At 46.9% G+C, this 71,470-nt stretch overlaps 2 protein-coding genes and 1 non-coding gene across 4 annotated transcripts; 2 read left to right on the top strand and 1 right to left on the bottom strand.

Moving 5' to 3' along the window:
* Window positions 1–12,143: 12,143 nt before the first annotated feature.
* GYPC (glycophorin C (Gerbich blood group)) lies at window positions 12,144–61,118 on the top strand. 2 transcript variants are annotated; one of them, XM_040228917.1, is made up of 4 exons: window positions 12,144–12,582; window positions 44,594–44,638; window positions 58,119–58,169; window positions 60,423–61,118. In XM_040228917.1, exons 1-4 carry the CDS (start codon window positions 12,546–12,548, stop codon window positions 60,617–60,619), a joined length of 330 nt encoding a protein of 109 aa, XP_040084851.1. In that variant the 5' UTR covers window positions 12,144–12,545; the 3' UTR covers window positions 60,620–61,118. The 2 variants fall into 2 exon arrangements, with proteins under 2 accessions (XP_040084851.1, XP_040084852.1); XM_040228918.1 differs by lacking the exon at window positions 44,594–44,638 and having other exon boundaries at window positions 12,145–12,582.
* Window positions 61,119–61,866: 748 nt separating this feature from the next.
* Window positions 61,867–61,938, bottom strand: TRNAW-CCA. The gene has a single exon. It is a non-coding gene; the product is annotated as a tRNA-Trp (tRNA).
* Window positions 61,939–67,186: 5,248 nt separating this feature from the next.
* LOC120854689 (60S ribosomal protein L7-like) lies at window positions 67,187–68,014 on the top strand. The gene has a single exon (XM_040228916.1). It carries the CDS (start codon window positions 67,207–67,209, stop codon window positions 67,951–67,953), a length of 747 nt encoding a protein of 248 aa, XP_040084850.1. The 5' UTR covers window positions 67,187–67,206; the 3' UTR covers window positions 67,954–68,014.
* Window positions 68,015–71,470: the final 3,456 nt, after the last annotated feature.

Here is a 71,470-nt window from a genome sequence, read left to right as displayed (position 1 = left end):
ATTCTGTGTTTAAGAGCTAAATGTTTTGAGTCTGTGTGTATCCATAGATATCTTTATTCTTCTCTCACAGTCCAATTGCTCTTTCAGTCAGTAGCAAGATGAAAGGTTCAAGGGCATCTTGACCCCCTGAACTTTGAAAGCACTGCCTAACAGTCTTCTAGCATCCTGTACTAGTGATGTGAGTTCTGATGCCAGTCTGATTTTATTCTTCTATAGAATGTGCCCCTGCTGCCCACCCTCCACTCGCTGGTCTCTGAAAGCTGTTAAAAATTCCTCTTCAGCATTGTTGCTCTGAAGCTATATAACAGAGATATATGCATTTTTAAAATTCATCCCTTCCAGTCTGAAGACCCACATTCTTGATTGAGCTCCAAACTATTTCCTCCTCCCTTCTTTGTGTCGTAGTAATTTATATGTATTTCTCCCCACTTCCATCTTCTCTGTTCTCTCTTCTAGAAATTAATTCTAGTTGGACCTCTTAGGTCATCTCTCATCTTTTTTTCTTTTGTTTTGCCCCAAGTATAGATTTAACTTTATCTTTAATTTTAGTTTTAACTTTCAACTTTTTCATTGAATTTTTCACTTCAGCCAGCATATTATTAATTTCCAATAATTCTTTCTGGTTATTTGCTTTTCCTTTTTCATAGCACATTATTCTTATTTTATAGTTTTAATATTTTCCCAAGTCTTTGAGCATATTACAATTCTGCTTTTTTTTCTTCACTTTAAGTTAGTTTCTTATTTATTTCTGTTTCTTTAACTGACATTAGTTTCTTTCTTTTCTGTTTTTTTTCTTTTCGACTTGGCTCTTTTCTCCCATGTTCTGGTTCTTGTACGTGACTTGGTTGTCATACACTGTTGTCTATCAACATTTCAAAATGAAAGACCAGGCTGACTATTCTAAAGTGTTGTTAAGAACTTCCTCTTTTATTGTCTGAATCCTTCTGTTTCCTAATCAGCCTTTCTTTGGGAGGAAAAATCTGACTGGAAGATCCATGTTTCTAAATTACACCATCTCTGCTTTAGAGTATGTGGAAGAGGAATTTTCTGACAGGCTCTGTGCCCCCAAATCCCAGAAAGAGGAGAGTTTTGCTGAAAAAAGCGCCTTCCCACACTAGCAGCCTTGGTTCACTTACAAGTTTTCTTAATTTTCCTAAGTACTCCTACTGCTACTGCTAAGTCACTTCAGTCGTGTCCGACTCTGTGAGACCCCATAGACGGTAGCCCACCAGGCTCCCCCGTCCCTGGGATTCTCCAGGCAAGAACGCTGGAGTGGGTGGCCATTTCCCTCTCCAATGCATGAAAGTGAAAAGTGAAAGTGAAGTCACTCAGTCGTGTCCGACTCTTCGCTACCCCATGGACTGCAGCCTACCAGGCTCCTCCGCCCATGGGATTTTCCAGGTAAGAGTACTGGAGTGGGGTGCCATTGCCTTCTCTGTTTCCTAAGTACATCCACTTGTTTTTCTCTGGGGCGGGGCCGGGGTGGGGCCGGGGTGGGTGGGGGGGCTGGCATTTTATTCCCAAAAGATGGGAGAGGGGAGTTTCCTCCACCCCAAATCTTCAACACATCTCCTTGCCATCATCCCCACTTCTAACTCCCACCCTCCAACTGCTGACACTGAGCCTAAACCTCTGTGTCTCTGAAAGACTTAATGGTACCCTCCGCACCCCACTCACTCCCCATGGCTAACCCATCGGCCTCCCCCAGAGCTGGAGCCTTTGTTTCCCTATTTCCTCTACTCAGCATGCTTCACACCCTATCCATTTTCCCACAGTTATTGAAATCTCTTACATGCTGAAGGCTCTCCTTAAAGCATCTTCTCTTTGGAAGTTAAATTTTTTTATTTTTATTGAAGTACACTTGGTTTATAATGTTGTATTCATTTCTGGTGTACAGGAAAGAGATTCAGTTATATGTGTGTGTGTGCGTGTGTGTTCAGTTGTGAGTGACTCTTTGTAACCTCATGGACTGTAACCCATCATGCTCCTCTGATCAGGGGATTTCCCAGGCAAAAATACTGGAGTGGGCTGCCATTTCCTTCTCCAGGGGATATTCCTGATCCAAGGATTAAACCTGTGTCTCCTGCTATGGCAGGTGGATGCTTTACCAATTAGCCACCAGGGAAGCCATATAATATACATTCTTTTCATATTCTTTTCCATTAAGATTATATGTATATATATATTTGTATACATATTATTTTCCATTATGTATATATACATGTATACGCATGTGTGTATATATACATGTATATACGTATGCATGCATGCTAAATCTCTTCAGTCATGTCCGACTCTTTGTGTCCCTATGGATTGTAGCCTGCCAGGCTTGCCAAGCGCCTCTGTCCATGGGATTCTCCAGGCAAGAATACTTGAGAGGGTTGCCATGCCCTCCTCTAGGGGATCTTCCCAACCCAGTTAAACCTGCGTCACTTGCAGCTCCTGCATTGCAGGCAGATTCTTTACCACTGAGCCACCAGGGGAAGCCCTTTGTATATACATACATTACTTTCCTATTCTTTTCCATTAAGATTTACTACAGGATACTGAATATAGTTCCATATGCTATATAATAGGACCTTGTTATTTATTCATTCTATTTATAATTGTTGTTACTGTTCTTCAGTTATGGGCTTCCCTGGTGGCTCAGAGGTTAAAGCATCTGTCTGCCTCTAATACAGGAGACCTGGGTCGCTAAGTCATGTCTGACTTTTTGCAACATGGAAACTAATTTCTTTTATTATTCCTTTCATATAATTGTAATGGGCTATCGAAAGTGAGAGAGTATGAAATACACTAATTTTATTGTGTAGAGCCGCCCACCTGCAGAAACTTATAATAACTAGACACTCACATCCACATGGCCTTGCCATTACCATTATCATCTGGAGGTGGACCAGTTATATCTGGTGGAGATCATGACACACATTTATGTCTGTGTGTGTTTATTCACATGATATTTTAAACTTTTTCTACAGTGTTGTGAAGCCTGTACCTTTATCATCTTAATGAATGTGTGAGCTTCCAAGGGGGTCCTGCAACAGCTCGCTAGAAGCACACCAGATGGAGGCATCATTAACCCCACTTAGCACATGAGAAAACCTTGGAGGCAAAGACACTTGGCAAAGTGGCAAGTGGTGACCCACAAATGAGAAATCATACCACCACATTCCCAATCCTGGTCCTTCCTTACTAGGGACATTGCTCTGGCATGAAATAAGTGGAGCGCACAGCAAATAGAATCACCACTCCATCTTCCCAGTCACAGACTCCATGCCGAGAATTCCTCCCTCGTCTTGGGCCCAAGACAATAAAAGAGGAGGAAGCTGACTCTTCCTTTGTTGGGCCAAGAGCTCAGCTGGGAGAAGCTGGAGAAGCCATTTTTTAGGTCAGTTATATCCAAACTTAAATCCAGAGGAAAGGGCTGTGACCCAGAAAGGGCTCCCTGGAACTTTGTAATTCACTAAATGCTGGAAAATTCTATTTCCCTATGTTCTGAGGGGACCCAGTGGAAATTTGTCCAGCAACTTTTTGCCTCTTTCCTCAGGTATGAATAATCTTATCAAGCTGAGCAGGAAACCAGTGAATCACCAAGGAACACAGGCTGAGCAGGAAGGGTCCTAAGAGAGTGAACTGACAGCCCTTCCCCCACAGCAGAGCCTTCACTGAGGAGTTGCATGAACCTCAGCAGTTCCTTCACCTCTCTGGTGCCCGGTTTCCCCTCTTGTGAAATGAAAAAGATAGAAAGGAAAAACAAACAAAAATAAAGCACCTCCTGCCTTGTAAGGACACTATGACATTAGCAATAATCACATATGAGAGTCCTCAGCATACCATCAGGTCTGGCACATCCTGTGTCTTCAGGAAATTGTCTCTATCTACATAATCCTATGCCTTCCGGGGATGTGTTTCCCTGAAAATCCACACATTCCCCTCTGTGTGGGAACCACCCAGGCTGACCTCCAGGCTATGCCGTTTACCCAGGCTCTTCTAAGATTCCAGCCAGCTCCACCCCCACATTTTTCTGTGCTCTTCCTGTTTGTTTGGTTTCTTTGTTTGGTTGGTTTCGGGTTTGTTTATTTATTTTGCTTCTGTTTGGTTTTTGTTTGTTTGTTTGTTTTCCCAGCATGAAGCTTCCTGGCTCATTTCAATCCTAGCTCCTAATAAATTGACATTAGAGCTGTCCCCCGCTGCATGAGATTTTTGCCTATGGTAGCTTCAAACTATCTCAGACGACCTGGTGTTTCTGCTGGGTTTCTATGCAGTCCATTTCCCCTAGGTTCAGATTATAATCTGTCAGAGACAGACCATTACAAATGCTTCAAGATCTGCCCTTGGATGAGGTTCCCTGTAAGTCAGGGGCATGGACTGTGGCTCGAGGTCTCACAGTCTCACTGACTTTGAACTTGGGGTACCCTCCTCTCTACCTGGTAAACTGAGAGCCAGCCTTCAGCAGTCTAGATCAAAGTGGGCTAGCAGGTCAGCGTCAGCAACCAACATCAGGTTCTCTCCCTCTCAGACTTCATACCTCCTCACCAACGCTCCTCCTTGGAAAGACCTGTGTGCTAGTGGAGAAGGGGTGGGTTTACTGGGGAAGTGTGTGTGGTGGCGGGGTGTACCGCCCTAGGTCTGTCTGTGCTTCTCTGGGCACTGCCTTTTCCATGCTGCTCTCCACTCTCCTCAATACTCAAACTGTGGCAGCATTACTGAACCAAACCCCTTCTCTCCACTACTCTTAAAATATACAGAGCCACAGCCTGCTTTCCTGAAAAGTTGCCAACTTGCCAATCACCTAAGTCAAACTATTTCTATGCCGATGAGGAAGAACCAGAAAAAGACCCAAGAAGACAATATTTGCAATATACATGAAAAAGTATTGCTGCCGCCTTTTGTGTGTTAAGAGTTCAGATAATAAGAAAAATATTAGCTCCCTCTCTGAATTTGGAAATAGTATGAAAAATATACTCACCTAAAAGAACACATAATATGTAAATGTGCCTATGACAGCATATTCAACCTCACAAGTCATCAAGAAAATGCAAACGCAGATAACTACATGTTTCTCATCTACAGAATCTACAGAATGATTTAAAATCTAGTGCTTAATTCTGAGATGAGCACTGGCACTCTTGACTGGGGAGAATACAAATTGTTATAGGCACAGCTCATGAATATATCAAAAGCCTTAAATACACTTTGACTCTTTGATTCAGTAATTCCAGTTGTAGAATACTAGCTAAGAGGGAAAAATACATGAAATGAAGATATTTATGTTCACAGGGTTTATGAAAGTAGTGTTTAATAAAGAAAAGGAAACAACTTAGTAATTAAAATGAATTAAAATTCTTTCATATTTCTACATGGAAAAATGGTTATGACATAATGTTTGGGAGGGAAAACTCAACACTCAAAATTACACGTGTGCTGTGTGCTGAGTCACTTTAGCAGTGTCGACTCTTTATCACCCTATGGACTGTAAGCCTTCCAGGTTTCTCTGCCCATGGGATTCTCCAGGTAAGAAAGAATACTGGAGTGAGTTGCGATGCTCTCCTCCAGGGGATCTTCCCAATCCCGGATCAAACCTGCACCTCTTACGTCTCCTGCATTGGCAGTCAGGTTCTTTACCACGAGTGCCACCTGGGAAATTTTAGTCAGGGAAATCTCAGTAGTACAAAACAAAGGTCCACAGATGCCAAAAAAAAAAAAAAAAAAAAAATGCTAGAAATAAAAATACCTTCACGTCCAGAAATTAGGGCTTCTCTGATGTCTCAACAGGTAAAAAATTTGTCTGCAATGCAGGAGACACGGAGACATCTGCTCAGTTCCTGGGTTGGAAAGATCCCCTGGAGGAGGAAAATGGCAACCCACTCCAATATTCTTGCCTGAAAAATCCAGGGGACAGAGGAGCCTGGCAGGCTACAGTCTGTGGAGTCACAAAGAGTCAGACATGAGGAACTGATATATGACAGATATCAGAGCTTAAGAGCAGTTGTTAGAATTGGGTTTGATTTTTTTTTCCCCTCTCCATTTAGCCTTTTTACACAAAGTGCATCTATTCCTTTGATGAAGGACAGACCTTTTATTAGAATTTTTAAACTTTTTATTAGAAATTCATTTAAATTAAAAAATTAAAGCACTCAAGTAAAATCTGTCCACCTCTGCCTCTAAGAACTCATAGCCCTCTCCTAAGAAGGGGACCAGCAGCAAGTGTATGTTAATCTGGGGTGGGCATAAAGCAGGCAGGGGTACACCTCCTATGGGCAACTCCTACCTTGTATGGTGTTGGAAGGAAAAGAAAATCCCCAACATGGCCTCCATCGCACCCTCTTATCCCTTGGAGGGTTGTAGGGGGTTTATACCAACCCTGTCTTACACGCATTAGAGTCTGCCAGGGCTGAGACTCAATCCTGGTTCTACTGCCATGATCAAATTCTTGTCACTGTTCCCAACCTCAGTTTTCTTACCTTTAAAATGTGTCCTTCAGGAGGGAAAGGGGCTAGGGATGAATTGGGAGATTGGGATTGACATATATGTACTATTGATACTCTGGATAAAATAGATAACTAACGAGAACCTACTGTACAGCACAGGGAACTCTACCCAGTGCTCTGTGGTGCCCTAAAAAGGAAGGAAATCCAAAAAAGAGAGGATATGTATGTGTATAGCTGATTCACTTTGCTGTACAGCAGAAACTAACACAGCAATGTAAAGCAAGTATACACCAATAAAAAATTAATTTAAAAATAAGATAAAATGGGCCCTTGACAATATCCTGTTTGAAGGTACTCATGGGAACTAAGTGAGATGAGAACTGCTTTATTGTTTCAAGACAGAGCTGAGCTTTTTACCTCATTAATAAATATCTAACACATTAAGACACACTAGTAACGGATTTCTGTGATTTAATGTCAGACTCTTGCCACATTATCTAATGTCTCATATAATGATTTTATCTTTTTAAAATAGTCCTCATTTCTTTAATATTAGATACTTTCATGGTTAAATCTTCTAAAATATCAAACATGTCCCTACTAGCTGAACTACTCACTATTAAAGACTGTGCTGTGTGTTTAGTCACTCTTTGAGACCCCAGGGACTATTAAATACTATTTACCTTCTTTTCAGATTTTCCTGGGGTCCTTACCATAAACCAAGTGTTCCAGTGAAGGAGAAAGGAACAGATAACAGATAACTCCTATGTGGTGAGTAAGACATCATATTGTCTGTTTCATGATTAACTGGCTAATGTATCACTCATAACAACCAAGCTTTGCAGATCTCCTCAGTTTCATAGATGAGAAATATGAGGCTCAGAAAAGTCAAGTAAAATGCTGAGTGTTACCCAGCTAGAAGGCAGTAAAGCCATAAAACCAGATGGAGTCCCAAAGCCTCAGCTCCTTGGTAGCCCAGGGTGCAGTCACATTCTCTCCTTAAGGAAGGAGCCGAGATGTTTTTTTGTTTGTTTGTTTTAATTTAAATTTATTTATTTTAATTGGAGACTAATTACTTTACAATATTGTATTGGTTTTGCCATACATCAACATGAATCCACCACGGGTATACACGTGTTCCCCATCCTGAATCCCCCTCCCACCATCACCTTAATACCAAAACCTGACAAAGATGCCACAAAAAAGGAAAACTACAGGCCAATATCACTGATGAACATAGATGCAAAAATCCTTAACAAAATTCTAGCAATCAGAACTTAACAACACATTAAAAAGATCATACACTATGACCAAGTGGGCTTTATCCCAGGGATGCAAGGATTCTTCAATATCCACAAATCAATCGATGTAATACACCACATTAACAAATTGAAAAAATAAAAGCCGTATGATTATCGCAATAGATGCAGAGAAAGCCTTTGACAAAATTCAACATCCATTTATGATTAAAACTCTCCAGAAAGCAGGAATAGAAGGAACATACCTCAACATAAAAAGCTATATAGGACAAACCCACAGCAAACATAATCCTCAATGGTGAAAAATTGAAAGCATTTCCCCTAAAGTCAGGAACAAGACAAGGGTGCCCACTCTCACCACTACTATTCAACATAGTTTTGGAAGTTTTGGCCACAGCAATCAGAGCAGAAAAAGAAATAAAAGGAATCCAAATAGGAAAAGAAGTAAACTCTCACTGTTTGCAGATGACATGATACTCTACATAGAAAACCCTAAAGAGCCAAGATGTTTTAGAACGCTACTTTGCTCTTGTATCTCACCTGAATAGTTTGTTCAGCTTTCTACTCTTGTTGTTTTGGGCTTCCTGTCCATAAGGAATTCGTGGCATTTTTTTGGTGCTTTTAACCTGTCCTACCTGGCAGCCCACTCCAATACTCTTGCCTGGAAAATCCCACAGACTGAGAAGCTAGGTAGGCTACAGTCCATGGGGTCTCAGAGTCGGACACAACAGAGCAACTTCACTTTCACTAAGAAATTAATTAAGCAAATTTTAGGCTTATGTACAAAGACTAGTTAACTGTAAGTGAGGTTCTGGCACGTCCTCCCATTCAGTTCAGTTCAGTTCAGACGCTCAGTCGTGTCCGACTCTTTGCCAACCCTATGAATCGCATCACGCCAGGCCTCCCTGTCCATCACAGAGAGTTAACTCAGACTCACGTCCATCGAGTCCGTGATGCCATCCAGCCATCTCATCCTCGGTCGTCCCCTTCTCCTCCTGCCCCCAATCCCTCCCAGCATTAGAGTCTTTTCCAATGAGTCAACTCTTCGCATGAGGTGGCCAAAGTTTCAGCTTTAGCATCAGTCCTTCCAAAGAACACCCAGGGCTGATCTCCTTTAGAATGGACTGGTTGGATCTCCTTGCACTCCAAGGGACTCTCAAGAGTCTTCTCCAACACCACAGTTCAAAGGCATCAATTCTTCAGTGCTCAGCTTTCTTCACAGTCCAACTCTCACATCCATACATGACCACTGGAAAAAACATAGCTTTGACTAGACAGATCTTTGTTGGCAAAGTAATGTCTCTGCTTTTCAATATGCTATCTAGGTTGGTCATAACTTTTCTTCCAAGGAGTAAGCGTCTTTTAATTTCATGGCTGTAGGCACCATCTACAATGATTTTGGAGCCCCAAACAAATAGTCTGACACTGTTTCCACTGCTTCCCCATCTATTTCCCATGAAGCAATAGGACCAGATGCCATGATCTTCCTTTTCTGAATGTTGAGCTTTAAGCCAACTTTTTCACTCTCCTCTTTCACTTTCATCAAGAGGCTTTTTAGTTCCTCTTCACTTTCTGCCATAAGAGTAGTGTCATCTGCATATCTGAGGTTATTGATATTTCTCCCGGCAATCTTGATTCCAGCTTGTGCTTTTTCCAGCCAAGTGTTTCTCATGATGTACTCTGCATATAAGTTAAATAAGCAGGGTGACAATATACAGCCTTGACGTACTCCTTTTCTATTTGGAACCAGTCTGTTGTTCCATATCCAGTTCTAACTGTTGCTTCCTGACCTGCATATAGGTTTCTCAAGAGGCAGGTCAGGTGGTCTGGTATTCCCATCTCTTTCAGAATATTCCACAGTTTATTGTGATCCACACAATCAAAGGCTTTGGCATAGTCAGTAAAGCAGAAATAGATGTTTTTCTGGAACTCTCTTGCTTTTTCCATGATCCAGCGGATGTTGGCAATTTGATCTCTGGTTCCTCTGCCTTTTCTAGAACCAGCTTGAACATCTGGAAGTTCACGGTTCACATATTGCTGAAGCCTGGCTTGGAGAATTTTGAGCATTACTTTACTAGCATGTGAGATGAGTGCAATGGTGTGGTAGTTTGGCCATTCTTTGGCATTGCCTTTCTTTGGGATTGGAATGAAAACGGACTTTTCCAGTCCTGTGGCCACTGCTGAGTTTTCCAAACTTGCTGGCATATTGAGTGCAGCACTTTCACAGCATCATCTTTCAGGATTTGAAACAGCTCCACTGGAATTCCATCACCTCCACTAGCTTTGTTCGTAGTGATGCTTTCTAAGGCCCACTTGACTTCACATTCCAGGATGTCTGTCTCTAGATGAGTGATCACACCATCGTGATTATCTGGGTCATGAAGCTCTTTTTTGTACAGTTCTTTTGTGTATTCTTGCTACCTCTTCTTAATATCTTCTGCTTCTGTTAGGTCCATACAATTTCTGTCCTTTATCGAGCCCATCTTTGCATGAAATGTTCCCTTGGTATGTCTAATTTTCTTGAAGAGATCTCTAGTCTTTCCCATTCTGTTGTTTTTTTTTCCTTTATTTCTTTGCATTGATCCCTGAGGAAGGCTTTCTTATCTCTTCTTGCTATTCTTTGGAACTCTGCATTCAGATGCTTATATCTTTCCTTTTCTCCTTTGCTTTTCACTTCTCTTCTTTTCACAGCTATTTGTAAGGCCTCCCCAGACAGCCATTTTGCTTTTTTGCATTTCTTTTCCATGGGGATGGTCTTGATCCCTGTCTGCTGTACAATGTCATGAACCTCAGTCCATAGTTCATCAGGGACTCTATCTATCAGATCTAGTCCCTTAAATCTATTTCTCACTTCCACTATATAATCATAAGGGATTTGATTTAGGTCATACCTGAATAGTCTAGTGGTTTTCCCTACTTTCTTCAATTTAAGTCTGAATTTGGATTTAAGGAGTCCATGATCTGAGCCACAGTCAGCTCCTGGTCTTGTTTTTGCTGACTGTCTAGACCTTCTCCATCTTTGGCTGCAAAGAATATAATCAATCTGATTTCGGTGTTGACCATCTGGTGATGTCCTCCCATTAGCGAGGTGCAAAGACGTCGGGACTCAGTCTTTGCTTACCTGGCTGGTGTGGTCTTTGGCTTCAGTTCCCCAGCTGCCATTCAGATAGTTGCAGTTGTTTTATTTATGAATTCTGAACACAGGCAATGCTATTATCCAACATGAAACTACATGTATTACAAAATAAAATGTTAAACTGTTACAGTAATCACTGCCAGCTTCTATTAAGTGCCTTTTTTGTCCCACTGTCATTATGTAGACACTACCTCTTTAAAACTCTGGTATGTAATTGTTCTTGTATCCATTTTACAGATAGGGAAACTGAGACTAAAAATTTCCACACCTGGCCAAAGACATTCTGTGAAGAGTTAACTTCTCATCAACATAAGACATGTTGAGTGTGGAATTTTGATTAAAGCTCTATAACCAATGAGCAACCCACTCCAGTACTCTTGCCTGAAAAATCCCATGGACAGAGGAACCTGGTGGGCTGCAGTCCATGGGGTCGTGAAGAGGCTGACGTGACTGAGCGACTTTACTTTCACTTTTCACTTTCATGCATTGGAAAAGGAAATGGCAACCCACTCCAGTGTTCTTGCCTGGAGAATCCCAGGGACGGGGGAGCCTGGTGGGCTGCCGTCTTTGGGGTCACACAGAGTCACGACTAAATCGACTTAGTAGCAGCTATAAACATTATCTAACAAAAAAGAATTAGAAATACTTTCCACTGTGTCAAACAGGCAGCTCTAGTAAAGACACCTGGAGTGGTTTAGGCTGGGAGAAAGAGGCAGATCATCTGCATTGCACACCTCCAGGGGGCAGTCTTGAGTTGTGTTCAATCTGGATGGTAATCCCAACTGCACACACTTTGCACAGACTGAGGTGCCCTGAGATTGCAGCAGAGATGAGGACTGTCAGGTAAACAGCAGTGAAAACCCCACAGAAAAAACAGAAGGCCAGGGTATTTCCTTGGACAGGTTTTTAAAATAAAGGTGACGTGTTCTGGAGCTCCCTGCCTTTCTCTCTGCGGGGTGAAGAGAATATCATGCTATATATCACACAACATTCTTTTTGGTTGAGATGGGTAGAGTTCATTTAACCAGAGTGTCAAAATCCCTGTCGTTTTTAGTTGCCTAATAAAGTGAATTCTCCGAACACTCCACTCTGTCTGAAAGCCTCAGACAAAGGTGATTCAAACAAGTCACATGGTCTTTACCCAGCATCCTTTTTTTCTAAGAATCTTTCCCAAACATAATCCCATGGATTGGGGCAGTTGCCCTAAGGCACGAGGAGGCCAGGAACTCTCCGCAGGCCACAAAGGCTCCGCGGCTCATAGGATCCGCCAAGACTCCAGCGCAAGTCTGGCTCTATTTATTTGGTCACCGTCCGGGACCGTGGCAGCGGGGAAGGCCATCCGGGAAGCCCGTCTTGTCACGTCTGGGGGCTTTACAACCCACACACAGGGTCATTCTCAAACACAACCTCTATGTTAGCTGCAGATAGAAACAGAAACTAGTTAGAAAAATGTGATTCTCGCGCAGGAAAGTCGGAACACAGAAGAGTTCAGAAGTGGGCGGGTGTATGTGTTTAAAAAAAAAAAATGGGTGGGAACCCCATCAGCCAAGTCTGCAGAAAAAACTAAATGAAGTCTGCCTATCTCGGGCCGGAGCCCCTCCCCTCGGTCCGCGCCGAGGAGTGTGACACAGGTGCCGCTTCCTCTAGCTGCTGAGGGTCAGGAGCGGCCGATCGCGACCAGTGCCACGGTCCCCGGGCCGTGCCCCGCACCAGTCAGCGATGAGCACTCTGCTGCCGCTGACCACGACCCAGCAAGGTGAGTACCCGCCGGGGGAGGGGGAGGGGGAGGACGGGTACCGAGGGGGCGGGAGGGGGGCGAGCCCGAACTCTGGCCCAGGAACCCAGGGACTCTGGCTGGCGCCCGGCTTCCTGGTGGGCGAGGGACCCACACGGCCGCGTCACCGAACATCGCGGGAACCCGGGCGTCGCAGCGCCCTGGGCATCGCGGGGTCGGTGTCCCCCGAGCCTGGTGCGCGGGCTCTGCGCGCCCCGGGCCTAGAGAGGCCACCTCCGTCCCCGCGGCCACCCGCTGGCTTTCCGTTTCTTTGTGTGGTGGTGGGGAAGTGCCTGTGACCAGAACTTTTCCCCTAAGAGAATGAAGAGGGAGAGACAGATCGGTAAGCAGCGCAGAGAGAAAGCACAAGTTGTTTTCGGGACTGCGCTGGCAGGAAGGTGGAGGCGCGTTCTGAGAAACTCGGAGTTAACTCTGCTAACTCCCGACTCCTCTCTTCTCCCAGGAGGGCGGGAACCAGCCGAACGCAGATGTTGCAGGGATCGGCTCGGCTCGCCTTGACCGTTTGGGCGGTTGCAATTCTTCAGAGCCTGTTTTCTTTCTTTTTAAAACCGGCACATGCTTTCTTAAGGACAGGAAATCCCTCAGGGATTCTTTGTGATTTTCAAAAGCAATGTTCAGAAATGTTACTGGGCCTCCCCCAACCCCACCCCCTCCCCCGGCATTGGGCTTTTGCAATAAACATTAAATTTTCATTTAAAAAACAAGCAAACAGACCGGGAAAAAAAAAAAAAAAAAGTGTTGATCACTCCTCCCTACCCTGGCTAGGTCTGATTCTTAGAAACTGTCCGAGAGGAGACTGAGTCTAATGTAATACATTTAGTGGTTAACAGGGTCATGATTATGGGTACTGGAGACACACTCCATTTGTTTGCCTTTGTTAAAAATGGTTGTGTGGTCTTAGGCAGCAAACTTGAGCCCGGGTGAGTGCCGCTGGGTCTGTCTTTGTGCACCATGTACCTCTCTGTGGGCATGGCCATGTGTGTGCCCATGAGGTGCTCGGAGTTCCTCCCTGCCTGCCTTTGGACCATGTGTGCAACTTATTACAGGAACCTGAGGCAAGCCAACCTCCCTTCGCTGCAGTTTCACCATCCTTGTGGGAAAAATAGGATAGTGTGCCTGTTTGGATTGTGAGAGTTGACACACACCAGTGGCTCAGCATAGAGATGAACGCATGTCAAGTGCTTAATAAATGTCCAGCATCTTTATCATACTGAGGATCCATAAGCTCCTGTGAGTTAGTGTATACCTTTGTGTATGTGTCTGTGAGTGTGAGTCAGACACTAGTGAGTGTGTGTCTGTGTAAATCAGATACTATTTAGTGTGTATGTGTGTCTCGGGGCCAGTGTTGAGGGGACAGGGCACTGTGATTTTTCCAATTCAGGTACCAAGGAAGTGCAGGCCTACAATGCTTCCAGTCTGGAGAAGATGCATGCTCATGGAGCCTTGCCCTCCCCCTAGCCCATCCACTCACCCTGTCCCTCTACAGCGGTTCTCCAGGATTCAGGTTTCAGACCTTGACCCTTGACCAATGACTGCAAACACTTCTCTTCCAGAACTGATGGAGATGCGGCCCTTACTTGCATACCATTCCAGATTACCCTTAGGATTTACTTTCTGGCAGGATCTCCTTTCTGGCAGGATCTCTGCCGTGGGAGAACCATGGGGCTCTATTTCTCACCACCGCTGCTAACTCAGGCAGGATGTGTATATCCTTCCTGTCTCAGTTTACATCACTACCCCACCCCCAGAACCAGATATTACAACCGAGAGGACCTGCTGCTCCCTCCCAGCCAGGCCTCCCCTACCCAACTAGGTGCATAAACATAAAGGCCACAATTATTGCGGAGGAGTTAGGTGCAGAAATCAATCGCTTTGCCCTTGATGGAGAGGTATCAGGCTCAGTGAGGAGATGGCCAGCTCTGGCAGCTTTATATAGAATGCGCTACCTCTGGCAAAAGCAGGGAGGATTGTGTTCAGTGCCAAATGACATTCCATCAAAGCTGTTGCTCAACCCCTCCAGATATCCGTGGCTTTTGGGAGTCACATGGCCTTGGCACAGCCAGCAACTGGACCTTCCAAGGGTGCCCAGAGTTGGCCAGTTATTTCTGGGGACTTGCAGTGCCTCCAGGGAAATAGAAATGTGGGGTAAGAGGTGTCCTGTGTTTGCAGTGGGAGCTCACCAGCCCATCTACCATGGTGAGAGAGGGGCCCTTCACCAGCAAGGAGAAGCTGGCAAGTCAAGTCAATTTGCCTCTTTAGAGTGGCAAGTATATAGTCCATCAAATGCCCTTCTGAGACCCCAACCTAAACACCTTCCAAAGGGTGAGCAAACACAACAGGCACTCTTAAGCTCAAGCTACAAACAAAACAAGAAAATTTAAACAGGTGTTTGAAGAGTTCATAATAGAAAAGGATACTTTCTTCCCATCTCCAGGGCAGGAACTTTATAGATTTATGAGAAACTTTCTAGAAGTATTGTATGTCTATACAATTACTTTTTCATTTACAACATGAAACATGTATTCTACTTCCATCTTTTTTTTTTTTTCATAAGACCATATTTTACAGAGTATACTTTATCACCATATATATAGATCCATCCTTCTTGGAGCTGCATAGTATGAATAGAAAGTGAGAAAGAAAGTGAAGTCGCTCAGTCGTGCCCGACTCTTTGCGATCCCATGGACTGTAGTCTACCAGGCTTCTCTGTCCATGGGATTTTCCAGGCAAGAGTACTGGAGTGGGTTGCCATTTCCTTCTCCAGGGGATCTTCCTGCCCCAGGGATCAAACCCAGGTTTCCTGCATTGCAGGCAGACACTTTACCCTCTGAGCCACCAGCGAAGGCCAGTATGAATATGAATGGGTTATTTAACCAATTCCTCCCAAAAATGGACATTTGGGTTGTGTACAGTCTTGGATTTCTTTTTTTAACCAGACACAGTGCTACCATGACAACCCTTATAAGTAGGGTTTCATATGCATATGTTTATGTACATTTAGGATACTTTCCCTCAGAATTTAATTTGGACAAAAAGTGTATACATATGAAATGTTTTTAGATACTGAAAAATGCCCTTCAAAAGGTCACATGAATTTCTAACACTTTCCGACAGCCAATGAAAATGGTGTTTCCCCGCGTCCTCACTCACACTGTGTGGTTTTTATCTTGGCCAATCTGTTGTGTAACCCATGTTGTCACTTTTGTATGTGCCTCTGTAATTACACGTGCTTTTGCACTTCTGTAAGATACTGTGTTTCTTTTGCTGAGAAGTACCTTGTATGGCCTTTGCCCACTTCCTAGCAGGTTCCCTACCCCCAATGAGGAAATATGCCCCAGAAGTTAAATGAAGTGTCCTGTCTCTCATAGTGAGTGAGAGGGTGGACCTGAGCCCCACGAGTGCTGTGCTGGGGAGTCAGACTTGATTGGATACCATCTCCAACACTTACTGACTTTGAGGAGATATAGGAGACCTCGGAGCTGCAGTTTTCTCATCTGTCACTGGGAATCACAACAGCTGCTTCTTGGGAATCGTGTGATGAATGAAAGAATAAGGGTCTGGCGCTGTGCTCATGATGTGGTATTGGCAGATGTTGTTGTTAACAGAATTTAGCAAACCTGACCTGCAGGTGCTGATCATCTCCAGGGTCTCCCTAGCAGAAAGCAGCTGAGTTTGCTTTTGATAATGTAACAGAAGCAATGTCAGTACCTACATGCCTAGGCCCATGGTCCAGCCTTGTCTGGGTCATTCCTCCACTGCCTGGACTCACAGGCATATTCTTCGCTGTTTTGCAGATGAAACCCTGGAGGCTGGGGGATGATGATCCTCAGGGCTTCCTGGTCCCCAGGGAACAGCCAGGCTGTGGACACAGGCGATGAGACCCCAGAGCCAACAGAGGCTAACCTGAGTGGGGTATTAGGGTGCACATGGGCCTGCTGCCCATGTGTGCCAGGCAGGGCCTTCTGCCTCCCACAGGCCATGAGAACCGTGCCCAGGAAACCAGGGCTGTGCCTTTGCACAGATGCTTAGAACCTGCCAACCACACCATAGCTTTTCATCCAGGCCTGTGGTCCAACCTCAGTCCACCACTGCTTGCCATCACCCCTTCTGTGTGGTCAGGCCTGACCCACACCGGGCCAGCTGCTGCCCTCCACAGCCAGCATGGGCCATTCCCTAGGGTCCTTCCTCCTGCCTGGACCACCCTGTCCCTCCAGATACACCCTCACACCTGCCTGCTTCAGGCCACCAGGCTCTCTGGGTACTGCCCCCCACCATACACACACCTATACCTGCTGGTCAGTTAAGGTCTCCCTGGGCCCTCTTGACACTGGAAAACCACTCACTGGGGCCCTGAAGACACTTTGCAGCCTGAGGAATTTCTGGGTCTGTCACATTTTCAGGAATTCTGACTTCTAAGAAGCTCTGTGACCCCAACTGCCCCCTACCACTTGGGGCCTAGCTCAGGAAAGTGCTCAGCCAGCAACTCAGACATGAACAGGTGACTACACAGACCACCCAAAGGCCAACCCTCCTGGGCCCATGTCCATTTGAAGGGCCAAAAACACCTTTTAAAATAATCTGCTCATTAGGTCCTAATCTAGAACTTGGGCATCAGTAAATAATACATTGCAGTGGACAGAAAGTCAAACCCAAACCAATTCTAAGAACATGCTAATGGGCCCCGGGCATCACCACCAAACTCTTCTACTGTGCATTCACTGATTGGTGTTTCATTTTGACCTCCTCTGCTCCCCCACCTGTCCTCCCCATCTTTGCTCAGGGTTTCCTTCAGAGCATTACGTAATCTGAACTTCTGTGGGAACACCACTTCCTGCCCCTAGTCATTATACACTTTAATTTGGGTACATCCTTCCAGAACAAATGTTAGTGTGCAAAATCTTAGCCAAGGGCAGATACTGTCAAGGGTCAGTTCTTTCTCTCAAGTCAGTGGGAGCATGAGCTCAAGACACTGGGCTCCTTCACAGGCTGAACCTCGCACAACTCCCCTCATCCTCCCTCTGGCCACCGGAGAGCCTGTGTGCTGGTTCCCTGTGGTCAAAGACAGCCACTGGCCTGACTCTCCCTGTGATCTGTATCAGAGCATCACTGGCTGCCCACCTTCCTGCTCTGAAGTCCTGCCCTTCCTCTTGGCCCAACATCTTCTCCAGCTCTCATTCATGACTCTTTAGGATTGATAAATTGCTCAAGATTCAGTGTGGAGAAGGGAGTGGCAACCTACGCCAGTATTCTTGCCTGGAGAATCCCACAGACGGAGGAGCCTGACAGGCTACCGTCCAGGGGGTCACAAGAGTCAGACATGACTTAGCAGCTAAACCAGTGTGGATAACTCTGAGTTAAAAACCCCAAGGGTAGGGGCCCAATCATTGAGAGCCCCACCCCACCCCTGCACACACAATCTGGTGACATCCACTATCTGGAGTTTGACCAGGTGACCGCAGTAAATATCGGAGAAAAGTCATCTTGAGTTTCCAGCAGGAAGGAGGGGATAAGTGCACCTGTTCTTAACAAGATCTGGCCTCAGGGAAACTTAACCAAGAGCCTGATCTGATGTGATACTGTCAGAGCCTAACTGACCTAGAGGAAGAGAAATTCCCACCTCCAGCCCATGCTAGCCTTCTGTGCCCACCTACAAGGAGAGAAAAACACTGAGGGACTCTTGTGAAGTTCCCAGTCCAGAGAGATGGGCTCACTAACAAATAGACCTCATTAGACCACAGGCTGCTCCCCTTCCCCTACCCTTCACCACCCCATCACAAGAGGTCATTTTACCCAATATATCACATCTGGCTGCCAAGAAAAATTACAAGACATACAAGAGGACAAAACACACAATTTGAAGATATAAAGCCAGCACCAGAACCAGACACGAGAGATGTGGAAATTATCACACTGGGAATTTAAAATGACTGTGATGAATAACTCTTTATGACACTTTTATTATAGTCTGTCTTGTATCTGCCACACCTCCCTTCTCTTATTGCCAAAGCATTGTGGCTGGTATACTCTCTGCTGTTCAGTGGATGCACCTGTGACCCTTGCTGGGTCTCTGAGGAAAGGAGCCTTGAATTTGGGGCCTTTGGGAGGAACATGCTCTGGACAAGGATGCCCCATCATCTCACTGCACACCTAATGTGGGTATTTTATCTCCACTGTAATGGACTGACTGGCACATCACTTGCAGGGAGCACAGCTGGGACCCCCACCCACCTTCTCCTTCATACAATGCACACTTATATGAGAGTTCAAGTATGCAGCTACCAGCTGACCCTGGACCCTGGCACACACACCCCTGAACCCTGGAATGGAGACTCTTCTTGTTTTATTTGTAGCTGTGGACACATATTTCAGCCATGTCTTACAGTGAAGGGGATTGTGGTTTGCCAGATCAAAACTAGATAAATTGTCCTGCTTATCTGCCTTTTGTGCTGGGTTCCTATCTGTGACCTCTGTGTTCATTGGACAGCAAAGTCTCAGGCTGTGAAAGGTCCTTTCTCTTGAGATGTTCACCATACACACAGCCTTTAGCAAGTAGGGAGTTCAAGCTCAGGTCCCTCTGCTGTACCTTGTGAAGCTGTTTAATGCAAATACACTTGGCCTCAATTGTCTAGTGACAAGGAGGTTAGAAGACTAGCTTTAGAGTTCAGGCATTGGGTTTGAATGTGGGTCGGCTCTGACTTGACTGTGGCCTTGAACACAGTGCTGGCCCCCTTGTTCTCAGCTCATGGGTAAAACTCCTCATATAAAGCCTGGTCTGCATTTATCACTGTCCCTGCCTGAATGCTTTATGGTGTCCTCAGTGAGTTCTGGCTCACTCTCCACTGTACGGCTCCTCTCCCTGTTTGTTCATTGGCCACTGAAAATAATACCAAAGACAGGAGGCAAAGTCTGCCCGGGTTCTAGGGCTCCAGATGAAGCCCTCAGACCTAGCACAGAAGTCACTTTTGCAATAGCTCTGGGATACAGTGCCCTTGTGTGCTAGGACAGCTTCCTCCAAGGGGTCTGTTCTTTCAGTATTTATCACAGAATTGGCGAGGTGGGGCAGACAACATGTGTTCTCTCCCACCAGCTGTGTGACTTTGAACCAACCTTTTACCCTCTGCAGCTTAGTCTTCTTAGCTAGCATCCGAGGAAAACAACCCTTGCTCCCTCAGCTTCACTGCCTGCTTAACAATAAGAGTCTTGGCTGTCTTGAGGAAGAGTAGGCTCCTTAAAATCACACATGAATGAATGAATGGAGGGATGGATGGAAGAGGTGGGTGGGTGGATGGAGGAAGAGAGGGATGGATAGATAGATGGATGGATGGATGGGTGGAGGGATGGGGAGATGTGAAGGTCCAACCAGTGTAAATAAGTCTGATCTACACAGGGAATGCTGTCGGTCCCATATTCACCAACATCTTCCCTGTCCTGTGTCAGCCCTGCCCCCTCAGTGGCCCACAATGGCCTCTAGCTCAGCCCGATGCCTTGCCCCTCCCAGCACTCCTTGGGCACCCCAACCTGTGTGCACATGGGGCTCCTTCTCTCCCACCTGGCCTGCAGCTGCTCCACCTCTCAGTGTCTTTCCCTTGATGTTGCCATGGGGCGGGTGCAGAGCTGGTGTTCCCTCTCTCCTGGGTGGGCCCCCTTCTCACCACTTCCTGCCTCCAACCCATGCTTGAACTCCTGCTAGGAAGCTGGGCCTTCTCTCCTTTGGTTGTGCCCTGGGATTGACTTGTCATTTGAATAACTTTCCTTCAGCTTCTGCCAAAGTTCTCAATTTAGTGAATTCAGTTCTGCTTTAGCTGAAAATCCCAAGTTGTCTTTTTTTTTTAATTTTTACATTCTCTTTTTTCCTTCTTTTTCCACAAATTCTATAAACTGTCCTGACCCAACTGTCTCCCTGACTCAGAGCATAAAAAATTGGCTGCATTCTGCTTAAGTTATCTCATTTCACCCTCTAGCAGCCCTAAGGTGATTATTTTATCTCCATTTTGCATGTGATGATATAGAAACTCAAGAGGCAACGTGAGTTGCCGAGAGCCACCAACCCCCCGCTCATGCACAGCAGGTGTTTCTACCAGGGACTCAGCCAGGGCCACCTCACACATTAGGCACAGCACTTAGAGCTTTTAGAGAACCACAGAAAAAGGTGTTTTCTTTTACAATCAAAAGAGGAAAATGAACTTTTAAGACTAAACCTTGTATTTGTCTTTATATCAATGTCCCCTCTAAAATATGATTGTTAATATGGGGAGTGGGGAGAAAGGATCCAGGAAGACAGAGCACCTAGGCCCACAAAGGCCACCTGGTTCAGCCCATCCAGGCCCCAGGGCCTGGTGCCCACCGGTCCCTGCCCGGTGCCCACCGGTCCCTGCCCAGTGCCCACAGCCCTGATCCTCCTCTGCAGGGCTTCCACGTCAAATCCTCCCACTCTCCCACTGCTTCAGCAGTCCTGCCCACCCCAACAAAGGCAGAGCTCCTGGGCTGCTGCAGTGGCTCCCCCATGCCTGCTCTTTGCCTCTACCCTGGGAGATTGCCAGAATCAAAAGGAAATGCTTGAGGATACCCAGAATACTCCCTTAAAAAAAAAACCTTTGGCAGCGCAAAAAAATTTATTTCCTCAATCACGGATCGAACCCATGCCCCCTGCAGTGAAAACTCGGAGTCTTAACCACTAGACTGTTAGGGAAGTCCTATCTCTGTATCTCCACCTCTGTATTTCTCTTATCCTCTTGCCTTTTTCAGCCGTGAAATTAGGCTGTTGTTCTTCACGTCAAAGTTTAAAGGTTTTGTACTGTTTCACTGTGAAAGAAGCAATTTGTGTTCATTGTACAATTATACATAAAAAATCAAGAAGGATGTGGGAAGAGTCTCTCTAAGCAGAGGTGATTTTCAGATACCTATAGGATAGCCAGGTGACAGGAAGAAGGCAGTTCATAAAGAGACCAGGCAGAGATACAGATGGAGCACCTCAGTGTAAGGAGGCCACCCAATGAGGGGCCCAGGGGTGCAGCCATGAAAAGCTTGCTGGGCTCATACTGATCACTGTGGATGGTGGATCTCAGCACAGGTGCAGAGGCGGGGTGGGGAGTGCAGTTGGCCACACCCAGGGAGGATAAACAGGGTACCCTGTTCAACCGGAAGATGTTACCCAGATGTGGTTTTCCAGTCGCTCGGTCATGTCTGACTCTTTGTGACCCCATGGACTGCAGCACGTCAGGCTTCCCTGTCCTTCACCATCTCCCCAGATGTAGATTTTATTAATTCCAGCTTAGAAACATGGAAACTGAAGTTCAAACAGGCTATTCCCCCAGGGCCTCACCGGGCATCACTGGCGCTGTCTGGCCGCCAGCCTGGGATGTGGCAGATGGCATGCTGGGAGGGGTTGCCCATGACCCTGGCAGTCCAGTGGTCTGCTCATCTCCATGTGTCCTGAGTTTACTCTCCTGCCTTAGAAGGAAAGGCCTTTCTTTATCCATCCCACGTGGGGCCAGTTGTTCTGGCTTTGCCCTCCTCAGTGAGCCCCCCCACCTGGCGGCTGAGCAGCTGCTGATGAAATGCTCCTTGTGGCCTGCGAGGGCTGGGCTGTGACGGTTGTACCAGCTGAGGCCAACCCACACACAGGTCCTACTCTTCCTCAGGGAGGCAGTGGGCAGCTGCCTCTCAGGGTCGCTGCAAGAGCACCCAGAGAGAATAATGCCCCCACCAGTTCCTGGCCAATTCCTGGAATGCCTCCACCACAGACCCACCCCTGCATTGGCAGAGTTGTCTTTTGTTGAAATATCACCGGCCGTGGGACCATTCCTGCACTCTGTGTTCTTCTTTGCTAGGCACTCTCAAATCTATTTCCTTTCTTCATTCAGGAGTCACTAATTTTTGTTTATCCATTCTGTATGTAGAAGCCTACATAGGCTTACCTCAACTTCCCACTCCATCTCCCCTCCATCCCACTAGTCCTTGCAACCAGCAGTCTGTTCTCCTATTGTATAGGACAGAGATCTATATTCAATATCTTATGATAAACTAGAATGAAAAAGAATATTTTAAAAGGGATGCATATATATGTATAACTGAATTACTTTGCTATACCAGCTGTAATTAACACAATATTGTAATCAACTATACTTCAATTTAAAAAAATAAAGAAAAAAAGGAGGCACTATTTGCCTTCTCTAGTAGGTGAATAAAGTGAGATGTTTAGAAACCCTCCTCAGAAATGTTAGGAGGGTTACACAGCCAGATGTAGTATGTGGAGCAAGGTGGGGGTGCATGTCTCTGATTCCCTTGGGAATGCACTGTTTTTGCCACAGAAATTCACTCATCAGGTTCTTAAGTGGGGACAGGATGATGTAATGACTTTGAGGAGCTGATGCTGGGACCATAGGGTCACCAAAAGGAATGAAGACCATCCATCCCTGAATCTCCAAAAGCAATGGCTTCCCACCTGGGGTCCCCACCCCCAAAACATACACACATTAAAAAATAATGTCACAGCTACAAATCTCCATTGCAATTATTTTCAGGGGAAATGACATTTCTACAAAATAAATTGTGAGATGAAGTCTGGAAATATGAAAGAGATAAAAAGCCCATCTGTGTAGTGGAGCTGGGCAGCCTGGCAACTCCACTCCAGGACCCCCTTGTGACTGTCACTCTCAAGTCAGGGCTGGACACCGAGGACTTCAGTAACCCAGTTTTCAGTCTCCTGGCTGGTGCATCCCAGAATGGCCACCTGAGGTCTCATTACTATTTGTTGTCAGTGATGATGTTTTGGGGCTTTTGGAGGGTCCTTCCATATTAGACATTTTCATCCCATAAAATACTCTTACTACGGTTAAATTGAGGAGGGCATGACAACTCACTCCAGTAAACTTGCCTGGAGAATCCCATGGACAGAAGAGCCTGGCAGGCTGCAGTCTGGGGTCACAAAGAATCGGACACGACTGAAGCGACTCGGCATGCGTGAACATATGTGGTTAAATTATTTGCCTACAGTCAGACTGCAGCATACACCCAGCTGTACATCACTTTACCAATTAATCCACAAGAAAGGTTCTTATCAAACTTCGAGGCTCCGTGAAGAAAATATTACAAGTTAGAAACTATTGGGTTGGCCAAAATTTTCGTTCAGGTTTTTAAACCCAAATGAACTCTTTGGCCAATCTAATAGATAGATGATTCCATTAGGGAAGCAATTTATCCATAAATGTTTACTAACGACCATGTACACCCCTGGTTCATCAACAGAAACTCGAAGACTTCTATGCAGGAGGAGATTAAAAAAAAGTCTAGACAAGATCCTTGTCCTCAGAGCATCGTTGGACTTCTTGGTGCAGCAGAACACACATCATGACAGGAATAAAAAGCATCCAAACCCCTTACTGAGAAATTTCTTAGCAATTGAATTCAGGTTCCAGATTGAATTGCCTGTGTCTTCTTCTGATTCTTTGTAGCTAAATAGATATCTAGCAATTTAAAGACTAACTTAACTTCTCAAATATGAATTGCTATCTAAAATTAAACATTGATAGCTAATATTAAATTATGGTGTATTTCTCCTTAACTTGGCATAGGTTTATCTTGTTAAGATTTTTTCCTTGAAGAACTTGTCAACACACAGCCTAAAAGTTGAGAATTATGTTTTATTTGGTGGATAAATCTGAGGACGTAAACCCAAGATGCAGCCTCTCAGATAGCTCTGAAAGACTGCTCCAAAGAGGCAGAAGGAAAGCCAGGATATATACAAGTTTTTCAACAGAGACCAAGTAGTTGGAACATCAAGTAATCAAAAGATTACTGTTTATCAAAGAAAACTAGACATCTTAAGTTAATGAATTCAGCACTTTTCTGTATCTGGGAAGAGGCAAGAATCTACGTTCACTGAATTAATTTCTTTGATATGCACCTTAGCTATGTGGGGCCAGTAGCCTGTGCTTTCTCATCCTGGGTCTCAGAGGGGTGGCTGCACAGCAGAGTGCTAGATGGCAGATGTCCTGCTTCCATCCTAAGTTCCCTCGGGTCTTACTATCTGAGTGACTATGATGAGATGGCTTGATGGCTGCAATATTCTTTGCTTACTGATGCGGCAGGCAATATTTTAGTTCACAGACCAACGTTCATTGTTGAGAATGTTCTAACTCAGGGAATGACTGAAGTTAAGACAAGTTGAAAGAATGTTAAAATACAGAAAATAGTGCAAGTGTATGGGGTAACTGCTGTGAGCATGGATGATCTGATGTGTCACACGTGCTGAACAAATGTTGGCTCAAAGTATTCTTTCCTTGTCACCGTCCTTCTCTGTGAGATGGGTCTGTGGATGGTGCCTCCCTCCTCTGAATGTATGACAGGCTGTGAGCAGCAGGGCTGTGATTTGAACCCAGGTGCTCCAACCCCAAGGCCATCTTTTCAGCCCTGCTCAGTATCACCATTTGTATGTGTAGACAGTGGAGAGTTTCAAAAGAGAACAAAATTCTCTTCCACAGGAGTGAAAGAAGGTTGGTTCCAATGGGCTTTTTAACTATGCTTATTTATATCAGGCTTTGGTCGCTACTCCTAGGTCATTTCCTATTTAAGAATCTTGGAGCTTCTGAAAAGATCTTCTGGAACATGCTATTTTTAAAGAACTAACTAGAGTGAAATGACATTTGTCACTCACTGAAAAGGCACATAATGCTAGGGAAAGTCAGAATACATCTTTGAAGACATTGCAGTCAAAGACAGATGAAATCCATGGTTTTCCTCCAAAGTTCAGTCACCCTGTGAAACTTTGTTTCCGGGCTGTTTATTTCCTGAGGCTTTGGTCTCTGGCCAGCTGTTCACTGTCCTCTGTTCCTTTGGTAAAACCCACAGGGTCACACTGCCCAGAGGCACAATTATCTGGATTCTTGCCCTTATTGCCCTGGGGCTCTAGAAACAGAGGCCTGACTGTCTATACAGATAAAAGGTTGACCGCTCACTGCCCTGCTTTCTGCCTGGGGTCTCCAAGGTTCTCCTTTGAGCTCCCTTTAGTGGGGCCCTTCTCTAAGAAAAAATGAACAAAGGATGGTCATTCTCCTCGGCCTTGGTTCCTGACGTCTCCTGAGCCAACCAGCTCCACTCAGGAACCCTTGTACAAATGCTTCCCAGACCTCCTCAGGCCTCCCTGGAGCAAGCCCTTGGTATAGCCAGGCTATGACCACTTGAATAAGCAATTTGTTCTGGTCTCGACCTGGCATCTCAGGACTCAAGATTCCCTGGAAGGACCCTCTGTGATGAGGCGTCTCTAAATCAGTGCAATTGGCCAGGGGAGCTGCACAGACCCCAGTCAGAGAGGGCAGGCCATAGCCTTCACTGCAGAGATGGCCTTGAACCTGTGCAAGGTTTAAATCAGAGGTGGGACCTGCCACTCTCATACTATCTCATCAGCCACTGTTTTAACCCCACCAATAACCAGTGTAGGTGAACTTGAGTTGGTGACTCACCCTCTCTGGCCTCCATGGCCCTGGTGCCTGCATCCTGTCATACTCATGGAGTGTTCAGGACACTGTGAGCCATGGGTGCAGCCAGACTCTGGAATCTGTGCAAAGTGGCCACAGCAGTAGATGGTGTCCTGTGTTCTTATAGCTAATGATCTTTCAACTTGCACTTCTCACTGCCCTGCCTTCTGCCTGGGGCCTCTCTATGGTTCTCCTTGCTCCCTTGAGCAGGGCCCTCCTCAAGAAAAAATAAGCAGAGGGTGGCCACTTGAAAGTATAGGCTGCAAACATATCAGACCTGGATTCAAGATGCAGCTTAGCCACTCAAAGCTCCATCCTCATGGGCACCTTAAATGAGATGTTGGAAAGGCCCAGGCCTAGCACTGAGCCACCACAATGCAAGTATTAGCATGAGGGGGGAGAGAGAGGCTCAGTGACACAGAGACTTAAGCCAAGGGTCTGCAGACTAAGGCCCATAGGATGCCTATTTTTACAAATAAAGTTTTATTGGAATGGGCTTCCTTGGTTAGCTCAGCTGGTAAAGAATCTGCCTGCAATGCAGGAGACCCTGTTTCGATTCCTGGATTGGGAAGACCCCCTGGAGAAGGGATAGGCTACCCACTCCAGTATTCTGCCCTGAAGAATTCCATGGGCTGTATAGTTCATGGGGTCGCAAAAAGTTGGACACAACTGAGTGACTTTCACTTTCACTTTATTGGAACACAGCTGCACCCATTCATTTGTATAAACAAACTTCCTTCAAGGGACAACAACAGAGTTGTAGCAGAGACCACATGGCGTACATTTAGTGTGGCCCTTCGTCAAAAAAAGTTTCCCAACTGCTGTCTTAAACCAACAGGAGCATCTCCAGTGGCTTGAATTCTAGGCTTGGAGCCCACCTGGCCCCACTGCACTTCTCTCTGGAGGAAGCCATAGCCTCATGGATGGATGAGAAGCCACAGAAGAAAGACCTGCAGCCGAGGCTAGGGACCAGGTAGCAGCCAGGGAGGCCCATCAGGCCAGGCCTGGCTCACCTGGGTGAAGATGGAATGACTCATTCCCGTGACCCGATCCACCCAAGCTGCCAAGGGAAGGGTCCCTCTTGTGGCTTTTACCTTCTTTTGCCCTCTTGTCACCCGTCCACCCCCACCCCCATAAACATAGGCAGCCGGGGCTCTCCTACCGCCTTGCAGAAAATCCTCACCCCAACTGGGCAGGTATAGGAAAAAGGGCCACACATCAGACAGGCTGTGCCTGGACCAGCCAGCTCTCCCGTCTCGTTCAGAAAACAGGGCTTCTTACCAGGGCCCAAGCAGGCATTGGGCTAAGAGCATTGTCCTGAACCTGGTTTTGTTTTTCTTTTTTTAACTTTTTATTTTATATTGGCATATGGTTAATTAGCAATGGTATGTTAGTTTCAGGTGTACAGCATAGTGATTCAGTTATACATGTATCTGTTCTTTTCAAATTCTTTTCCCATTTGGGTTGTTATATAATATTGAGCAGAGTTCCTGTGCTATATAGTAGGTCCTTGTTGGTTGTCCATTTTAAATGAAACAACGTGTACATGTCAATTCCACACTTCTTGTCTATCCCTCCTGCTAACCCTTCCCCTCTGATAACCATAAGTTGTTTCTCAAAGTCTGTGAGTCTGTTTGTGTTTTGTAAATAAGTTCATTTGTATCATTTTTTTAATTCCACATTTAAGCAATATCATATGCTAGTTCTCTTTCTCTTACTTCAGTATGACCCTCTCTAGATCCATCCATGTTGCTACAAATGGCATCATTTCATTCTTTTAATGGCTGAGTAATATTCCATTGTATATAAGTACCACATTTTCTTTACCCAACTTAGTGACGTCTTTCCCCATCTCAGGAGATTATTATCCCTCTTTTCAGATTGGATATGTTGACTCAGAGGAAAAAGAATATCCACATTTCACCAGTTATAAGATAGTGGACCCTGAGTTCAACAATAGATTCCCTCAGTCTACACTCCTACTCTGCCTCTGCCACCGGCATCAGCAAGCTTTTTAGCCCAGGCCATGAGTGTGTTTTGAGCACCCACTGTGGGTCAGGCCCTGGGGATTTGACAATGCACAAACCAACGGTCATCCAGAAAGAGAGCTTACATTTCAGTGGTGCTGGACAGATGGACATGAGACCCGCAGGTAGAGTGCTCAATAAGTCAGACGATGCTAAGTGTGGGGAGGAAGATCAAGCCAGGAAAGGAGAGAGGCCCAAGGGACAAGAAGTGGTGCCATTCTAAAGAGAGTGGTCAGAGAATCTTCACTGGGGAAGGTGATATTTGAGAAAGACCTAAAGGAAGCCAGGGAGCCAAACATGGGATTGAATATCTGAGAGGAGGCACAAGAGGCAGAGCACAGCACACACAGAGGTCCTGCAATAGGACCAGGCTTGGCCCGATCGAGGAACTGATAGGAGGCAGTGCAGGGGGGAGAGGCGTGGGAAGTGGCGACTAGGAGATGAAGTCAGACAGGTAAGGCAGCAGAGGGCCAATGGGACTGTCTCCCAGCACTCGTTGTAGCAGCTGGAATTCTACCACCTTCCTGAATTTCCCTGCCAGAAGGTTTCTCATCCCGAGTGAGGAGCCCCTCAGCATCTCTGTGAAGGCTCTAGCAAGGTTCTGAGTCAGCCGTGACATGTACTGGGAGCTGAGACGGAGAGAAGAGGATGGCAGAGAACTCCTAAGTGATGCCCGAGATGCAGTGGTGATGGAGGCCTTCACCAGGCACCCCACTTGCGTTTATGTGTGTGTGCTCAGTTATGTCTTATTCTCTTGAGACCCCACGGACTATACCCCACCAGGCTTCTCTATCCATGGGACTTCCCAGGCAAGAGTACTGGAGTGGGTTGCCATTTGTTCTCAGATGCCCTGAAGTTGCACACACACACAGACACACACAGACACAGACACACACACACAGACACACAGACACACACACACACACACACAGACATACACACACACACACACACACAAACACACAGGCTGGCTTTCAGAGCCTCTCTGAAATTACTAGTTGCATCCTCTGGGTGGAGTTTTTTGGCAGGGCCATGCTGAGCTCTACATGAAATGAATATGGATATGAGGCTCCTGGCACCTGCCCTCACAGGCACTTAGGACTCTCAGGGACCAGCTAGGAGTGTTACGATGTGGGACAGAGCCGCATGCAGGGCCAGGGAGGGGGACATTGCCTTCTCCCTTACAGCTCTGGGTCCACGTAGGCCCTGGGGAAACAGTCCAGCAGAAGGCACAGAGCAGTCCCCAGGGCTGAAGGGTCTGGCCCAGCAGGGGTGGAGAAGAGAATCAGGAAAGGATGTGGACAAGGGTGCTCTCAGACTCCTGGGGCCCAAGCTGCCACCTGTCTGGGAAAGGTGGTCCCTACAACACCCTCAGCCTCACCTGGAAGCTTCACACAGAAGATGCAACCATCAATTCCAAAAAGGCTTTTGAAAGCTGACCTCTGCCTGTGTGCACACATGTGCTTGAGTCCCTGGTGGAGTGAAAGAGCAGCCTAGAAACACAAAATACAAAACACCCTATTATCAGGATATCACTGGTGATGAGACCAGTGTGGGCTCCTACAGTTCAACTTAGAAGCCAGGATTCTACCACCTGAGTCTCTCTACACACCCATGTAAGAGGCACAAATTAATGCAACTGGTCGCAGAGGAAAGTCCTACTGGCAGCCAGGTTCCTAAGATGGGAACAGAGGTTGAGGTTTCATCTGCTTTTGGTTTATACACTGTTGTGTTTAATCTGCTGAGCTGCCCTGGAAACCATCTGGTTAAGTGATGGGGGCCAATTAAATATGGCCCAGGAGCTCATCCTGGCTGCCTCCTGCCCTCAGATATCATCTTCCCTGCACGCAAATGGAGGTACTCTTCAAGTGACTGGCTTCTCATCTCCATGGGACAGGCATGCTGGGCTTCGGGTCACCTGAGCACCCTTTGTACTTGGAACCTTTTCCATATACCAATGCATGGACATGTTTCTCATCTTGCCTGGTCCTCCCTGCAGCCTGGGACAGGCCAGAGGATGTGGAGGGAGAGTCAGCCTCCCCTCAGATCTCTCTAAGCCAAGGAGCCAGGCAGGCTGTCCGTGTGCCCACCGGGGAAGGGAGTGCTCTTAGACACCACTTAAATGAAGGGTCTGGGATCCTCACACAACTCGGTATCCTGAGTGTTCCTGGAAAAGGGACAAATGACTGTACCAAGGCCACACCAATAGCAAATGGAAGAGCCAACCCCACAGTCCAGCTGTCACTCAATTCCATAATGTCTGCACCCCGCAGGCTCACTTACTGGCGGGCAGTATCCTCCTCCATAATGCCGAGTGTTTTTGTGCTATGAACCTAGGGGACGTTTTTTACTCAGCCATTAACAGTATAAAATAATACCATTTGCAGCAACATGGATGGACCGAGAGATTATCACACTAACTGAAGTGAAACAAAAACAATTGCCATATGATATTGCTTATATGTGGAATCTAAAAAAAAAGATATAAATGAATTTATTTACAAAACAAAAATAGACGCACAGACAGAAAACAAATGAATGGTTACCAAATGGGAAAGGAAGGAGGGATAAATTAGAAGTTTGGGATTCATATAGTATTAATATATACACACTGCTTGCGTGTATGCTAAGTCACTTCAGTCATGTCTGATTCTTTGCGACCCCATTGACTGTTGCCCCCAGGCTCCTCTGTCCATGGAATTCTCCAGGCACAAATATTGGAGTGGGTTGCCATGCCCTCCTCCAGGGGATCTTCCCAAACCACGGATCAAACCAACGTGTCTTATGTTGCCTGCTTTGGCAGGCAAGTTCTTTACTGCTAGTGTCACTTGGGAAGCTCATATATGCGCATGCACACACACACATTTATATATGTAACTGAATCCCTGTTCTATATACCTGAAACTAATGCAACATTGTAAATCAACTAGTCTTCAATACAAAATTAAAATCTGGGGATAAATGCTTCACGCTTGCTGCAGATGGTGACCGCAGCCATGAAATTAAAAGACGCTTACTCCTTGGAAGAAAAGTTATGACCAACCTAGATAGCATATTCAAAAGCAGAGACATTACTTTGCCGACTAAGGTCCGTCTAGTCAAGGCTATGGTTTTTCCTGTGGTCATGTATGGATGTGAGAGTTGGACTGTGAAGAAGGCTGAGTGCCAAAGAATTGATGCTTTTGAACTGTGGTGTTGGAGAAGACTCTTGAGAGTCCCTTGGACTGCAAGGAGATCCAACCAGTCCATTCTGAAGGAGATCAACCCTGGGATTTCTTTGGAAGGAATAATGCTAAAGCTGAAACTCCAGTACTTTGGCCACCTCATGCGAAGAGTTGACTCATTGGAAAAGACTGTGATTCTGGGAGGGATTGGGGGCAGGAGGAAAAGGGGATGACCGAGGATGAGATGGCTGGATGGCATCACAGACGCGATGGACGTGAGTCTGAGTGAACTCCGGGAGTTGGTGATGAACAGGGAGGCCTGGCGTGCTGCGATTCATGGGGTCGCAAAGAGTTGGACATGACTGAATGACTGAACTGAACTGAACTGAACCTGGTTCACACTCCCAACACTTGGAGAAGGAAATGGCAACCCACTCCCGTATTCTTGCCTGGAGAATCCCATGGACAGAGGAGCCTAGCAGGTTACAGTCCATGGGGTCACAAGGGTCGGACATGACTTAGTGACTAAGCCACCAAACCACCACCACCGACACATACCCACACACACACACCCACACACACCCCCCCCCCACACACACACCCCACACACAGGAGACATGGCTGGCAGCGCTATCAGGGAGCCGTTCTCTTTGCTTTCAGCTCAGGTCCCGCTGGCTTCTGAGTGGGGTTACCCGTGCCCGTGAATCTGCCTTGCACCAGCATCAGGCAGATAGCCTGACTGTGTCTTCATGCAAAGTCGTTCTATTTCTCCCAGGTTTTTTCTCTTCCCTTCCTTTATTCACGCTGATGGAAATGGCTCCTTCACCCAGGCCTGCCTCTGATAAGCTCCAGACGGTTTCAAGAAAGCAGAGAGGAGCCTCTTATCAGACAGCAGCAGTGGATCTGGTGCCAGCACTGGGTGGGCCTGGTGCTGATAAAATGGGCCTGGGCCCAGCTCACCAGCTGCTTTCTCAACCTGCCCTCAGGGCCTGACCCATTAGAAGTGAGGGTTGCCAGACCCAGGAAGCTTCTTTACTTTCTTAGGCACTAGAGCTGACTTCTGGTGACCACAGGCAACAGGCCCTGATAGGAAGCCACTGGGCACAGAGGTTGGCAATGAGGCTGATGGGACAAAGGACCCCAGGAGGCCTTAGGGCTCTCACAGGACAGTGGGAGCTGGCTCCTCCCAGGGGCATATCGGGATCAAGTGTGTGGTTTGTCCCTTCCCTGCGAGGCCCTACTCTTCTTAGTCCTGGATAAGACACCCCAAGACTGGGGAAGGGGAGGTGTTAAGGCATTTGGTCTAATGTGATGTGATCACGTTTGAAGTAGGTTTGCCAGATCCAAAAGCTCAGCCTGCCTGTCCCCTTCCTGGGAGCTCTGGTTTGAAGGAGATCAAAGAGCTCATCTCCCCACCCCACCCCACCCCCACACACCCCATTTGAAGACAGAAATTCTACCTTCAAACATTAACTTCTTTTCCTTTAAGCTTGGGTCACTGTTAAATTTCCTGTCCTTGAGGTAGGACAGACTGGGCTAGCTGACTGTTTTGTGAAAAGTGATTTGGCCATATGGAATCAAGAATAGTACTGATGAACCTATTTGCAGGGAAGGAATGGAGAAACAGACATAGAGAATGGACTTGACACAGCAGGGAAAAGAGAGTGGGACCAATTGGGAGAGTAGCATTGACATACACTATCGTGTGTAAAACAGACAGCTCTTGTGAAGCTGCTGTATAACACAGGGAGCCCAGCCTGGAGCTCTGTGATGACCTAGAGGGGTGGTATGAGAGTGGGGAGGGAGGCTCAAGTGGGAGCGCGTACATATATATAATTATGACTGGTTTGCATTGTTATATGACAGAAGTCAACACAACATTGTAAAGCAAATATCCTCCAACTAAAAAAAATTTTTTTTTTAAAGAAAAATACCTTTCCTGTAATAAGCAATAAAAATTGATTATAATATATGTTAAAAAAAAAAAGAAAAGAAAAGTGACTTGGCCTTTCTGACCTTATTTGTCCCATTTGTAAAATAGGTTGGTCATGCCTATGTTCAGTGCCCTGCTGGGAGCACCCAGGATTTCACAGGTGGAGGGCATCTTGCCTCCACTGGTCACCAGGGTTCCACCACCAGGCTTTGGCCTACACTGGGAGACAGGGCCAGGGCCTAGCAGCAAGGTCAACAGTAGAGCCTCAGTCTGGGTTTGAATCCTGGCTCTGTCCTTGAACGCTGTCTCTGAGCTCCAGTCTTTTTATATTTAAAGCAGGGATGGAAATGCCAGTCTGGCAAGGTTGTCTGCAGGAGTTCAGTTCATGAGAGCTACTCGTGATTTGTGGCTGTCCCATGAGAATGGTTTTGAATGAGAAGCATCTTGAGTGTGAGATGATGTGAGTGAATCCCCAGCACAGAGCAAACCCATAAAAAGCAGTAGCAGGAGCCCAGTTGATCTGCTGGCTGCCCTCTGCTCCTGGTGCTTAGGTACATGAATACGTATGAGGTTGAAGATCCCTCCAAGACAAGCAGAGATAGCAGGCTTCCATGCAGGGCAGGTCCTACAGGGCCACTTGGCATCCTGGGCCAGTGACTGGATGTGCAGCCACCAAAGAGACCTGCAGGGAGGGTGCAGAGGGGTACAGCCTGTCTTTAGATGATCCGCAGGAATGCTGTCAAAGTAAACCTCATGGGGACTTCACTGGTGGTCCAGTGGTTAAGAACCCACCTTGTAACACAGGGGACATGGGTTCAGTCCCTAGTCGATGAGCTAAAATTCCACATACCTCAGAGCAACTAAGCCTGTGTGCCTCAGCTATTGAGCCCACACACTCTGGAGCCTGGGGGTCACAGCTTGAGAGTCCATATGCTACAACTAAGACCTGATACAGCCAAATAAATAATACATTTTTTTAAAAGGGTTAACAGCACAGCCAGGAGGAGCAGCAGCTCCTGACTCTTAGCCCCTAAAACAGGACCACACAGGTGGTCTGCCCTGAGATGGACACCAAGCTGGAGAACTGAGATTAGAGGAACCAGAGGAACCTGATGTATCGAGAAACCAGCTTTCTCTGACTGAGGCTGACAACTACTCAAGGCCAGAGAAAAGGCAGGCTGAGGGGCAGAGCAATAGGACCAGCCAGGGTGGCTGCTCTCATGAGCTGTGTCTACGGAAGAAACAGCAGGACTCCTCAAATCTCTCCCCTGAAATCAGTCAAAGCCTCTTGTGTAATCCTGAGAGCCAGAGGACCAGCATGTATAAATGTTCTCTGTAGTGATAAAGGCAAGAGAGATGGTCTTCACACCTAGCAGCTAGTAGATGCTTGATACAGTGTGTTTTGCGATCACTGCCAACTCCTGCTTTTGTAACTACATATCTGGATAAATTTCCTGCTGTGTTTAACTGCACTGCTGGGAGGAGCTTTCACTCAGTAAGCTTTTGATGATCACCCTGATGGTCACCTAACATGTGTAGGTCACCTGGCAAAATATCAGGCACCAAAAGGAAGATGCCAGAGCCCTCACTGTGCCCCACAGTTCTTTGATGTGTTTGATGAGTCTGTCCATAGAAACAGAAGATGATTTCCTTCCAGAAGATCAGAACAGATGCCCTCTACAGGTGGCATTGGGCCAGTGTGGATTGATGTGTGGACATTCACCAGATAAGCCGGGTGGAGTAGACATTCCAGGCAGAGGGCACAGCAAGAGCCAGAACCTGGGGGTGCAAAATATAATTGGAGTTCATGTGACCTACAAGGGGCTGACATGGGACAGGAACGATGTGAATGTGTGAGATGACAGTGTGGGACTGGCTCGTGGCTCTCACTCTGAGTTTAGGCCTGGGAGCTCCCAGTGGTCTCCTCTGGGTGGATCCTTATTAGGGAACTCACAGTCACAAGAAACTGGAAAATTCTGAAAGAGATGGGAATACCAGACCACCTGACCTGCCTCTTGAGAAATCTGTATGCAGGTCAGGAAGCAACAGTTAGAACTGGACATGGAACAACAGACTGGTTCCAAATAGGAAAAGGAGTACGTCAAGGCTGTATATTGTCACCCTGCTTATTTAACTTCTATGCAGAGTATATCATGAAAAACGCTGGACTGGAAGAAACACAAGCTGGAATCAAGATTGCTGGGAGAAGTATCAGTAACCTCAGATATGCAGATGACATCACCCTTATGGGAGAAAGTGAAGAGGAGCTAAAAAGCCTGTTGATGAAAGTGAAAGAGGAGAGTGAAAAAGTTGGCTTAAAGTTCAACATTCAGAAAACGCAGATCATGGCATCCGGTCTCATCACTTCATGGGAAATAGATGGGGAAACAGTGTCAGACTTTATTTTTGTGGGCTCCAAAATCACTGCAGATGGTGATTGCAGCCATGAAATTAAAAGATGCTTACTCCTTGGAAGAAAAGTTATGACCAACCTAGATAGTATATTCAAAAGGTCCATCTAGTCAAGGCTATGGTTTTTCCAGTGGTCATGTATGGATGTGAGAGTTGGACTGTGAAGAAGGCTGAGTGCCGAAGAATTGATGCTTTTGAACTGTGGTGTTGGAGAAGACTCTTGAGAGTCCCTTGGACTGCAAGGAGATCCAACCAGTCCATTCTGAAGGAGATCAACCCTGGGATTTCTTTGGAAGGAATGATACTAAAGCTGAAACTCCAGTACTTTGGCCACCTCATGCAAAGAGTTGACTCATTGGAAAAGACTCTGATGCTGGGAGGGATTGGGGGCAGGAGGAGAAAGGGACAACCAAGGATGAGATGGCTGGATGGCATCATGGACTCAATGGACGTGAGTCTGAGTGAACTCCGGGAGTTGGTGATGGACAGGGAGGCCTGGCGTGCTGCGATTTATGGGGTTGCAAAGAGTCGGACATGACTGAGCGACTGAACTGAACTGAGTGCATCTGTTAACTTGACAAAAGAATGGAACAGTCCATGGAGCTGGCATGCATTATTTGGGACATACTAAAAATTGTGTTGGTATTTATCTAGAAGTGAAGTTTAATTAGCATCCTGTGTTTTATCAGAACATGAGTGTTTTTCAAAGGCTCTCATGAGATGCTACTGTCCAGTCAGAGTTGAGGACCATGAGCCAGAGGCTGCTCTGAGCAAGCTCACTGTCTCAAGCCCCAGGCCAGGTCCCTAACTGCAAAGACTCTTTGAGTATATGAAGCATTCCCACTCTTAAAAACATTTTTAGGGAAGCTTTTGAGATTTCCTTCTTATTCATCCTTTCCATCTAGTTCATGGAGGCCTCCCATAGCAGGTAAAAAACCTATTTTTGTATAAATTTGAAAATCTGAAGCCAATTAAGTTTTAATATTTTAAGTGATGCAATTGTGGAAGTGATTCAATGACTGGATATACTTAAATACAAAACAATAAATCCTTATTCATAATGCTTTAACACTCCCAACACATATGTCTTCTTAACTAACTTCTAACCACACTCCTTCCAGAACCTCAAACTCTCTAACCTTCAAGACCCCCAGCATTGTCAAGGGTGCCTTCTTGGAACCCCCACCGCACACCTATACCTCCTTCTCCATGTCCGTTACTCTCAGTCCTGTTGTTCTCTTACTGTGTCATGCTGATCCTTTCTTGGTAGCTCCAAAGGGCTCTTCTAAACTTAGAAGAGGAAGACTTTCCTCTCCATTTCTGTACTGCAAACTTTCTAGAGATTTTCTTTTTCTATAATCTCTCATCTGCTCATTGCCTACAGGAGAAGACACAGTTTATCTAACCTCACCTTTAAGACTCTTCATTACTCATTACTCACCAAGCAGATGAGTGATAAAGTTTATTAATGACATCAAATGGGATAGTGATGGTGGAAGATGTAATAAGACAAGGAAAAGGAAAAGAGGAAAATAAACTAAAAACATGTACTGAATTTAGTCATTGACATTTTTCCCTTCCTTTTCCTATTGCAAATAAGAGGTATAAAATTAAACATTGCATTTGCTTTAATGTAAAGTCATTCATACTAAAAAGGATAAAAGTATTTCAAATCTACATTGTCTTAGACCATCTGGCTTACCTGGCAGTCCCTCCCTAATCCTGATTACTCAGATCCAACCCTGTAGATGGCTAATGTCTTTTTTGCTGACTCTATTTTTGTTCTCTCTACGTGGTTTGCTTAAGAAATCGGTACACCTGTCCAAAGAATAGTAAATTGTGTTTATACTTTCCCTTAACCCCCTAATATGTGCTAGATTTCAAACCCAATTTTGAGGTGCTGAGATCCCTGATGAGGCAATATGGACAATCCTTTCTGTTTATATTAGCAGCCTTAAAATAAGAGGAGAGTGAAATTCACCCTTCCTGTTGGTCATTAGACATTAACCAGTTGTGGGACTTTAAATAAACCACCTACAAAATTCTGAAGTGAAACAAAGTTTAAGTTTGTTGGCTTTATTTGATTAGGTTTCCAGGGCTTTTATCACTTTCTGTGAAAGAAACATTTAATTTAGATGGCAGTTGATTTGTGTCATGGGATTTCAATTGACAGGAGGAAGAGTTATGTGTGTGTTTATGACTTCTTTGCTTTTAAAAGATTAATGTTAGTGAAACATAAATCACAAGACCTTTAGAGGAGAGAGATGCTGGAAAGACAGAGCAGGAGTGTGTCAGGGTGATGGATTGAGACATACTGTAAAGTATCTTCATCAGGGAGGAAAAGAGAGGGAGGGTGGGACACAGGGGTGGTGGGGTGGGAGCAGTGAAGAAAAGTGGCTTTTCCTCCCCACGCACAAAGACTTTGCAGGGGCTTGAACTAGAGCCAGGCAACTTCTTAGCTCCATTGCCTGATGCAAACTGAAGAGATGAGCTGATGACCTGAAGCCCCTTTCCTGCCCTGATAGCCAGAGGACAGAAAGAGTGCCAATAGCACAGCGGAAGTACTCAGGAAGCCCAAGTATTCCAGGAGACAAACAAGCACTCCCCGCCCCCCAAGTCACAAGAACTGGTCCCCGGTTCTACTCCCCCAGGCACCCTACATCCAGAAGCCAAGTGTGTGTGTGTGTGTGTGTGTGTGTGTGTGTGTGTGTGAAAGAGACAGAAGAAGGAGCTATTCTCAGAAAGGTGGGAATGATAGGAAGAGCTGTCATATGTTGGATACAAACCTCCTGGAAGCCATACAGGTGCATTCTTCTCTACAGATCAGTGAGTTGAGGGTTGGACATGGTCATAGTGGAAGAGCCAGGATTCATGACTGTCTCTCCCTGACATTGCAATCCACCCTCCCTTCACATGCAAGGTGCTCCCTTGAAACACTTTCAGACAATTTTTGTAAAGAGCAGTTTGCTGATGTGCATTCTCCTTTCTCTTTACCACCACCTCGAGCAACACATTCCCAGTATTAAGATCAGAATGCACCCTTTCTTTCCTAGCACGCTTTTCAAACACTATTCCAGCAGGAAAAAAAAAAAAAAAAACCTTCAGTGGTATTCCTCACAGTATCAGCTAACATGTATTGTGCCCAGACTCATCTGTGAGTGTGTGCAGACACCATCATATGCATCATCTCATATCATCCTCACAAATACCCTCCGAGGCAGGTTCCCTCATGACCCCATTGCACACGTAGCAATAGTGAGCCCAGCATGGCTCCACCCAGGGTAAGGAGAAGGCAGAGTCCCTTGATGCAGCCCCCTCCCTGGCTTGGGAGGAAGAGAGGAATTCCAGGGAATGGAGGGGGAACATGCTTTCCTTCCTTCAAGGATCATTCCCTCCATCTTCACCTTTTGAGTTCATGAATTGAAAGTCCTGTATCTCTGGTTCACTCTGGACTCCCCTTAGTACATCCTGGAGGAAGTACTAGTGTCTGTCTGTAGAATGCAAGCACCCTTCTCCTTCATCTGACAGGCTCTCCCTGAGGCTTTGACCAGATCCCAGGGCAGCACACCCTACCCCCTCTTGCCACCATCCTTTTCACTTTCCGGGCCTGACATGGGTCTCTGGATCCTGCCTGTCAAAGCTCTCAAATGGAAGAGAAAAGCATTTTCTGTCTCCTGTTCTCTAACTTATGGAACCCAATAACAAAGCGTGGCTAACGACATCATCATCATTTACACATGCAGTCTGATCGAGGACATTTAGTCATGTAATTAGGTACCTAATTGTGCTGAAAATACAATTATATGATTTCTTAAGTGAATTAAGTCCTTGGAGAAGTGGTAAGGATTAGCACACGTGATCTAGCTGGAGAGCAGGGACCATGGAAAGCATGTCAGCATGACTATGGCCCACACAGAGGCCAAGTGGCCAGTACTTGAACCACATGGGTGACCACGTGAACATATGCACGTATGTACCCATGCACAGGCATACATGCATGCACTCTACACACACACAAGACGTCAACTTCACCTTTACAATGATCTACTACAAACCAAGAACTTAATAAATGAGAGCCATTAATATCGCTGGGAGCTTTGTGTACCTCTGTGAAGTGACGACTGTTTAATGGCTCACTTGGAGACTCTCAGAGAGATTATTTATTTAACATGTGAGAGGCAGGTGTGTAGGAAAAATAATGATAAAAGAGTCAGTTGGGACATGTCAGAGGATATTTTATGCAACATCACTTATTCATCCAACAACCCAACATTGTGTCAGATAGTGAGGGGTAAAATATAATCCTCCCTCTTTATAGCTCAAAAATGAGTGTAGAGATGGACGACCACAAAGCATTTTAGTGGTGATTTGAACAAGTTGTTCAGCAAACTACAGCCTTCAGACTAAACCCAGCCTGTGACCTGTTTAGCTAAGAATTTTTAAAGGATTGTTTGAAAAAACAGGAAAACCGATAAAATGAAGAAGAATATGCAACAGAGACCATGTATGGGCTGCAAAGCCTAAAATATTTATGAGAAAGGTTTCAGCTCCTGCAGGAATAGAGGAAGCAGCAGATGAGCCCTATGCAGAAATCAGGGAAGGCTTCTCAGAGGAGGTGACATGACCTGAACTTCATAGCTAAGCAGGAGTTTCTACAGCGTGGTACGCCATCTCCATCTCCCCAGGAACTTCCTTCCAGCCAACCAGTCCACCACACACAAGAAACCATAAAGGATAAATTTAGAGGATTTGTTCCTGAAAGGAGGCCTGGCAGAGTCCAGAGGTTCTGAAATGTCAGGCAGTGGGGTGTGGAGCTGCACAACAAAAGTGGGGTGTCCCACTGCACAACAAAAGGACCGGATGTGGCTGGCTGATCCCCAACACTGAGACAATGGGGAGGGACAGACCACCCAGCTTCTCATGTCCCTGTGGTCTCAATGCCAAGGATGTTAGCCGTTGAATCACCAGTAGGTCCAACCTGGGGACTGAACGATGTGGCAGAGAAAAGCAGCTGCAGGGAAAGGAGAAGGCACACAAACGCCTGCACAGCCAGGCCTTCCAGTTATCCCTGTCCCCAGATCCCTTCATCTCCCTGACATCTCAGCACACAGGGACCACAGGCTGCACCACCCAGCCTCCTACCCCAACCCGGCTGAACACGCCTCCCCTCCCTTGCTACAGAAACCTGGCTTTACAACTGGGCACAGTGTGGAAACAGGAGACACTGTTGTTCCTTCCTTCCTGAACACATACATCATGCTCTCTTCTTCCAAGCAGTCATCTGCTGTCTCCCTCAGCATCTCAGCTGTCTCACCAGCATCATTCTGCGAGCTGTCCACAGACACACACACACACCATTAACCTCAATTCCCCCCTTTGGCATCAGCTCCTGCAGTCATAACCAGAATAAAACATTCACCGGGCACTTCCAAAGTCTTCATTTCAAGCGGCCTGATCTCCAACAGCTCAGGCCTCTGCTGATTCCACATCTTCACTCCAGCAATTCCTCAGACAAGTGGGCATCTTGAATCTAGTACCTGACCACTTGCCCTGTCCATCACCTTCCATCTACTCACTTCCCTGCAGAGCATCTTAGACCCCGCAGCCAATCATCAGACCTCCTAGAAAATATGTTCTGAACCCATCACCTCTCACCTCTCCCACTGAAGTTCAAGCCAGCATCCTCTGTTCTCTGAACTGTACCATGGCCCCAACCTGGTCCCCTTCCCCTGAACAGTGGCCAGAGTGATCCTGACTGCGTGACAATCAGTTCATGTCACTCTTCTGTTCCAAATCCTTCTATGGCCCCTGTATACCTCAGAGTAAGGACTGAAGCTTGTCCAGGGCTCTCTAGGCCCTCCATTATCCTCTGCTGTTAATTCTCTGGTTGCATCTTCTACAGCTCATGCCAGGCTCACTTCACTCCAGCCACATTGGCCTTCTGGCTTTTTCTTAAATACACTGGAGCTGCTCCCACCCCAGGGCCTTTGCACCTGCTGTTCCTACTGTCTGAGATACTCTTCTCCAGATATCCACTGGATATCTTTTCCCTTACCCTCTACAGGTAGTAGTCAAATGCCACCTCTCCCTGGCCACACTTACTCAAATTTGTAACTCCTATTCAAGGTCCTTGTCCTTTTTTTTTTCTTTGTCTTCACACTGTCTAGTATACTCCATAGCTTGTGTTTTTCTCCTTTGTATTGTTTGTATCCTTTCCCTTGAATGTAAACTCCAGAAAGAGAAAAATTTCAGCTGTTTTTTTTTTACTGCTATGTCCCCAGATGAATTTTGTTGAAGAACATAAGAACTCCCTTAACCTTTTCTTCTTTTCTCCTACTGGCCCATGTTTAGATCAGTAAATATAGCTCTTCCCCATCCTGTGCAGCTGAACTTAAGCCTGGCTAAAAGCACCCCCTATTCACACACACACATCCTCAGATTGACTGGTCCCCCCAACTCAGTGCTGTGATCTCCAATCCAAATCCTCTGTTCAACAAGCCCCCACCTCTCTCTGTCCATTTCCTCCCTCCACTTGTTTTCCCTCCAAGCACCAATTATGAGGGAGGCTTATCTCACTGAAAAAGAAACCTCTGAAACATCCAAAGAAGGTATAGAAATCCTTTTGAGGACTTTTGCTATAAGGGGGAGCAGAGAAAGGGCCCAGGCGTGGGAGGGAGACAAGGTGTGAAGAAGGGAGGTTTATCTTTTCTTCAGTTTGCAGAACAGTGTGCTGTCAGGGGTGACCTGCTGGTAGGGGCCAATTTGATGATGCGGGCGAGAGAGGGGAGGTCTCAGTGGTGACGTTTATAGTGTGTGGGGGCGTGGAGTCTCGTACACACACAGGCCCTGGGGTGCACAGGGCAGCCGTAAACTGAGTGGGAGGAAAGTTGTGACAGGGCTGCCCAGCCACTGCAGGGGAGCCTGGCCCAGTCTCCCAGGTGTGGCTCGCCCCCAACCCCGGTGCTTCTCCTGGCTCGCTGCCTGCTTCGTCCTGGGCTCCAGTGCTGCCACACGAGTCCAAGGCCCAGGGCTCAGCTCTGGCTCCTCTCCTTCATCTGCACTTGCTGGGATGTGGCCCCAGGCCATGTCTGTGAGTGCCATCATGACTCTGGAGCTACCCCTTCAGCCCTCACCTTTCCCGAGTTCCAGACTCCTCTCTCCGATGACCTGCCCTGCACATGTGCTTCACATCTAATACGTCCCCGAGCTTTACACATCCTCAACCAGCACTGATTTCTGCCCCCTCCCTGCCTCACACCACATGCCTCTTGTAGTAAACTCCATCCTCCCTGCTCAGGCCAAAACTCTTTTTTTTTTTTTTTCTTTCTGTGCACACTCCACATCTAATCCATCAGCAAGTTCTATTTGCCCCGCATTCCAGATATACCCCAAATGTCCCTCTCCCTCATCACCTGTGGCACCACGGTTCTTATCCAGGCGCTTGCCTAGACCATAGCCGCAGCCTCGCACGTCTTTACTCAGGGTCTCTCCTCAGCACAGCAGTCAAAGTGATGCTTCTCTCTCATACCCAGTCCATGTGGCTCCTGCTGGACCCTGTGCCGGCCTCCCATCCCTCACAGAGTGCTGCAGTGTCCAACCTGTCCTGTTATCGCCGCACCCCCTAGCACTCTGCCCCTCTCTCACTCTGCAGTGGCCACATGGTCCCTGGCTCACCTGGGAACACATCGCCTGGCTAACGTCTCCTTGGGGCATTCCTCATTCAAATGTCTGTAGGGCTCACAGGCTCCAATATTTCAGCCTGTATTAGTCCTTTGTGGCTACTATAATGAATGCCACAGTTGTTGTTCAGTTGCTACCACAGATCTGGGCTAAAGCAAAAGACACGTATTTCTGACAGTTCTGGGCACTGAGAAGTAAGTTCAAGATCAAAGTGCTAGCAGGTTTGATATCTGGTGGGGGCCACCTCCTGGTTCATATCCAGGCATTTTCTATCTGTGTCCTCATGTGGCAGAAGGACTGAGGGAGCCCTCTGGGGTCTCTTTTATAAGGGCACTAATCCCATTCATGAGGACTCCACCTTCATGACCTAGTCACCTTCCAATGGCCTCCTAATTCCACCACACTGGAGGTTCGGTTTCAACATATGAAATTGGGCAGGGGTGGGGAGTGGTGGGGGGCAGAGGGGACAAAAGCATTTAGTCTAGCACAGCCCAAAAGTTGCCTCCTCTGGGTGACCTCCCTGATCACCTCCTCAATTATTCTTTTTCCCTTTCTCCCTTTTTTATGTCTTCAGGATTTATCACCTCCCTGGCCTTAAATCATGAATCCCTATTTTTAACTCCCTATTGTCTCTCCCTACCCTAGAATGGAAAACCCCAAGGGAGGGTCTTAGCACAGTTCACTGTTAGACCTTCAGACTCTAATAAAGGGAATGTGATGGGCCCTCAGTGAACCTTCTCTGAAGGGATGATTCTGGAGGAAGCTTTGGAATCAGACCCCATTCCCACCCCCCATGTTGCTGTTATGTGACCTCAGGCGGGTTTTAGTTTGCTCCACTGTAAAGCGATGGGCATTATTGCATCCAATTCAGTGGTTCTCCTGAGAAATTGCACCAATATAGGAACTTACAAAGTGAGCCCCTAAGTGGTGGTGATTATATCATTATGCATATATAGACAGGAGGGCTTTCGAGTGGGAAGAGAGACAATAGTCACTGGGGGAAGTAGAAGCTAGAGGGTAGCAGGAACTTGAAGGAAATTTTTAGCCAACCAAATGCTTTGCCTTTGCTGTTGGTGGTGGTGATGTCAGAGTAGGAGAGGGGCATTCTGAGTGCTGCTGGGGCAGGGGGAGAGCCAGGGCCTACCTGGGCTGGGGTCTTGGCCCTGCTGCTCTCTAGCTGAGAGGCCTTGGGTGAGATCCAGGATCTCCCTGGGCTCACTCTCCACATTTCTAAAAGTAAGGATGCCCACACCTGTCTCATGCCATTGTTTCTCATGCCAGGGACAGAGGAGGAAGCGGTGACAGAGGCGCCCCTTTGGTCCCCAGGTAAGTGCTCCCTCTACATCTGGGTCCTTAGGTCCCTGCAGTACCCACACCCCCAAAGTGGTCCATGGATGCCCCTGATCCTCCCCATGGGGCCACACTGTCTTCAGGAAGGGGGAGGAAAGGAGAAGTGAGGATAAGGAAGTTCTTCCACCTACTGCCTGGCTTTCCTGTGATAAGAAAGTCTATGGCCAAATCTAACTGACAGGCCAGGCAGGCAGAGAACAGCAGCAACCTCAGGGTGTGAATGGGAGAACAAACAGTCCACACAGAGCCAGGGGGTGGGGGGGCGGGGCGGTGGGGGGCGTTGGTTCTGCTTTCACCTGATCTGCGGGAGGAGACATTCTCTTTAGATAAATCTTCAGAGCAGCCAGATGTCTCTCCCCCACCCCCCAGCAAGGAGAGGCTTTATAACCTTGGCCTCTGCTCTTTTCTAAGCTGGAGAGGTCAGGTCTTTGATCCCCACATTGGTCCCCCAGCCTGAAATCAGGGCTGGGAGGAGCCTCGCTGGCCCGTTCCCTGGGCCTCCACGTTCAGCTGCTCCTTCAGAGCTATCATTCCCATCGTAACTGGATCTGCTCACTATCCACGCGCTTGGCCCTGGCTGGGGCATAAACGTCACCACCAGTGAAGGCTGGGGACCGTGCCTTAGAGAAGCACTTGTATCAGCCCAGGGAGATGGTCAAAGAGCTGCAGGTCCCAGGTGCATGCATGAACATATATGTGGATGAGGATGTGTATAAAATCTATATATTAAGAGGAAAAGACACCCCCATAACCTACCCCCTAACCTATAACGACCCAAAAGCCACCATCTCAAGAAAGTGTATTTCATTTCTTTCCTTTTACTGACTCTTTTCTAGAATGTTTAACATAGTTTATATTTAGAGTCCTATTCCTTACCATTAAATGATACTATGAGCGTTTCCCCCTGTCACTAAGAATTCCCACGTGTCCCTCAGTAAGTGCAGCAGAACTGTCTGTCCTGTGGATGTATCATAATTTACAGAACCAGTTTCTTGACGCAAAACATTTGATAGTCCTCTCTTATTTTCCACCTTAAACCCAGTGGCAATACACTTTGCCAGGCATGAATTTTTGTTGCTGTTTCAGGTGATTTCTCCAGGATCAATGACTAGAAATGGAGTTTGATCCTTGGGGTGATATATTTTCCAAAGAATGTGTGAGAGAAGGAAAGGTACCCATTTTTGAAAATCCCACATTTTTTGAGCAATCTAGACAGCATATATTTTAGACAATAGCATGTAAATACATGAAATATCATGAACATTTTTGTAGTGCTTTACGTTTTATAAAGTGCATTCTTAATTTTATCTTCACAACAAGTTTAAAATAGTGCATTCTTCTGCATACTGGTATCTAGAACAAAAGTAGTTCAGGCCCTGGTTTTCTGAGTTGGCAACCCACTTCTTCCATTGCGTGAAGTTGTTCTGTTCTTGAAAAGAAGCAGATAACAGTTTCAAGTGGTTAAGAACTCAAGCTTCAGCAGGAGATCAAGCACTGCCATGTAAATTTGGTCTTGTTAGTCTTTCTCAGCCATAGTTAAAAGAGGCTGATGGAGCAAGGGTGGGGATGGTGTGTTTGGAGTTACAGCGGAAGTTGTAAAGGGAAGACCATCTGGTTAAGAGCCGTCGTCATGGAGGCAGCAAAGAAAACATAACCATCCCTCTCTGTCCTCCAAAACTGCAATTTCCTGCTACCATCTCCCAACTTAAATGGAAACCAGCTGCCTGGAAGCTCAGGAGATGCAGAGTACGGTCAGCCTCCCCAGGGTAAAGAGGAAGACAAGGAAAGGATTGACAGCCAGTGAAGAGATTCGCAGGGCAAGTTCCCAAACAAAGGAACTTCAGTCCTCTGGGGGTTTGGAGCCCAGCATGGTGGCACATGGACGCATTCTACTTCACCAACCTGGAAGCTCTCTGAAATCTCTCCTGTTAAGATTTTTATGGAGACTTCATTGCACAGGCATGATTCATTAAATCCTGAGGCACTGTGAGAACCCCACTTTGACTGAATCTGTGTCAACACTGGACAAGGATAAGTGATACTCAAAAAGCTCGTCTGACTCATAAGAGGTCTATGAATGGTGACTACAGAGTAGCACCATTGCAACCGACACCAAGGAAACGGGTTGGAGGGGCTGCGGCACTCCCCAAGGTGGCCTAGGTGGCGGGTGGGGGCTCAAGTCACCCTGCAGGACCACCCTTCGTGCTGTCCCCTGTCCACTCTACGCCAGGTCGTCATGCTCAGCTCACAGGTACCCAGGGGGCTCCCATCTAGCAGGTGGGGCTTTCTTGCACCCTCATCATCCCCATGGCTAGATGTAGCTAGGGCTGGAAAAAGCAGGTCCAGAACCTTTTGGGCTCTAGCCGGCCCTGGAGGAGTGGGGAGTTGGGAAGCCAGGCCATGCTAATTGAGACACACAGTCGCTTTCTGGCTCCTCAGAGCATCTCCAAGAACCCACTTCCTTTGACATTTTGGTGCCCATGACAACTTCCTCTGGAGAAGCCCTTGCCTGCTACATCATCAAGGCCTGGGTGTACTTAGCTGAATCAGCCTTGGCTCTAATTCCTTCCCTGGGTGTCACCACACTCACTCAAGGCACACATGGGCATCCAGGGCCAGCTGAGGACCCTTCCAGAATTTCCAGAGAGCAATGCTGCAGCCTCCTGACTGGTCATTGGTCAGAGGGCATGTGTAGCGACCAGACCTCGGTACAATGTCCCCTCTCCCCTTGCCCAGACAGGCAGGGGAGCCAGCAGAGGTGACAAATGCTCAGACTGTGTCACTGTGCCAGGTCTCCAGCTCCATCAGCTGGTCCTGAAAGAAAGGGCGTTGAGGCTGTAGCCCAGGCAGCTGTAGCTGTAGCTGCTTGTTTGCATTGCTGAGAAGGTACAAGCCCCCCACCCCCTTTCAAAGGACTCGTGTTTGAACAGAGCCTTGAGCACTGTCAGTAGCACTTACGGTCATGAGTTCAGTGGTTTGCAGAGGGAGGCCCCTGGACCAGAGCAGCATCACCTGCACAGGTGAGAAATGCAGGCTTTCAGGTCCAACCCAGCCCTGCTGACTCAGAATCTGGGTGGTGGGGGCGGTGACCCAGGGAGCTGGGGTGTGACAAATCCCGTGCCCCAGGCACTTCCCATGCACACTTAACTGTGAGAACCAGGGCCTCAGCTGTCAGTCTTTTAGGCTGGGGATTTACTATCTCTGTGTTACAGATAAGTAAAGGGGGCTATGAGACATGCCTGCAAAAGTCTTTCCTACACCACAGGTGTCATCATCCCTCCAGATGAGAAGGGTGGAGTACCATACCATTTGAGGAGACTAGTAAGATTCCTAAGGGTATTTACTGTCCTCCCCTCCTTAGGGCCTTGTTTCTTGTACTCAGTGGATGGTGAGTACATTTTCTGTTCCCTCTTTATCCACAGCTCGGCAAATTCCTCCCAATTGCTGCTGGGCTCTGGAGCTTGATCCTGACCTTGGTCGAGCAGGGACCCTATCTCACTGTCAGGCAGAATCCACCTTCTTTTCTTTCAACATGAAGATCACTGGGCTTGATGAAGGGACTTGTGCAAATCAGAAGTTAAATAATATATACATATATACATACGTATACATACATGTATGTATGTATACATGTATGCATATGTATGTATGTATATGTGTGTATACGTATACATGTATGTATGTATGTATGGTAGTGCTTTAGTCGCTAAGTTGCATCCGACTCTTGTGACCCCATGGACTGTAGTCCACTAGGCTCCTCTGTCCATGGGATTTCTCAGGCAAGAATACTGGAGTGGGTTGCTATGCCTTTCTCCAGGGGATCTTCCCAACCCAGGGATGGAACCCGAATCTCTTGTGTCTCCTGCATTGGCAGGCAAATTCTTTACCACTAGCGCCACCTGGGAAGCCTATAAATATTATAGTTGAGAACAACAACAAAAAATTTCATGGTGGTCTGTTGGTTAAAAATCCAGCTTCTCCTGCGGCGGGGCTGGGGGTGGGGTGGGGGATCCATCCTTGGCTGGGGAACTAAGATTCCATCATGTGGATGAGATGCAGCCAATATATTGTGGTGCTGGAGAAGACTTTTTAGAGTCCCTTGGACTGCAAGGTGATCAAACAAGTCAATCCTAAAGGAAACCAATCCTAAATATTCATTGGAACGACTGATGCTGATGCTGAAACTCCAATACTTTGGCCACCTGCTGTGACAAGCCGACTCATTAGAAAAGACCCTGATACTGGGAAAGATTAAAGGCAGGAGGAGAAGGGGATGACAGAGAACGAGATGGTTGGATGGCATCACTGCCTCAATGGGCGTGAGTTTGAGCAAGCTCCAGAAGATGATGAAGGACTGGGAAGCCTGGTGTGTGGCAGTCCATGGGGTTGCAAAGAGTCAGACACAACTGAACGACTGAACAACAACAATATGCATGTATTAATAATATGATGGTTGATTCTCCTCTCTCCTTTTCCAGTGTGCTAAAGCCACACCAGCTGTTTCGAGCGTAGGCTTTCTCCTCCTCCCAGGAAGAGCAAACCTTCTGAGCTCTTTTTGGTGGTCTTAGTCTTGTCTTTTCTGAGATTCTGGTGGTGCTTGCTAGACCAGACACTTCTTTGGCCCTGCCCCCACCCAAGCAGCAGATGGAGACCAAGTTCCAGGCTCCTCCCCAGGACCACACACAGCAGCCAGACTGGGGTATTTTCCTCCCCTTCTTCCGGTCTCTTTTGAATTCCATTTTCTTAGAAATCCTCAGATCTTCAGGAGGAAAAAGGGTAGGGTGTGAAGAGGAAACAGTGGTTCCCTTTCCTCACTCTGTGCTTTGAGGCTATTTGCTGCCCCCTTAGTAAGCCCCAAACCCCACACAACCCAAAGCTGACAAGGGCCCTCTCTCAGAGGAGCATCCACATGTGGATAGTGGTGACTTCTGTATTGGAATAAGACTCTATTTAAAAAAAAAAAAAAAAACCTCAGGAATAATAGCAGTGAAATATAGCTGGAGGAAAGCAGATACTCTGGGCTGTGAGTTACAGCATCCTCAACTTTCAGTTCCCCTCCATTGAGCACATCCCTGAAACAGCAATGCCGGGATATGAAAACTCCCTGAGTAAGGATACAGAGGCATGAAGACCCCCTTTCCAGCCCCCTTAGCTGTCCCCAGTCTGCATATAAACTGGAGAAGTCCAGTTTATCAATGCCAAGAATGGCTCTATTCTCCAGAGCAGGGAGCCCACCTCTCTTCACCCCATCCCAAGTCCCAGTGCTTCACCCATGTGCAGTAATATGGCTGGTGTGTTGCAGCCTGCAAGTCTTCGGTACCCACCAGACACCTGTCCCTGTTTTTATACAGTATAAGCAGGCACCGGGGCAACAGGGAAAGCTGGATCACAGCCAGGAGGAGGCAAATATAGCTGAATCTTTGGATGGGGTTTCAGAGCAGTGTGAGGACATTGCACGGCGATTTGGGCGCCCTGGGATTGGATTATTTATAAGGTGACACACAGGGACTGCAGATGGTGACTGCAGCCATGAAATGAAAAGACACTTGCTCCTTGGAAGAAAAGCTAGGCAGCATATTAAAAAGCAAAGACATTACTTTACCAACAAAGGTCCGTCTAGTCAAAGCTATGGTTTTTCCAGCAGTCATGCATAAATGTGAGAGTTGGACTATAAAGAAAACTGAGCGTTGAAGAATTGATGCTTTTGAACTGTGGTGTTGGAGAAGACTCTTGAGAGTTCCTTAGACGGCAAGGAGATCCAACCAGCCCATCCTTAAGGAAATCAGTCCTGAATAGTGATTGGAAGGACTGATGCTGAAGCTGAAACTCCAATACTTTGGCCACTTGATGCGAAGAACTGACTCATTAGGAAAGACCCTGATGCTGGGAAAGATTGAAGGCGGGAGGAGATGGGGACAATAGAGGATGAGATGGTTGGATGGCATCACCGACACGATGGACATGAGTCTGAGTAGGCTTCGGGAGTTGGTAATGGACAGGGAAGTCTGGCATTCTGCAGTCCATTGGGTCGCAGAGAGTTGGACATGACTGAGCGACTGAACTGAACTAAACACAAGGGACCATGAGGGCAATCATCTTGACATTGAGATTAGCAGACACATTCTCACCAAGGTACATCAGATTCACATAGGCCTCACCTGGCCAGGTACTTTGTCCTGAGTATTTGATCTGGGAGCCTGGGTAAGTGGACACAGGCTCTCTGCACAAATAGAAGGGTGACCTGCTGGCAGTTGCAGGCAGGTAACTCCCCTCCTCCAGCATACAACCAGCAGCTCCCAGGAGCCCAGACCCTGACCCACAATAACCAAGTATCCCAACAGGCAGACCCACCTGGAGGTCCTCCTGCGTCACCTCCCACCACGACTTTTCCATTCACATCCTTCTCTTACCACTGCTGCTGGCATTGCCCACTCAGCATCTCAGAAGGCCAGTCTTGGGGAACACCTCCTCTAGGAAGCCTTCGTGAGAACCCAGAGAATTACCCTTTCTGAAGTTTCCCATAGACATCCTTGTCTCTACTGTAGGATCTGTTCCTTGAAGGCAGGGACCTTGCCTTAACTCTCTGCCACGTTGCTGGGATGTAGTAGGTGCTAAAGAAAGTTTGCCAAAGGAAAGAACGAATAAACAAAATCCTGAGTTTCCTCACTGTCCTAGAACCTGGGCATCCTGGGGCTGAGTCTGATGGTTGAGTTCCCTCTAGAGCAGCCCCAGGCACATCTTTTATTTATTATTAATTTTTATTGGAGTATAGTTGATTTACAGTGTGGTATTAGTTTCAGGTATATGCAAAGTGAATCAGTTATACATATACAAATATTCACTCTTTTTCAGATTCTTTTCCCTTACAGTCATTACAGAATGTTGCGTCAAGTTGCCTGTGCTATGCAGTAGATTCTTATCAGTTATCAGTTTTATATAGAATAATGTGTGTGTGTCAGTCCTAATCTCCTAATGTTTCCTTCTCCCCATTTCCCCTCCCCAATCTTACCCCTTGGCAAGCATAAGCTTTTTCTCTGCATCTGTGATTCTGTTTCCCAGGCACATCTTTATTGCTCATACTGACACTCAAAGACACAGAGTCTAACTTTTCACATGAATGTATCTGGTCTCAACCATGTCATAAGTGTCCTGGGGACAGACCTCATCCTTTCCACATACCATGAAGCCTGGGGCTGGGCAAATGCTGGTTTGCCAGAAACAGAAATTGTATAACAAGCTATCCATTTCTTTCCTTGGAGTGCTTTAGCTTGAGTGCTACACCCTTTCAGAGCAAGATTAACAACAGGCCAAAGAAAAATAAATGTCTTTGACCTTTTTCTTACCCCAAAGGAAAGTCAGTTAGTAAACATCAGTTGTCAGCTAATTTCTACTTCACTTGCATCAGGTCTTTGAGGCCAGAATGTAGAGAAGGAAGGAGAAACTCCAGTGCAAGCAAAAGAGAATTATCTGTAGCCACAAAGGTTCCTGTCCTTCCCCTGGACCCAAGTCAGACTCACGCAAAGCCATCGCCCCCTTCCCCCGAATTCGCTGGCTAAAGTGACTTTTCTGACCTAATATCATCAGGCAACAGACGTGGCTGCCACTGCATTGCTGACATCCACACCGTTGTCATGGCTTGAATTCACCCAAGACTTCGAGACACACCGAGTTTCCTTTCAGGATTCTAAGACTAAAATAATCTTCCTTTTCTCAGAGTCCCCTGCCCTGTGCGCGAATTCTTTTCTTGGCTGGACCAGGTGGGCAATGGGAAACAGGAATGGGGTGCTTCTTCCGGGACCTCTGAAGCAGGAGGAAAAATCATTAGAAGTGGGTGGGGAGGTTATGAAGACAAAGCCTTGCAGGAAAAAGAACTTCCCAGCTCAGCTTTATTGAAAAATACAAGAGAAGTGAGGCCCTTGGTGGTGACAGAAGGGTCAACTTGTGTCCCCGGGGCCAGTGCCTAAGCACTGCGACACCTGAGAAACACCACTGGACCCCTGAGAATCCAGCTGCGCTCAAGGCTGTGCTCTGTTAGTTGTGTCCAAGCTGCCAGGCAGAACAGAGAATGTTGCCTACGTGCAGGAGCAGCACCTCTGCACCCTGCTGCCTCCCAGAGCTGCTGCCTTCGACCAGGGGACAGGCGACTGACCACCCTGCAGACCTGGGAAATCAGCAGGGAGTCGGCTGCAGCCAAATTACATATGGTGCAGGAGCAAGGCTATTTCCAACTTCAGCAGCTGGCACTGAGGAGAGAGAACACATTTTAGAGCTGTGGCATCCCAGGTTACAACACAGGCGCTGCTCCTTCCATCTGTGAGACTTTGACCTCTTACTTGAGCTCTCCGGGCATGCATTTTATTATCTGTAATTCACAAAAAGAGGCAAAGTCTTCCCTTTCGCTGGCTTGCTGTTCAGAGCTAAGAGACAACTTCACCCAGTGCCTTCTGCCTAGTAAGACCTCCCCCTGCTCCCCACCCCCACCCTCACCCCAAGGCTGAGTCCCCAGGACCTGTGTCAGCACTTCTCTAGTCCTAGAACATTGTGCCCACCCCTGAAAATTCCCAAGATTCACTAGAACATCAGCTTCCCCTGATCCCTACCCCCATACCCCACCTCCATGGGAAGTGGTGACATCCCCACATGAGAGCTGGGGCAGGAACAGCCCTTCCCTTCCTCTCTGGATCCACAGCTACAGGAGACACCTGATGTCCCCACCCTTGACCTGGCCCCCTCTGGCAAGTTCTGCAGCTGGGTGACCACACATGGGCTTCAGAAGCCTAGAGATATCAGACTGCTTGGCCATTCCACAGCCATCACCCACAAGAGCTTTCACAGGTATGATGCAAGTGAAGTAGAAATCAGCCATGCTTTGTTCTCCTTCTGTCGGCTTCTCTCTTGATCAGGCTACCCTTGAACCCGACACTATAGGACAAAGGGTTTAGTTTATTTTTTTTTGTCGTTGTTGTTGTTTAGTCGCTAAGTCGTGTCTAACTCTTTGTGACCCCATGTACTACAGCACTCCAGGCTTCCCTGTCCTTCACTATCTCTTGAAGTTTGCTCAAATTCATGTTCACTGGGTCAGTAATGCCATCCAACCATCTCATCCTCAGTCACCCCCTTCTCCTCCTCCCCTCAGTCATTGCCAGCATCTGGGTCTTTTCCAGTGAGTCAGCTCTTTGATTTAGGTGGCCAAAGTATTGGAGCTTCAGCTTCAGCATAAGTCCATCCAATGAACATTCAGGGTTGATGTCCTTTAGAATTGATTGATTTGATCTCCTTCGGGATTGGTTGGCTTGATCTCCTTGCACTTCAAGGGACTCTCAAGAATCTTCTCCAATACCACAATTCAAAAGCATAAATTCTTTGGCACTCAGCCTTCTTTATGGTCAGCTCTCACATCCATACGTGACTACTGGAAAAACCATAGCTTTGACTAGACGCACCTTTTGTTGGCAAAGTGATAGCTCTGCTTTTTAATACGTTGTCTAAGTTTGTCATAGCTTTCATTCCAAGGAGCAAACATCTTTTAATTCCATGGCTGTAGTCACCATCTGCAGTGATTTTCAAGTCCAAGAAAATAAAATCTGTCACTCTTTCCATTTTTTCCCCATCTATTTGCCATGAAGTGATGGGACCAGATGCCATGATCTTGGTTTTTTAAATGTTGAATTTTAAGCCAGCTTTTTCACTCTCCTCTTTCACCCTCATCAAGAGACTCTCTAGTTGTCTAAATCACAGTCTGTAAACATCATGGTGAATGATACCCTCAGTAAGAAACCCACTTTACACTGTGACTCAGATGATATGCTCATGGTGTGTGTGTGCACAAGAAGTCAGAGCTCCCTAAACAGTATCCCAGCTGAAGGTGATGGACCCAGAGTAATATCAATAATAAGACTCAGAATCAAGCCAGTGGCTACAACTGATAAATACCTATTCTGAGCTAGGTACCGCATGTGTGTGTTAGTTGGTCAGTTGTCTAACTCTTTGTGACCCCATGGACTGTAGCCCCCAGGCTCCTCTGTTCTTGGGATTTCCCAGGCATGAATACTGGAGTGGGTTGCCATTTCCTTCTCCAGGGGATCTTCCCAACTCAGAGATTGAATCCACACCTCCTGCACTGGCAAGGGTATTCTTTACTGCTCAGCCACCAGGGAAGCCCCTCATCTCTGGTGAGGGCGTTGCAGTCTCAAGGAGAGCTAGGAAGGAAAAACACAGGGTACTTTGGGTCTCTACAGAAAGTGGGGAGGCCACTCATACTTGTCCAGTCTCAAGACTAGACTATTGTCTGCTTCTGATCTCAGACCCACACCTGACCATAAATAACACTTTGCTTTGCCATAAACCCCCCACCCCACTACTGTAAGTTACCCATCAACCCCCACCCCAGATCCTGAGCTCACAGTGATCCTAATTCCAAGCTCATATGTACCCTTGAACCTCAGCAATGTGTGACCTTTCATTTCAGGCTCTTAATCCAGTTGCATACTAACCTGTCAACTTCCTGCACAGGGTCTGAGCTTATTCCAACTAGCCTTCTGCAGATATCCCGTGTCTTTGCTGCCAGCTGAAACAGCACAGGGTGGGGTAGCCAGTGAGGACTCTGAATGAAGCATCTCGAGAGGCAAGAGAGAAAAGCCCAGGTTTTAGGACCCTTGGTGCCATGGATGGCAAGCAGTTATCTGGGGAGAAAACTGAGAACTAGAGAGAAGTGAGCACTGTTATAGGGGCTAAGCTCTCTGCCTGGAATGCTTATACTCTTGTCTGTGCAGCAAACTCCTATTCATCTTTCATGAGCCATCTTGATAAACCCTCTCTGGAAAGCCTTCTCGTACACCAGCAGTTCTCAACCCTGAATGTGCATCAATCACCTGGGCCCCAACTCCAGCATTTCTGATACAAAAATGTAGAGCCTAGGAATGTGCATTTCTAACAGACTCCCAGGAAATCCTGCTGTTCTAGGGACCACACTTTGAGAACCACCATCTTACACCATCCCCACCTTCCCAGACATGCCCAAGCATCCTCCTCTATGTCTGTTCTGACCTATGTGGCAGGTCTGGCCAGGCTGAAGTTTCACTACCACGGAGTCAGTCACATGGTGTGACTTGAACAAATTAATCTCTGGTCTCCACACATAAGCCAAGAAATTCACCCCCAAGTGATCCAAGCCCTTACCTCTGGTCCTTACCCAGCTCACCTAGGCTCATCACTGGGCAGGACCTGCAGGGTTAAGCGTGTCGACACGAGACTGCTCAGGCTCACACAGAAGAGACTCCAACCAGGGAAGTCAGTTACACTTTTCTGGAGCTTAGCTTCCAAATCTGAAAAAAAAAGGAATAATAGTAATTAGTACTGAATGGGATTGTCACAGGGACTATTTGAATTAAAATACCTTAAGTGTTAAGAATGTTACCTGGCAAATGGCAATCAATTGTCCATTGTTTTTAAAAGAGAAATAACAGTCCTTTCTAATCCTGGCTTCATTGGACAAACTTGACTTAAGAAAGGCTTGCCTTCACCTGAAAAATTCCTCACAGCAATCTTGGGTATTTGAGCTTCTATACCCATCTACGCTGACTTAAGGAAGGTTCTGTCCTTTCTTACTTAACTCTGAGGGGCACGGTAATCTAGGAAGTTCTAGAATGCTGGCCTCTGAATGCATTCTTTTGTATGCATGCCTTTATCCTAGGAATCATACATTCAGTAAATGTTTATTAAGTGCCTACTATGTGCTAGATGAGTCTGCCTGCAATGCTGGAGACCTGGGTTCGATCCCTGGATCAGGAAGATCCCCTGGAGAAGGAAATGGCAACCCGCTCCAGTATTCTTGCCTGGAGAATCCCATGGATGGAGGAGCCTGGTAGGCTACAGTCCACGGGGTCGCAAAGAGTCGGACACTACTGAGCGACTTCACTTCACTTCACTTCACTTCACTTCACTTCACTTCACTTCATGTGCTAGATACTAAGTCCCAAGGTGCATTTGATCATGCTGGATTGAGGAGTACAGCATCCACTTGACCTTCCCTTGTCTGTGCCTCCCTCTCCGCCCTGACGCCTGCTCTGTCTCTTTGCTGACTTGAGGCTTTGTTTTCTCCTCTCCTCCACCTCCAGGCTCTGTACTGGCCCCAGAGCCCTCAGCCTGACCCTCCCTTCTCTGGGGGCCTCAAACCTGGAACCCCTGCTTCCTCCCACCACCAGCCAGCTTCTTATCAGAAAGAGGCATCTGGCAGCTTCCCTGGGGAGAATGACCTCATCACACTATAATTAAAGCGACTCTCTGCACTGAAATGACTATTATGAAGCAGCCTTCTCTGTTTTAATAGGAGGCGCCCTTGTAATGGGAACATGGGATTTCCATGTGAACACTGAAGTTTCCATGCTGTAATAAGTCCTTCCTCTCCTCATCTCCAAGAGGGGAGGTTCCTGCTCTCCTGCACATCCTAGCCTTCTGTCCAGATCACTGAGCTTTGGGAAAACACACTCAGTAACTTGGATAGTCCCACACAGAGTGCCTCTCCCACAGAAGAAGAATGCAGAAGACTGTGTAGGGTCTCAGAGAGGAATCTTTGGGAGGGGCATCTTCAAGAGAGATGAGACACAGGGCCCCTCAGAGAGGGCAGACTAAGTCCTGGCCTCAAGCCGGACCACCGACAAGCTATGTGATGGTGGGCACGTCACTCTCTGAGCCTCAGTGGCCCTCCTGTGAAATAGGCTAATAAAAATGGTGGTGCTGTCGTTCAGTCATGTCCTGCTCTTTGCAACCCCATGACAGTAGCCTACCAGGCTCCTATCCACGGCATTCTCCAGGCAAGAATATTAGACTGGGTTGCCATTTCCTCCTGCAGGGGATCTTCCCGACCCAGGGATCAAATCTCCTGTTCATCCTCCTCATCTCCTGTTCATCTCCTGCATTAGCAGGCAGACTCTTTCCCACTGCACCTCTTGGGAAGCCCCCAATATACCATGTACCTGGTATACTAGATGGACAGCAGCTAAACCAACAACTGACATATGCAGACACCCCACACGTGGTCTGTTTTTACCATCATCATGAGAAAAGCTAAGGCCTGCAGGGGCAGGTGATGCTGCACTAAACACGATTGGACCTGTCATCACACCCTGCACAGGTGTCTGGTGAGCAGGTACAGGCAGGGCTCTGGGTCAGAGGTGCGAGAGGGGTGCAAGCAGGGGTCCCTCACGTCCTGGAGATGCCATAATGGTGTCTGACAGCCCCAGGGTTCACACAGTGCTCTCCTGCAGTGGTCAGCAGCCAAGCAGAGCCTGGGCCCTGCTCTGTGTGCTCCCAGCCAGAGGCCTGTCCATGTACCATGCAGTTTCCTGTGCACCCTGGGCCAATGCACCTGAGAGCAGAGGGTACAAGCTCATTGGAGACACTGCAGGGTGTGGGTAGCCATCCTTTCTCATCTCGGGCTCTTCTGTTCTGTCTACAGAGCCTGACCCTGGGATTGTCTCGAGTGATTTGGACATCGGTGTCATTGCAGGTATGCGGTCCTGGGGCCCTGCAAGTAGGCAGGAGAGTCAGAAGAAAGACTCACGGGAGGGCCTGCCATGGCCTCAACTTCCTTCCACCCTCAAAGGTGGTTAGAAGGTGGGCCAGGGACTCGGTCTCTGTAAGAAAATGTCCAAAACAGCATCCTGGTGGATGAGGGGCCAAGACAGCCAAATCAGGGCCTGTCAGGCCCGAGATCCACAGGGTTGGAGTCTGGAGGGAGAGCCACTGAAGTGAGGAACGTGCGGGGCTGGGTGGGTTTGGGAGGCTGACTAAGGCTCCCTGACTTCTTCCCCAGCTCCCTCCAGCCACACTCTTCCTTGCGATGTCTTACACTCCTGTCCCTCCATTCTAAGCCAGCCCCAGCCTTGCTTTGAACCCCATACTGGCCCTTGTTGGTCACTGCTATGACCCCAAACTGTTTCAGGACTCACTAAGCCTGTGAGATACAGCTTTTGGTGTCCTGATTCACACATCTCCCCTAGTTCATTCATAGCTCAGGGAACTTCATGATTAAATATAAATAGATAAAAGCAGGCAATCACGCTGGTGTTCTCCTACTCACTGGACAGCTGAACCTTCTTTTTCCTAGGTAATATCATTTACATCATGCAGACAGGAGTGCCTAAAGGCAGCAGGAAGTTGAGGAAATTGTACCACAAAACTGAGACTGGCTTCAGCTATAGCCTCTCAGTATTCTCCACCAGCCCCTCCCTCAGTAAACCTACCTTCTAAGTCAAGGCAGAGGGTTTCTTCTGCACTTTAAAGCAAACACCTGAGCTTGAACCCCTTCTCAAGCTGTGAGAGTGCCACCCATTAGTCCTACCCTAACTCTTCCATCCTCCCCACTCATCCTCTCTCTCTAAGACCCTGAGTGACCTGGTCCTTCTGACCAACCCTGGTACTGCACCACCAGACCCCTGCCGCAGAACCTGCCTCCCAGGAGCACAGGGGAACTGGATTGGGGTGAGGAGCACAGAGCACCGTGGACAGCCCCCACCTCTTCTCCTTCCTCCTGCCCAGAAGACAGCCAGTTCAACTGGTCTTCCCAACACCATGCACTTCGAGTCCCATTCCCAGTTGGGATGGTCCAGCTTTTAAAACTGAGAACTCTCAGATTCATAAAGTATAAGAGAAATACTAAGGGATGGAGTGATGCACTCTGCAGGGGAAGGATAATCTTAGAGGAAGTGGTAGAGACTCATGATTCAGAAGGCAGCATCCAAGTTTACCAGGGAGATAAGAGGGGAAAATATTTTCAGCATACAGAACATTTGCAAAGACATGGGAAAATGGTCAAATAAAAAGTGTTTGGAGAATTACAAATCAGCCAGATGGACTCCGGTAAGAAGAGTTTGAAAATGATTGCAAGTTCTTAATACCGAAGTGTCACAAAGTTTTAGAGGAAGCCATTCATCTGAAGTACTAGTGGTAAAGAACCCGCCTGCCAATGCAGATGTAAGAGACGCAGGTTCAATCCCTGAGTCGGGAAGATCCTCTGGAGAAGGGCATGGCAACCCACTCCAGTATTATTGCCTGGAGAATCCCACAGACAGAGGAGCCTGGCAGGCTATGGTCCATTGAATTACACAGAGTCAGACACGACTGAAGTGACAGCACATATGCATTCATCTGAAGATTGAAGGAGAACATTGATTAAACATGAATGCTTCTTGGAAGCGAAGGACATCAGGTTGTTGACTGGTGATTTCTGAGTAGAAGGATTAAGGACATTTTCATTTCCATTTATATTTCTATATTTGCCAAGTTTTACAAAATGAGTGTGACTTTATAAAATAAATTTTTTCAGTCTTTTATATCTATATGTAAAACACCTAATTCTTTGGAATTAAACTTATTTAAAATTAAAAGTTTCAAGTCCCATGAACTTCTCAGTTTTAGGCAAAAGCATGAGTTGAATTCCGTGGATGATGCTTGGAGGTCTGCCTTCCTCAGTGGGCCAGGAGGGCCTCAGAACAGGGTCAGTTCTGAGATGATTGCAGCCTCAGTCTGAGGGTGCTGAGTGGAGGGAGTGGGGAGGTCAGGGGTCACTTAGACAGGCACAGCAGAGGGGCAAGTGCACTGGGCAGGGCAACAGTAAGGCAGGAAGGATCAGCCTGTCTAGGCTTGGTGTTTGTCCAGCAGCGCGTCTGTCCTGGCACACGCCCGTGGGCATGCCTGCCCCTCCCTCGCCCCAGTCCAGCCCCTGCCCCCCACACTGAGTCGTGTGCTTCCCCTCCTGCAGGCGTGATCGCGGCCATGGCCTTCGTGCTGGTCTGCCTCCTCCTGCTCATGCTGCACTACATGTACCGGCACAAGGGCACATACCACACCAACGAGGCCAAGGGCACGGAGTTCGCCGAGAGCGCGGACGTGGCCCTGCAGGACGACCCGTCCCTCCAGGACAACGGTGGCAGCAGCAAAAAGGAGTACTTTATCTGAAGGACTTTACCAGGACTCAGCTCCCCCCATGCCTCCCCGTCCAGGAAGGACAGCCCCACCTCCCGCCCCATCACCTGCAGCACCGAACAGCCCTCGAGCGCCCCCCACAGCCCAAGACTCGCACCTCACCTGGGACACTGGGTGCCACCCGGGGTGGGGGTGGGGGTGGGGGTCGAAGGAGGAATCCAGCTGGAGAGTCCTCTCCCAGGACCCAGGGATGCTCAGCCAGAGGGAGGAGGGCTGAGTCTTCTGGGCTGTACAGGTTACCACCTGCGTGGGGGTGGGAGTCCTTGCTGGGTGTGAGTGGGGTGGTGGCCTAGGGGAGCAAGGAGTGAGTTGTCATCATGCTGACTGGGGACAATGGTATCAAACGTCAGCCCTTGACATTTGGGGGCAACAGCAGGTGCCAGAGCTCCAAGGCACCTTTGTCTCTCATAGATGCAGCTCTGAATGATTGGAAATAAATTTGAAATGTAACGGAGCATTCAGAGTCAAATGACACGACTGTGATTGTTGTGTTCTCTGATGAACTCCATGAGCTGATGCTGGGACACAGATCCGGGCTCCACCGGGCAGTTGTCAGAGAACACAGTCTATAGAGGTGGCTTCTGGGCCCCATGAGGGAAGGAGGGACCAGTGACCAGTGGGCATCTTCCCCACATGAGCACAGCTTCAGGAAACAAATATAGGGGTGCAGTGTCCCTCTAGAAATACCCTATGGCACTGGCCGAAGTGTTGGTTCCCAAATTCCTGGTATTAGAAAGAATGGACCTACTAAAAATATGAGTGAACCTCATCAGAAAAGCGTTCCCAAGGCCAGTTCCAACATTTGTGGGAAGGCTTCCCCACAGCAACAGGCAACGCAACTCAACTCTGACACTGTCTACCCAGAGACGGAATCAGACTCCACAGGTACAGGCCTCTGTCCCACAGGATCACCCTCCTCTCAGATGTCACCTGTGCTTCCCACCAGCCGGCTACAAAGTACTCCCTCCCTGGGTTCGATTAATGTGCTAGAAGGGCTCACAAAACTTGGGAAAATCAGTTTACCCATGATTTACTCGGATTACTGATTTATTATAAAAGGTTATTGAACCCACACTGCAAACTGATGGTGAGGGTGAAGTCGCTCAGTCGTGTCCGACTCTTTGCGACCCCGTGGACTGTAGCCTACTAGGCTCCTCCGTCCATGGGATTCTCCAGGCAAGAATACTGGAGTGGGTTGCCATTTATTTCTCCAGGGGATCTTCCCAACCCAGGGATCGAACCCAGGTCTCCTGCATTGGAGGCAGACGCTTTAACCTCTGAGCCACCAGGGAAGCCCAAACTATTATATAGGATAGATAAGTGACAAGATCCTTATTATAGCACAGAGAACTATATTCACTATCCTATGATAAACCATAATGGAAAAGAATATGAAAAAAAATGTATATATATATATACATATACATATATATATATAACTGAATCATTTTACTGTACAGCAGAAATTAGCAAAACATTGTAAATCAACTAAACTTCAATTTTAAAAAATCCATCAGTGGTGACTGACCATCAACCTCGAGACGCATTTGCATTCCAGAAATCAAGGGGGTGATACTAAAAGTTACAAACCTCTAATTGTATGGTTGGTTCCCCTGGCAACCAGCCCACAACCTTAGGGGCTTCCAAAAGTCACCTTATTCAAGACACCTTTATCACTCTCAACACTTAAGAAATTCTGAGGGTTTGGGGAGCTCTAAGCCAGGAACAGTGAACAAAGACCAAAATATATGAGAAATACATTTTGGTTATCTGAATGACCAAATATATATTTATTATAAATCTCAGTATCACATCATCCTTCCCATGATAACAGTTGATGATGATGGCTTCCAGTGGCTGAAGTGCAGGTGGCAGAGCCCCCGTTCCCTGTGTTTGGGACCTGGCTCCTCTTTTCCTGGTCCTGGGTTCTTGAGCAAATCACTTGACCTCCCTGGTGGACTCGCGGGGTCAATGGCAGGAACAAATGTGTTAGGTGCTCAAAACTACTTTTATATAATGGGTATGTATCAGTCAATGCAAGTTCCTCACTGTGTCACTTCTCAATGGTTCCTCAGGAGTATTGTTATTCAGTCGCTCAGTCATTTCTAATTCTTAGTGACCTCACAGACTGCAGCACACCAGGCTTCCCTGTCTTCAACCACCTCCCAGAGCTTGTTCAAACTCATGTCCATCGAGTCGGTAATGCCATCCAATGATCTCATCCTCTGTTGTCCCCTTCTCCTCACACCCTTAATCTTTTCCAGCATTAGGGTCTTTTCTACTGAATAGCCTCTTCACATCTGGTGACCAAAGCTTCAGCTTCAGCATCAGTCCTTCCAGTGAATATTCAAGATTGATTTCCTTTAGGATTGACTGGTTGGATCTCCTTGCAGTCCAAGGGACTCAAGAGTCTTCTCCAACACCACAGTTCAAAAGCATCAGTTCTTTGGTACTCAGCTTTCTTTATGGTCCAACTCTCACATCCATACATGACTACTGTAAAAACCATAACTTTGACTAGATGGACATTTGTTTGCAAAGTAATGCTCTGCTTTTTAATATGCTGTCTAGGTTGGTCATAAGTTTTCTTCCAAGGAGCAAGCATCTTTTAATTTCATGGCTGCAGTTGCCATCTGCAGTGATTTTGGAGCCCAAGAAGGTAAAGTCTGTCACTGTTTCCACTGTTTTCCCATCTATTTGTCATGAAGCGATGGGACCAGATGCCATGATCTTAGTTTTTTGAATGTTGAGTTTTAAGCCAGCTTTTTCACTCGCCCCTTTCACCTTCATCAAGAGGCTGTTTAGTTCCTCTTTACTTTCTGCCACAAGGGTGATGTCATCTGCTTATCTGAGGTCATTGATATTTCTCCCAGCTATCTGATTCCAGCTTGTACTTCATCCAGCCTGGCATTTTGCATGATGTACTCTGCATATAAGTTAAATAAGCAGGGTGACAATATACAGACTTGACATACTCCTTTCCCAATTTTGAATCAGTCAGTTTTCCCATGTCTGGTTCTAATTATTGCTTCTTGACCTGCATACAGATTTCTCAGGAGATAGGTAAAGGTGGTCTGGTATTCCCATCTCTTTAAGAATTTTATAGTTTTTTGTGATCCACACAATCAAAGGCTTTAGGATAGTCAATGAAGCAGAAGTAGATGTGGCTCCTCAGGAGTAACCATGAGTTAAAGTGAACTTACTGACCATCTTCTTGCATGAGGGTCTTTCTAAGAGTCCCAGCAGCTCAGCAATCACTAATTTAGAGATGAAGCTCCAAGGTAACAGATTGCGGACCAGGCAACCAGGAACTCCCCAAAGCTCAAGTTTCTTAAGGCTGAGTCATCTGCACAGGGAGTCAGCAAAAAGATCTTGCAGGATTCTCCCTAGGGGAATTATGGGATCCAAGCTCAGGCAGGAATGGCCACCATCTAAGGAAGCTGGAAGTCACAACAGAAGCAGAGATGAGAGAGACTTGATCTGAAACTGAGGCCTTTCCCTGGGTGACCCAAGCTCACTGGCCCTCCACATTCTCTTCTGTATAATAAAGGGTTTGGCTGTATCCATGTCCCAAACACCACCTTGTCAAAGCGGCTATAAACAGCCCAAACCAAAAAGCTGTTCTGTGCAGATAGGTTTGGAAATGGTCTATTTAAAGAAAGCTAAACTAGTGTAAGCCCTCTTATCTCCAGTATTCCAGTGTATGCATGACAGGCGGGGAGAGTTAGGCAGTACTGCCCAAATGTATTTGGTCAGAAACCCCATTTCTTCCCAGAATACCTCTTGCAAACTGTGGACCAAGAATTCCTTAGAACACTTTTAGGAAACACTAAATGACTTCTTATATCCCTTCTTGTGTCATCATTTTAGGATTTTGAGAATATGTGGGCACATGGCCTCATCTTTAAGGAATATGAACACAGATCACCATCCAGTGGGCACAGAAAAAAGCACCCAGAGCCCACACATACAAGTGATGCCAAAAACCTGGCCTCTGTGCACCAGTGTCAGATTGAATCTCGGAGACAAAATTTTGGTGAAGTAGAAAAGAATAATTTTATTGTTTTGCCAGGCAAAGGGAGACACAGCAGGCTCGTGCCCTCGAAAACTGTGTGTCCCAATCCAGAGGGATTTAGTGAGGAGTTTTATAGAAATGATTCAAGACAGTACTTGTTGATAAAGGTCAGAGTGTGTACAGGGCCTGCACTCCTTAATCTGGGGCCTCAGGTGATGTCTTGACGAGCTTCTATGGTTCTCTCGGTTATCAAACTGTGACCTACACTCTAGAATGAAGAAGCTTCATCAAGTAGTTCACATTCCATTTGTTGAGGGTCTTAGTTCTATATAAGAGCTCAAAAATATTGTTATGTGTATCCCTTGGGGTGGCACCAGGACCCTGCCCCAAGGCTGCACTCTTGTCTCTTGGCTGCTCTCTCTTTGTCTCCACATCCCTTCCCTCCTGTGATCAGTAACTGTTTGAACCTGGTTTTTGGAACTCAGGGAAGGTCATGGAGCCTGGAGTGTGTTCCCTATAAACAAGAAATGGGGGACACAGAAAGGCATCTGTGCTCAGGGACCCCACAGGGTCCTGCTCAGTTTCTGAAGTGCCTTCCTTTAAAAAGGCTCCAGGGGGAAAATGAGCCCTTGGTTCTCCATGAGGGCTGGTGCCTGTGTGGAAGAGGAATGCTCATCACCCTTCATCCCAGAGCCCCAGGAAGCCTATACTGACTGCAACTTCATGAACTGGCCCATCGGACCTGGGTTCCTGTCCCCTCACTTCCTCAGTCCCCTCCCCTCAGCCTCATCCTCCTAGCCTACCTAGTGTCCTGGAAAACTATGGAAGCACATCTTGCTCCCCAGCCCAATAGGCCCCAGGCCCAGCCGGAAGCAGAAGCAATGATGAAGCCACACAACCCAGATGGGGATTAGAACCACCATCTTTTAACTGAGATCACCCCAGGTCCCAGAACTTAATGAAGCTTAGTTCCTTAATGTCTCATCACAGGAAGAATTCAGTGAGAGACAAAGTGATAGGCAAGAAGTGGATTTATTTAGAGAAATACACATCCCATAGACAGAATACGGTCCATCTCAAAAGATGAGAACAGCCTTGGGAGAAATACACTCCACAGAATATGAGGAGAGGTGAGGTGAAGTCGCTCAGTCGTGTCTGACTCTTTGCGACCCCATGGACTGTAGCCTATCCATGGGATTTTCCAGGCAAGAGTACTGGGGTGGGTTGCCATTTCTTTCTCCAGAGGATCTTTCCGACCCAGGGATCGAACCCAGATCTCCCGCATTGTAGGCAGACACTTTACCGTCTGAGCCACCAGGGAGTATGGGCCACCTTAAAAGGTGTGTGTGTGCTAAGTTGCTTCAGTCATTTCTGACTTTTTGTGACCCTATGGACTCAGGTGGTCCATAGCCCACCAGGCTCCTCTGTCCATGGGATTCTCCAGGCAAGAATATTTGGTTAGTTTGCCATGCCCTCTTCCAGGGGATCCTCCCAACCCAGAAGTCAAACCCATGTCTCTTATGTCTCCTGAATTGGCAGGCAGGTTCTTTACCACTAGCACCACCTGGGAAGCCCCTCCTTAGAAGGTGAGAGGCCCATAAGTAGAGTAGTTAGTTTTTATGGGCTGGGTAATTTCATAGGATAATGAATAGGAGGATTATTCCAACTGTTTTGGGAAAGAGACAGAGATTTCCAAGAATTGGGCCAACACCCATCTTTTGGCCTTTTATGGTCAGCCTCAGACCTGTCATGATGCCTGTGGGTGTGTCATTTAGCTAAGGTATTACAATGAGCATATAATGAGGTTCACAGCCAACTAGAAGTCAAATCTGCCACCACCTTGGAGCTACCTGGCTCTAACCAGTTTATGTCATGTCCTTAAGGGTTATGTCATTCTTTTAGAGACTGTTCCCCATCCTCCTATTTCAGTGACATGGAAGCTGCAAGGCTGGGTTAGCCAAGGAGGCTCTATGTAGATGCCATCTGGGAGGGAGCAGTCACAGGTTGACTGCAGAGTTGAAGCAACCACACAAGGACAGAGAAATTTAGGGAGAGAAAGGGCACATGCATGGGCAGGTGGCATGCAATATACATGGGTGTGCAAATGAATAGTGTTCCCACTGGGCAGGGAGCATGCTTGCTTTATCTTTGATTCCTCCTCCTATTAGGGACTGGAGCATCCTTGCATTGGGCCTGCAACAGATGTTATCATGGCAAATAAGAGAAAGTATGCACACCCTTATGGCAGAAAGTGAAAAGGAACTAAAAAGCCTCCTGATGAGAGTGAAAGAGGAGAGTGAAAAAGTTGGCTTAAAGCTCAACATTCAGAAAACGAAGATCATGGCATCTGGTCCCATCACTTCATGGGAAATAGATGGGGAAACAGTGGAAACAGTGTCAGACTTTATTTTGGGGGGCTCCAAAATCACTGCAGATGGTGATTGCAGCCATAAAATTTAAAAACGCTTACTCCTTGGAAGGAAAGTTATGACTAACCTAGATAGCATATTAAAAAGCAGAGACGTCCTCTTTCCCGGCTAGAACCATGGAGGGTGCAGAAGAGAAGAAAAAGAAGGTTCCTGCTGTGCCAGAAACCCTTAAGAAAAAGAGGAAGAATTTCACAGAGCTTAAGATCAAGCGACTGAGAAAGAAGTTTGCCCAAAAGATGCTTCGAAAGGCAAGGAGGAAGCTTATCTATGAAAAAGCTAAGCATTACCTCAAGGAATACAGGCCGATGTACAGAACTGAAATTCGAATGGCTAGGATGGCACGAAAAGCCGGCAACTTCTATGTACCTGCAGAACCCAAACTGGCGTTTGTCATCAGGATCAGAGGTATCAACGGTGTGAGCCCAAAGGTTCGAAAGGTACTGCAGTTCCTTCGCCTCTGGCAGATCTTCAATGGCACCTTTGTGAAGCTCAACAAGGCATCAATTAACAGGCTGAGAATTTTGGAGCCATACATTGCATGGGGGTACCCAAATCTGAAGTCTGTAAATGCATTGATCTACAAGTGTGGTTATGGCAAAATCAATAAAAAACGAATTGCCCTGACAGACAACGCATTGATTGCTCAGTCTCTTGGGAAATACGGAATCATCTGCATGGAAGATCTGATTCATGAGATCTATACCATTGGAAAACGTTTCAAAGAAGCAAACAACTTCCTGTGGTCCTTTAAATTGTCTTCTCCACGAGGTGGAATGAAGAAAAAGACCACCCATTTTGTAGAAGGTGGAGATGCTGGCAACAGGGAAGACCAGATCAACAGGCTTATTAGAAGGATGAACTAAGGTATCTACCAGGATTATTTTTGTAATCTGGTCAATTAATAAACAATTGAAACAAAATAAATAAATAAAAAGCAGAGACATTACTTTGCCAACAAAGGTCTGTCTAGTCAAGGCTATGGTTTTTCCAGTAGTCATGTATGGATGTGAGAGTTGGACTGCGAAGAAAGCTGAGCACCGAAGAATTGATGCTTTTGAACTGTGGTGTTGGAGAAGACTCTTGAGAGTCCCTTGGACTGCAAGAAGATCCAACCAGTCCATCCTAAAGGAGATCAGTCCTGGGTGTTCATTGGAAGGACTGATGCTAAAGCTGAAACTCCAGTGCTTTGGCCACCTCATGCGAAGAGTTGACTCATTGGAAAAGACTCTGATGCTGGGAGGGATTGGGGGCAGGAGGAGAAGGGGACGACCGAGGATGAGATGGCTGGATGGCATCACCGACGTGATGGACATGAGTTTGAGTGAACTCCTGTAGTTGGTGATGGACAGGGAGGCCTGGCGTGCTGCGATTCATGAGGGTCACAGAGTCGGACACAACTGAGCGACTGAACTGAACTGATGCACACCCCGAGTCTCCAAGGGCTGTTCAGTCAGAAGGAGGAAGGGGGGTGTGGAAGGAAGAGAGGAGTATTGGAAGGGTGGAGGAGAAAGCTAGAAGAAGAGCTAGGGTTCATACTCCATGTGAACCCTAGCTTCATTGCACATAGTCCTCCTTCATCCTCACAATAACACCATGGGGGGATGGCCTCATCCTCTCTCTCCACCTGTGGAAACCGAGGAAGGGCTTGCTGCAGGTCACACAGCTTCTAGTAGCCAACGAAGCATTTGAATACAGGCCTGTCTCACCAGCAGGCCGGGGAAGGCAGGTCCTGCCCTCCACAGGCTGAGGTGAATCAGCAGGTGCTCTTCCTAGGAGCAAAGCAGGCAGCAGCAGGACTCAGGAAGACCAGAGAATTAGGGCACTCAGGCCTGCTCTCTGCCACTCAACGGGCATGGCCAGCCATGGCCTGGGCTCCTATGTCAAAATCTTCATTCTTCCTGAGGACTGGCTGAGGCCAGAAGCAGCTCTGAGCCATGGGAGCTGGTCCTGGGCAGAATAATTAACAAGATAGAGACAGTCAGTGCTTTCAGGCCCATCACACCACACCTACACGTCAAACACCCCAGAAGCTTGAACCCAACTCACTCTTATCAAGAGGAAAAGGATCAGCTAGATGACATCAGGTTATTCATACCCTCCCTGCTTGGATGATTTACGCTTTTAAAAAGTATTCAATTCCGAAATAAGCATATTTAGTGATAACGTTTCAGACCCAGAGACAGATGGATCATATGTGTATGTGTAAGTCTGAGAGTATAGCTGCAACATACAAGCATGCATGAGGTACCTATCAAAGTGTGGGAGTGACATAGCTGGATATACTAGGTCCTGCCTCAAGGGGTACATGGCTTGGCGGAGGAGGTAAGCACCTAAGTGAACATGTAAAAGTGTTAATGATGCTGTAAGAGAAGTGAGACAGATAGTGTGGACACCAGGTAGGGAGGGGCCGGTTCCACCTGGGGGATAGCATGGACTTAGTAAAGCCTTCAGAGGGGAAGCGGGGCTTAGGTCAGCCGTACAACAGACCAAGAATGGATCAGCAAAGGCCTTCGGACCCAGGCTAAGCAACCTGGCCTTTGTCCCATGGGCAATAGAGAACCGTGGAGGAATAGGTCAGTCTCCATCATAGCCATGTGGCAATGAGCAGATTCAACAGGACACAAGTACAGTGCACTGTGGAAATGTACAAGGGTTCTAAGCTCATATCAAGGTCTAGACACGGCCCAGGGGCCGAGACATGCCATACCCTGAGCACACCCATCACGCCAGCTTCACTGGTGTTTAGTCTGGATTTCACATGACTCAACCCATCCTGCTGGTGGGAAATGGATCTCATCCGCTCCCTAGGAGAAAGGGCAGTAGGTCAAGGCTTGGAGCCAATTGTGTAAATATTAGAGCAGAACTTCTTCTGCAGTGGGAGGAACTGATGTTTTATCTTGTTTATGTTCCTTTGGAGGAAAGGCTGCTCAATTCTTTGCCATCTTGCTGAGTATATTTTATCATCATGGCAACAGGGGTGATTTAAAGGGCCAACAGGATTTTAACTGGCCTAGGGCCACAGTGAAACTACAGACAATTTAATGTTTGCTGCATAATAGCTCCACACATTGTAGAGAGAGTATGGTTCTGGAATCAGACAGAGTTGAATAAAAATCGCCCCTGTGACATGAACTAGCTCTGTGACCCAGGAAGAGTTACTTAACTTCACTGTTTTTGTTCAATGAATTAATGAAGACAAAGACAGTTGAATTTTATCGTGTTTTGAATATAAATTCAATAATGAGATAAGCTTCTCAGCAACCATGAAGGCACTGAAATTTTACCTACTTTCAAGTTAACAGGCAGCCTATAACAACTCTGCAGGTGCAGACAGAAGGCATAGGAGTCCTTGATCAGAGACAGAGAGCTTCATCACTCAGAACACAGCTATGTTCTGACATATGTTCATGTTCAGGACATGAACATCCATTCTCTTTGTCCCCAAGTCCTGACTGGCGATGTGGGTAGTCCCAAACAGCTGCATGTCCACACGAGTGAGTTAAGTTCTGAAAGCAAATAAATGCTGGGCTACATCCCTTAAAATGGGCAGTATGCATACCCATCCTCTGCTCTGGAGGGAGGCACTATCTCCATCCTCTGAGACTATTTGCTCTATAAACATCCTTGCAAAGATGGTCCAGAACAAAAGGTAGCCTGCGCCTCACTCACAAGATGTGACAAATGAGAGAAACCCACTAAGAACTATCTCCTAGTTAGGTTCAGTTCAGTCGCTCAGTCCTGTCTGACTCTTTGTGACCCCATGAATTGCAGCACACCAGGCCTCCCTGTCCATCACCAACTACAGGAGTTCACTGAGACTCATGTCCATTGAGTCTGTGATGCCATCCAGTCATCTCATCCTCTGTCATCCCCTTCTCCTCCTGCCCCCAATCCCTCCCAGCATCAGGGTCTTTTCCAATGAGTCAACTCTTTGCATGAGATGGCCAAAGCACTGGAGTTTCAGCTTTAGCATCAGTCCTTCCAAAGAACACCTAGGACTGATCTCCTTTAGGATGGACTGGTTGGATCTCTTTGTAGTCCAAGGGACTCTCAAGAATCTTCTCCAACACCACAGTTCAAAAGCATCGATTCTTCAGTGCTCAGCTTTCTTCGCAGTCCAACTCTCACATCCATACATGACCACTGGAAAAAACCATAGCCTTGACTAGATGGAACTTTGTTGGCAAAGTAATGTCTCTGCTTTTGAATATGCTATCTAGGTTGGTCATAACTTTTCTTCCAAGGAGTAAGCATCTTTTAATTTCATGGCTGCAATCACCGTCTGCAGTGATAGGCATTGCCTGCCTAACCCATGCCTGGGATAAAGGGATTCAGTAAATACTATCAGTTGAGTAAACACGCATATCCATGAGCGCCTAA

Source organism: Oryx dammah, unplaced genomic scaffold (genome assembly GCF_014754425.2).
Source record: "Oryx dammah isolate SB20612 unplaced genomic scaffold, SCBI_Odam_1.1 HiC_scaffold_27, whole genome shotgun sequence".
Lineage (NCBI taxonomy): Eukaryota > Metazoa > Chordata > Mammalia > Artiodactyla > Bovidae > Oryx > Oryx dammah.
This window is presented reverse-complemented; position numbering and strand designations above follow the sequence as displayed.

What these genes read in the sequence shown, in the direction of transcription:
- LOC120854689 (XM_040228916.1), top strand. Translation starts at nt 67,207, where the DNA reads ATGGAGGGTGCAGAAGAGAAGAAAAAGAAGGTTCCTGCTGTGCCAGAA.
- GYPC (XM_040228917.1), top strand. Translation starts at nt 12,546, where the DNA reads ATGAGCACTCTGCTGCCGCTGACCACGACCCAGCAAG. An exon ending in GCTGACCACGACCCAGCAAG is followed by an intron (nt 12,583 to 44,593) that starts GTGAGTACCCGC and finishes TTCTCATGCCAG; the next exon opens with GGACAGAGGAGGAAGCGGTG. An exon ending in GGACATCGGTGTCATTGCAG is followed by an intron (nt 58,170 to 60,422) that starts GTATGCGGTCCT and finishes CCCCTCCTGCAG; the next exon opens with GCGTGATCGCGGCCATGGCC.